General features: G+C 38.0%; 2 protein-coding genes, 1 long non-coding RNA gene and 3 other non-coding genes across 6 annotated transcripts; 1 reads left to right on the forward strand and 5 right to left on the reverse strand.

Annotated features, from left to right (window-relative positions):
• Window positions 1-9,960: 9,960 nt before the first annotated feature.
• Window positions 9,961-10,042, reverse strand: TRNAS-GCU (transfer RNA serine (anticodon GCU)). Its single transcript has one exon. It is a non-coding gene; the product is annotated as a tRNA-Ser (tRNA).
• Window positions 10,043-13,680: 3,638 nt separating this feature from the next.
• On the reverse strand, window positions 13,681-13,762 carry TRNAS-GCU (transfer RNA serine (anticodon GCU)). Its single transcript has one exon. It is a non-coding gene; the product is annotated as a tRNA-Ser (tRNA).
• A 3,128-nt stretch (window positions 13,763-16,890) lies between these two features.
• Window positions 16,891-19,207, reverse strand: LOC139189700 (uncharacterized). Its single transcript, XR_011573554.1, has 5 exons — window positions 19,004-19,207; window positions 18,761-18,920; window positions 18,587-18,655; window positions 17,830-17,888; window positions 16,891-16,956 (listed from the first exon to the last, which is right to left on the reverse strand). It is a non-coding gene; the product is annotated as an uncharacterized lncRNA (long non-coding RNA).
• Window positions 19,208-20,792: 1,585 nt separating this feature from the next.
• TRNAS-GCU (transfer RNA serine (anticodon GCU)) lies at window positions 20,793-20,874 on the reverse strand. Its single transcript has one exon. It is a non-coding gene; the product is annotated as a tRNA-Ser (tRNA).
• An 11,578-nt stretch (window positions 20,875-32,452) lies between these two features.
• LOC103413050 (tRNA ligase 1) lies at window positions 32,453-54,093 on the forward strand. The gene is made up of 27 exons (XM_029088496.2): window positions 32,453-32,939; window positions 33,619-34,089; window positions 34,380-34,430; window positions 34,654-34,736; window positions 35,383-35,482; window positions 38,688-38,766; window positions 39,097-39,220; window positions 39,471-39,577; window positions 45,606-45,734; window positions 46,178-46,242; window positions 46,350-46,514; window positions 46,746-46,906; window positions 47,054-47,085; window positions 47,521-47,690; window positions 48,571-48,650; window positions 48,937-49,002; window positions 49,097-49,386; window positions 49,771-49,878; window positions 50,503-50,600; window positions 51,027-51,087; window positions 51,234-51,310; window positions 51,401-51,472; window positions 51,561-51,637; window positions 52,401-52,481; window positions 52,721-52,823; window positions 52,979-53,137; window positions 53,247-54,093. The coding sequence occupies exons 1-27, from the start codon at window positions 32,745-32,747 to the stop codon at window positions 53,634-53,636; spliced, it is 3,594 nt and encodes a 1,197-aa protein (XP_028944329.2). The 5' UTR covers window positions 32,453-32,744; the 3' UTR covers window positions 53,637-54,093.
• Window positions 54,070-55,816, reverse strand: LOC103447854 (3-hydroxyacyl-[acyl-carrier-protein] dehydratase, mitochondrial). Its single transcript, XM_008387058.4, has 4 exons — window positions 55,686-55,816; window positions 54,863-55,290; window positions 54,532-54,647; window positions 54,070-54,437 (listed from the first exon to the last, which is right to left on the reverse strand). The coding sequence occupies exons 2-4, from the start codon at window positions 55,127-55,129 to the stop codon at window positions 54,329-54,331; spliced, it is 492 nt and encodes a 163-aa protein (XP_008385280.2). The 5' UTR covers window positions 55,130-55,290; window positions 55,686-55,816; the 3' UTR covers window positions 54,070-54,328.
• Between the last annotated feature and the right edge of the window lie 5,132 nt (window positions 55,817-60,948).

Consider the following 60,948-nt stretch of genomic DNA (forward strand, 5'->3'; position numbering starts at 1 on the left):
TTGTTGATATTTTATTTGTCATGTACATAATATTATTTTGCAACTAATTGTTTTTATGTATTTTTTTATTAGGGTGACAAAGCAATGAAAATTTACAAGACAAGAGTAACACTAAAAAAGCAACCTTTTAAGTTGCAGCATGCTTGGGACATCCTCAAGGATTGTCTGAGGTGAGCAACCAATACGGACCAACAATGGGGAAGATTATTTCAACGTGAAGTAGCATCGACAAATGATAGAGATGAAGGTGTCAAGGAAGGTGTCGATGAAATGACCCCAACTCCTTCTTTTGTAAGGCCCCCAAGAAGAGATAAGCAAAAGGAAGTAAAGAGAAAAGGGAAGTCTCATGATCCGATGAGTAGACACATTGCTACCGGATTTCTATGATTGAGGGAAACCCATAGCACTCACCCAGAAGAAACGGCCTGAATGTGTTTGTAAATGAAGGAAGAAGGGGATAGGGAGCAAGATAGGTTTGAAATTAATTTCATGATAGAGGACCTCAACAAATACACTTCAGAGAGGAAGAAGTTCTTACGTGGTAAGCAAAAGGAAATTTTGCGAAAGTATGCCACAAGGAGTATATTTCAAGATTATGAATCATCTCAACCCTATATCTCAAGTCCACCACCAAGTCAAGATGGTGGATATCATTATTAAGTTCATGTAGTTTATGAATTATCGATTGTATTAAGTTTATGTAGTTTATGAATTGTTGTTTGTATTAAGTTTATGTACTTTATTAATTGTCGTGTGTATTAAATTTATGGCTTATTAATTATTGTTTCTATTAATCTAGATGCCTTCAATAATTATTGTACTTATGCATACTTTGCACAAGAAGACACTTCAATTTATTACTAAAAAATACCAACATAGTACACTTACAATTATTACATAAACTAAAAACATAGCACACTTAAATTTAACACAAGAACACATTAATACACCAACATCATCAACGTTCACCTTTTCGGCGCCATACATGCTCAACCAAATCCTTACGGAGTGTGTCATGACCTAGAGGAGCTTGAATTCTATTTAAACGTCTCATATACTCAGACCATCTCCAATAGGGGGCTAAAAGCCAAATTACCCCCCAAATAACCCCCCAAACCATCTCCAACGCATGCTAAATTTTTGGGCTAAATGTCAAATGTTATTTTTGGGCCAAATACCCCCCAGTTTCCCCCCTCTCCCCCCTCCCCGCGAGACTGGACTCGCTGGCCTTTAGGCCAGTCTCGGCTCGTTCACGCACCAACGCGACCCACACGGAGCGCCTGCATTTCGTTCCTGACAAGGGTGGGCCTCACTGTCAGCGGGTTGTCGGCCACCCATCGATTTCCAACTGCTACATTTTGAATCGGATGGCTAGTTTTCAAGGACCATTGGTTGATCCAACAGTCCAAATTCAAATTTGATTTTTTTAAATATGTTATTTTAAAATACATTGAATCCAACGGCTAAGATCGAATATAATCAAATCTAACAGTAAAAAAAAAAGATCTAACGGCCAAAATTTAAATTCAACCGCTAAAATAATTTAAAAAAATATATACCCAAAAACTTTATAAATACCTATGTATTTGTTCAAACATCCACACAAAACTCAATTTTCTCTTACAATTCTTCCAATTTATCTTTCTACCATTTCTTTCCATTTCCAAATTGTTCAACATGGCAAGAGAGCATATTAGAGGTCGTAATTGGACCTGTGAGGAAGATGTTGCTCTATGCTTGGCATGGGTTTCTGTTAGCGAAGATGGTGCAGTTGGCACAAATCAAAATAAGAAGGTTTTGTGGGATAAAATCATTGCAAAGTTTCAAGAAAACTGCAATGGCGGCAGGGGGATGGTGGTGGTGTTTATGATCGGTGGAAGACTATCAACAAAGCATGCACTTTATGGAAGGGAAGCTTGAAGAGAGCCGTGGTTGGCATGGCTAGTGGAAGGAGCGCCACAGAAATTGTGAGTTTTGTTCTTGATATTTTATTTGTCATGTACATATTATTATGTTGCAACTAATTATTTTTATGTATTTTTTGCATAGGGTGACAAAGCAAGGAAAATTTAGCCCAGGGTTGAAAGATTGGTAAAAGTTGAAAGCTTGCTTTGTGGAAAATTTAGTGATTTTTCAATATTTATCGGAATTTAAATTTTTTTAGATTAAAATGTTCATAAAATTAATTTACAATAGTCTACATATTAATTTTTTTTTTAATTAATTTAAGAAAAAAAATAGCCTAAGTTCATTCTTTAATAATCCCGGGCTAAATTTTAGGCCAAAACGATTGGAGCAGAAAAGCTGTTTTTGGGCTAAAAGCTAAATTTTTCAGGCTAAAATATTTGGCTTTTAGCCCAACCATTGGAGATGGTCTCACTGACCCTATCCTGTCAAGTCTCATATGTGGTTGCAGCGAGATATTCAACATCTATTGCCATTGCTCTCGCATGTGTTGGTTGGTCATCATCCACATCTTCGTCTGAATCTTCTTCAATTTTGATGTACTCATATTTCACAATCATGTTATGCAAAATTATGCATGTTATCATGATTGAATAAAGGTCTTCGGTATGCCAAAGTCACGCAGGCCCTCTAACAATTGCACATCGAGCTTGTAAGATCCCAAACGCTCTCTTCACATCCTTCTTATAAGAATTTTGCCTCTGCAAAAATAATTTCTTCTTTGCACTATTGGGATGAGAAAAACTTTTGACAAAGATAGATCAACTAGGATAAATACCATCAGTTAGGTAGTAACCTAGCTCATACCTATTATCATTTACCTTGTACCGAAATTCTAGTGCCGATCCATTGACAACATCATCGAATATAGGAGAATACCAAAGAACGTTGATATCGCTGTTTGTTCCATGAGCGCCGAAGAATGCATGCCAAATTCATGTGGCGTAAGACGCCACAGCCTTGAGCACGATGGTTGGCTTGTTATGATGGCCCTTGAATTGGCTAGCACAAGCAGTAGGACAATTCTTCCACTCCCAATGCATACTGTTTATACCACCTGGTGTGCTACTTCTAGTTGAGCATCATTTTAGATTGAGCACCGCCTCATATCGAACATCAGTTCAAGACAACATCTAGTTACTTCGGCCCACACATGGACTAAATTTCAAGTCTCCAGCCAAAAGACTCTTTTGACTGAAGACTACTGGTGATGAAATGTATAACCCGTACTCTAATATCATTTGGCAACTAGCCATTCATGCCACCAACCAGGTGATGAAATGTACAACCCGTACTCTAATATCATTTGGCAACTAGCCATTCATGCCACCAACCAGGTGATGAAATGTACAACCCATACTCTCCTTCATGCCACCAACCAGGTGATCAAAAGTACGCCCAGTACTTCAAATTATACATGAGCATTACTGATGTCATTCATACATAAACATTCATGAGCATCACTCATGAAAATCATACATAAACATTCATGACAACATCCATAAGCATCACTCATGTCAATCAACATAAACATTCATGAGCATCACTCATGTCAATCAGCTTCAAAAGCTTCATTTATAGAGCTCTAGCTTCAAAAGCTTCATTTACAGAGCTCTAGCTTCAAAAGCTTCATTTACAAAAGCTCCAGCTTCGAAAGCTTCATTTACAGAGCTCTAGCTTCAAAGCTTCACTTGCAAAGCTTCACCTATAAAGATTCAGTGCAGGGTATACAAATACCACCTCCGAACAACCACCACTTTGGCCTATACATGGATTTAATTTGAAGTTTCCAGCCAACAGACTCTATTGACCGAAGACTTGGGGAATTACATTATGTACCATATATTGGGCCTCAACTGGGCCTTATGAAAAATACTTGGGGAACTTAGCCCATTATTTATGTATTAAGGAGCGAGCCCTTATTCTATAAAAGGGACTCCTTCACTTTCATTAGAGAGCGCCCATTATTCATGTACTGATGAGCGAGCCCTTATTTTATAAAGGGACTCCCTCACCTTCATTAGAGAGCATCGCTGCCTACTGAGCAACCACCTCACCGCAAGCATCAACTCTAACCCATCACTTATGTATTGAGGAGCGAGTTCTTATTTTATAAAAGGGACTTCCTCACCTTTATTAGAGAGCAACGCCGCCAGCTGAGCAACCGCCTCGCCGTGAGCATCACTCCTAACCCATCACTTATGTATTGAGGAGCGAGCCCTTATTCTATAAAAGGGATCCCCTCACGACCATTAGAGAGCATCACCGCCTACTGAGCAACCGTCTCGCCGCAAGTATCAACTCTAGCCCGTATTTATGTATTGATGAGCGAGCCCTTATTCTATAAAAGGGACTCCCTCACCTTCATTAGAGAGCATCGCCGCCAGCTGAGCAACCGCCTCACCACGAGCATCACTCCTAACCCATTATTCATGTACTGAGGAGCGAGCCCTTATTTTATAAAAGGGACCCATTCACCATCATTAAAGAGCATTAACTCTAGCCCATCATTCATGTATTGAGGAGCGAGCCCTTATTCTATAAAAGGGACTTCATCACCTTCAATGCCACAAGCCGAGTCAATCAAGGCAACATAAGCCACGAGCCTCGCAGCCTCGCAGCATGTGCTACTTCTAGTTAAGCATCATTTTAGATTAAGCACCACCTCATATCGAACATCAGTTCAAGACAACATCTAGTTACTTCGGCCTACACATGGACTGAATTTCAAGTCTCCAGCCAAAAGACTCTCTTAACTGAAGACTTGGGGGACTACTGTTTATACCATATGTAGGGCCTCGTATTTAGATCTCGTACAAATACTCGGGGGACTTAAATGTAATTATGTGATAAAGTAATAGGCAAATACGTAATAAGTAAGGAGTCTTTATTCTATAAAAGGACCCCATCACCCTCACAATTAAGGGAGGCCAATTCCTAGGCCCTCTCACCCCCTCTCAAAGCTCTCACTCTCAGAGCCCTCTCTCCCTTAGATAAATACATAATCAATGTGGACGTAGCCCAAACCTTGGGGTGAACCACGATACATCTTGTGTTATTTACATTTCTTGCAGATTCACATTTGGATTTACGTTGTTTTAAGACCTCCGGTTTTGTGCATCAACACATACAATCGAGACTTTCTATCATGTCAGGGAAGCCTCTTTTGTCTACCTTGTGTAAAAGCCTCTTCAAGTCTTTACAATTTGGCTTGTGGAGGTATATGGCTCTATATATGGCTTCAATTGCCTTACAGAAGCGCTTCATGTTCTCAATAGCAGTAGTCTCCGCAAGCCGGCAATACTCATCAGTTGAGTTTGCATAACACCCATTAGCTAGCATCCGAAATGCAAATGTGAGCTTCTGATGAGGTGATAGACTTTGGTGGCTTACGACATCTATCTTCCTTGCAAAGTAGTGGTCATGATTGATAATTGTGTTCAATATGCTTTCAAAAAGCTCTCTCCTCATCCGAAACCGCCTCTGAAAATCATGAGCAGGAAATCTCGGACGCTCGATGAAATAATATTTCATTATTCAGTCATGACATTCTTCTCTATCACGCTACACAAATGAACGCCCCGTGACAAAATCACAATAGCTAGATTCAGCATGGTGCTCATATTGCATAAGCGAGTTTGCAAATTTAGCTTCTGTGTTGATCATTTCTACATCCTCAATGTCAAGGCTTGCTTGGTATTGTGCCATCTGCATTGCCCTGCTACGCCTTCTTCTATCACCCATTTATGAGATATTGAGGATTTTTAGGAAATAAAAACACTTTGAAAGTTGAAAGATTAGTGAATATAGAGGATGATTGAAGGTTGAAAGATTGTATGAATATAGAGGATGATTGAAGGTTGAAAGATTATGTGATCAACTGATATTCAACCTGTGTTTATATAGAGGATGATTGAAGGTTTCAGTTTCATGTGTGTAAGTTTATGTTTCATGTGTTTCATGTGTTTTGTATGTATTTTGTATGTGTTTCGTGTGTGTCATGTGTTTCACATGTGTTTTGTGTGTGCTTCATCTCCATCATGTGTTTTTCGTGTGTGTCATGTGTTTCACATGTGTTCTGTGTGTGCTTCATCTCTATCATGTGTTTTGTATGTCCTTCACATGTGTTTTGTATGTGCTTTACATGTGTTATGTGTGTCTTGTGTGTTTTATGTATTTTGTGTTTATACATCTCTATCATGTGTTTTGTATGTGCTTTACATGTGTTCTGTGTGTTTTGTGTGTTTTATGAATTTTGTGTTTATACATCTCTATCATGATTTTCATATTCTTCCATAGTGTTTCATGTATCGATTTAGTGATTTTTAAATATTTATCGGAATTTAAATATTTTTAGATTAAAATGTTCATAAAATTAGTTTATGATAGTCTACATAATTTTTTTTAAAGTAAATTTAAGAGAAAAAAAATTAGTTTAAGTTCATTCTTTAATAATCTTGGGCTAAAATTTTAGGCCTTAAGGGTTGGAGCAAAAAAACTGTTTCTGGGCTAAAAGCTAAATTTTCCGGGCTTAAAAAAATTGGCTTTCAACCCAACGCTTGGAGATGGTCTTAAGTGACAAGTTTATTTGTTTTGGACTTAGTCATGCACCACGATTATAGGGTTGTAAAGTCGTGGGGGTTGTTATTTCCCTTCCTGTTCCGATGTAAGGCTATTTAATAGCCATATTTGTTCTTTAATTCAATAAGATTATTCTCCCAGCAATCAAACGTATTCTAATTTCTGCATAAACAAGTTCTTTATCGTTCTGTTGGTTCTAACAAAATCAACGAAAAAAATGATTCTTTTTTTTTTTTTTTTGGAAGAATATAAGCATGAAGAAGAACAAGCCTAACTCTCAAATAATTCAAATTACATTTAAACCTCTTTTAGACCATTTTCAACATTTGCGTTAAAACTTAAAATTTAGGTTTTAAACCCCCTCTTTTAGACCATCGACGATAAAAAAGGACATTATTAGGCTAAATAGCCAAAATGGTCCCTAAGATTTGTATAACTCATCACTTTGGTCCTTAAGATTCCAAATCAATAAAAGTGGTCCCTGAGATTGTCCACCATCCATCATTTTGGTCATTCCGTTAAAAACTCTGTTAAGTGTCCCGGAGCTCTTGGCCGGAAGTTTGGGCAATTTTCAAATCTTCGTAACTCAATCGTTTCTTAACCAAATTCGACCCATAATATATCAAAATGAATATAGGAAAGTATAGAATAAGATTATACCTATTTGGAAGCCCAATGGTTGCCTGAGATGGCCGGAAAATAGCCTCAAAGTTGACTGGTCTGAGGGAACTCGCCGAAAACTGGATAAACTTTAAACGTTCATAACTTCTTCAATACTCAATGAAATCGATTGATTCAAAAATGAAAATCATATTTCTCGATGAGACTAAGAGAATGGTACCTTTTTTTATGGCTAACTCACCTTGGCTTGACCGAAAAATGGCTCGAAAGTGGCTATCTAGGTCTCAAGTTAGTCATCAAAAAATGTACCATTCTATTTTTCTCATCAAGAAGTATGATTTTTATTTTTGAATCACTTAATTTCGTTGAATATTGAAGAAGTTATGAACGTTTAAAGTTTACCCAGTTTCCGACGAGTTTTCCAGTTTTTGCTCGGACCAGTCAACTTTGAGGCTATTTTCCGGCCATCTCGGACTACCATTGGGCTTCCAAATAGGTATAATATTATTCTAAACTTTCCTATCTTCATTTTGATATATTATGGATCGAATTTGGTTAAGAAACGATTGAGTTATAAAGCTTTGAAAATTGCCCAAACTTCCGGTCAAGAGCTCCGGAACATTTAACGAAGTTTTTAACGGAATGACCAAAATGATGGATGGTGGACAATCTCAGGGACCACTTTTATTGATTTAGAATCTCAGGAACCAAAGTGATAAGTTATGCAAATCTCAGGCACCATTTTGGCTATTTAGCCGACATTATTATGATATTAACAAATGAGCAGAGTGGGTGAAAGCATTATCATGATTTTAGGCTTGGACTTAATTAAATTTCTTTGAGTCTATATATAAAATGAGCCAAGTGAATAAGATATTTAAAAAAATAAATAAACGATTTGGTCTAGTTCTGAGGTTCTACCAAGATGAAAACCGAAATGGATATGGATGGTTTGGTCCAGTTCTTGAACGTAAGTTGATTATTTTTTGTCAACATGGTTTTTTCAGGTTTATTATGTCGTTGTTCGATTCGGTTCCATGATTTTTATGTCCAGCTCTACAATTATATATAGAAATAAGGGCCCGTATTTCATATGACACGTTTTGGATTCAATTCTTGGCGTTGGTGAATCACATGATGGTGGTCAGGAGAGGCTGAAATGCCTCTGTAAGTCTTTCCGGCCTCCAAAATGATAAGTGAAGATGAATATCACTAGGCCGTAAGATTAAGTAGCAATTGAAGACGTTATTAGATGCAAAAGTGAGAAGTACTGAGCATGAAAATTTTGCATGCTTAAAGCCGTAAAACAAGTCAGCAATGAAGAGCACCTGTATTCAACAATTGTCCATGTCTGAATTGTGTGAGTTACAAACTTCACATTCGTTCTTCACTTAAAATACATGTAGCACCAAGTCAGATGTCAAATTTACAAACTAATTAGGTAATTGCACCAAAAATCTGAAGGCAAACTGAAAATTACAACAAAACGATAATAAGGCATCAAGTTAAGCAAGATAGTACAAAACATGAACAATTAAGACTACCATTAAGAAAAACCGAACCTGCTAAGATAGTGGTTGACAAACTCAAATTGTTCCTTCAAACATGCATAGAAGCATCTTTAGCCTTTTAAAATACACCACAATAGCATATTATTGCTCAAATTTCTAACCCTAATGAAAAGTAAAATTAATAAACATAGGAAATTACAGCTTACGAGAATAAATTAAACACGAATGTACAACGGTTGAGGAAAGAAATGCAAAACCTGAACGGGCAAACGGAAACATTTGGTACTTCACACTCTCATTTTTTCTCCTTCTTCTTCCACTTCCAGCAAATTTTCTTATAATTGTATGTAAACATTTCTTATAGTCTTACAACTATAGAGCTTTGCACAAAAAGAAAGAGGAGATGCTGACGTTTGGTGGGTTGCTCTTATTATTATTTTTTAGGTAAATTACATTTTACCCCCCTCATGTTTGTGGTTAATTATAACCTCATACAATATTTTTAAAACATTTCAATCACATACATTTGCTTATTATTTCATTTCAATTTCATACTTCTGTTTGTCAATCTGCTAATTTGACCGTTAAATGATAATGTATCAACTGTGGATCCCACATTTTTCTAATCTATTTTTTTTTTAATTTATATGGGTACATTTTTTCGTTGGTTTGAAAATGTATCCATGCCAAGTTATTCGAAGAAATTTATTAATATTATTAGGCCTAATATCTTTTTTTTTTTTTTTAGTGGTTCTGAAGAATGTACCCATATTTTGGGTTTGAAGAATTTACCAAACGTTTTATGGTACAGTAATTTTTGGTTAATATTGATGAATGTACTATATATATGTACACAATATGTTCTATAATATGTGTGTGTACATACTTTTTATGGCAAAACATGATTTTCTACATTGGCAACATTGTCTCATCATCCTCTCATGAGCCGTTTGGTTCTTTTTACATTTAGTTTCCTAAGTTTTTGGACAATAATAAATAAAAGCTTTGTTTGGCCACGTTGCGAACGTAACATATGCTCCCTACAAATATTGGCCATTCCAATTTACATGATCCTGCAAATAAAGCACCACAAGCATGGTTGGTTCTTTTTACATTTAGCTTCCTAAGTTTTTGGACAATAATAAATAAAAGCTTTGTATGGCCACGTTGCGAACGTAACATATGCTCCCTACAAATATTGGTCATTCCAATTTACATGATCCTGCAAATAAAGCACCACAAGCATGGTTGAAAAAAAATTAAACAAAAATTAAAAATAAATCGTCGCCTGAGAGGTTCGAACTCTCGCGGGGGATCCCCATGCACTTAGCAAGCACACGCCTTAACCACTCGGCCAAAGCGACTGTTGATAACATAGGAGGCTACTCATCTTTTTTAATTAACTATGTAATTAAACAAAAATAAAAAATAAATCGCCACTTGAAATGTGAGGCTGACGTTTGATGGGTTTCTCTTATTCATTTTTTGAGCAAATTACACTTTATTCCCTCAGGTTCGTGGTCAATTGCAACCACATACAATATTTTTGAAACATTTTAATCACAAACCTTTACTTAATATTTCATTTCAACTTCATACATTCATTAGTTAATTCGTTAATTTAACCATTAAGTGATGATGTGTCACATCCTGGCCCGGGCCCCCATCACATTCCGGGCTTGACTCCGCCGTAGCACGATATTGTCTGCTTTAGGCCCCGACCACGCCCTCACGGTTTTGTTTCTAAGAACTCACATGAGATCTTCCCAGTGGGTCACCCATCATGGGATTGACCTTGCTCAAACTCGGTTAACTTCGAAGTTCCGATGGAATCCGAGGCCAGTGAGCTCCCAAAAGTAGGGGTGGGCACGGGCCGGGCCGGGCCCAAAATTGGAGGGACCAGACCGGACCCGCTTTAAATTGTAACGGGCCGGGGCGGGCCGAGTAATGAAAATTTTGAATCTGGAACCGGACCTAACCCGGCCCGTTTGAAACGGGCCGATTCGAGCCTGGTCCACGGTTCCACTTACCTTTTCTTTTTTTTTTATTGTTGGGTCCAATTGCATTTTATTTTTTTATTGGAACAGAGTACATAGTCTACTGCATCATCCAATTTTTTTTTTCATCTTTGAAATTCCTAAATCCAAAATTCCAAATAACATGAAAAATCCAAATTTCCAAGATCCAAAATTAGAACCGAGTACAGAGCCTACAGATACTACGATCCAAAATTTCAAATAACATAAAAAATCTAAATAACATCGAAAGTTCAAGGTCCGAACATCAAAATAACATATAAGCTCCGTAATAACATCCTAAACAACAAAATAGCATCCGAGACCAAAGTCCAAAGATCAAATTAACATCCAAAATAACATAAAATTTGTAATAACATCCAAATTAACATCCGAAATGACTTCCAATATTCTGATGATTTATGATAGAAGGACGACACCCTTCCTTTTGACCTCTCTCTAATTACAATTGAGGAAGAAACATATGAGATCATTAGATATGAGAGATTAGAAGCATATTACATAATCAGTAATTACATGAAATATATTCATTTTGTCTGTTGGCAAAACATTACATTGGAATGCAATGTTTACCTGAAGTGCAGGAAAACTTGTAAATAACACAAAAACCGGTGCAGCTAGTCGGTTACAGGGATTAAATAGCATTAACAATAAGGGATGTTAACTTGACAAAGAAGTTATATTCTCACATGCAAAGCATAGAAGATGGTTCATATATATAGTTATCCAAAACACAATCTGTAATTAGGTTTTTGCCATGTGAGATTGGCTGCATCCCTGTAAAAAGCTCCAAAAACACCACACTGAGGCCATAAACATCCCTCTTATCCGTTAGCTTATGAGGCTATAAACATTCAATGAAAAAACATGAAATATATTACATTTTGGCTTTCTTTATGTTTATGAAATATATTACAAATTTCATAAACATAAAGAAATTTCAAAAACATAAAGAAAGCCAACAAACTTTTCATTATTGGCTTTGCTCAATAATCTAGTTAGTTCCGATTCGGGGTTGAAAATCGAAACCAATAAACTATGGATATCAAATAATCTTAACTATTGGCTTTGACTTACAAGCATTAAGATTGCAGCTTCAACCTTCAATTACCAATTTTAGTTCAAAAATTGTAACAAATCGAAAAGTTTCTGCAAATTTAAATACCTAACAACTTAAAATCTACAATCTATAAGCAGATCCATAAAATTCAAAACCAATAGAAACGTTTCTGCAAGTAATCAAATCGCAGCAGTCCATATAATCAATCGAAAAGCTTATGCAATCATAGCCCCAAAAACCCTTAATTCCCAAATCAGAAACCCACATAATTCCTAAATCAATTGAAATGCTTAAGCAAAAATCCTAAATTCCTAAATCAGAAACCCACATAATTCCTAAATCAATTGAAAAGCTTATGCAAAAATCCTAAATTCCTAAATCAGAAACCCTAATTTATAAATTACCTAGGGATTTGCAGGATGATGGTGGTGTTCTTGACGGCGAGGATGGTGTGGTGGTGGTCGGAACTCGCGATTGGGAGGATTGAAGGAGAGTCAGGAGACGATGCCGCGATGGTGATGGTGGCTAGCTGATGTGATGTCGACACAGATGAGGTCGACTCAGTCACTATGAGTCTCAGAGAGTCGAGTCGAGTCGAGTAGGGGTGAGAGAAAGAACGAGAAAGTGGTGAGGTGAGCACTGTGATGATGGTGGTTATGACGGCGGTGATGGGGTGATGATGGTGGTTGCGACGGCGGAGGCGGTGATGGGGGGTGATGATGTTGGTCACGACTCGCGACAGCGCTGTGAGAGTGGTGAGGTGAGCACTGTGAGTCGAAGTCGAGGGAAGGGATAGGGAGAGGGATAGGGAGAGAGACTCAGGGAAAGAGAGTCGATGGAGAGTCTGAGAATCCGAGAGACTGAGGTCTGAGGCTGCTGAGGCTGAGGATGCTTCTGGAACTCGGGGACTCGGGGAAGGTTGGCTAGGGTTGAAAGTTGAAAACTTGAACTGACGGTTGAGATTGGATGGGGAGATGATATTAAATCTCGTTCGTCCAATCTAACACAAACAGGCCGGTCCGGGTACTCGCGGATCCTATAATTTTGGAACCGGCCCGCCCCTAAAACTTCAATTACCTGGCCCGCCCCGCCCCGATCTATTTTTACAAAACTAAGAACCGACCCGTACCCGCCCCGTACCGGTATTACCCGCCCCTACCCGCGGGTCCAGGACCCGTTTGCCCAACCATACCCAAAAGGCCTCGTGTTAGGTAGAGATGAGAATATACATATAAGGCTTTACAGGATCCACTCCCCTGGGCAATGTGGCAATCCACCCCCCTTAGGGGGCCCTACGTCCTCGTCGGCACACTTCCAACCAAGGATTGGCTCTGATACCAAATTGTCACATCCTGGCCCGGGCCCCACCGTAGCACGATATTGTCTGCTTTAGGCCCTGACCACGCCTTCATGGTTTTGTTTCTCGGAACTCACTTGAGAACTTCCCAGTGGATCACCCATCATGGAATTGTTCTCGCGCGAACTCGCTTAACTTCGGAGTTCCAATGGAATCCGAAGCCAGTGAGCTCCCAAAAGGCCTCGTGTTAGGTAGAGATGAGAATATATATATAAGGCTTACATGATCAACTCCCCTAGCCGATATGGGATATTACATGATGTGTTAACTATGGATCCCACCTTTTTGTTGATTTGACAATCACCTTTTTTATGTAAAATCCATTCACTTTTTTTTTTAATCTATTTTTTTAAACTTATATGACATTTTTCTCGTTGATTTGAAAATGTATTCATGTCAAGTTATTCGAAGAAATATTAATGTTGTTAAGCCTAGTATTCATTATTATTATTTTGGGTTTTTATCACAAAGTATCCAATTTACATGATCCTGCAAATAAAGCACCACAAGCATGGTTGAAAAAAAATTAAACAAAAATTAAAAATAAATCGTCGCCTGAGAGGTTCGAACTCTCGCGGGGAATCCCCATGCACTTAGCAAGCACACGCCTTAACCACTCGGCCAAAGCGACTATTGATGACATAGGAGGCTACTGATCTTTTTTAATTAACTATTTAATTAAACAAAAATTAAAATAAATAGCCACCTGAGATGTGAGGCTGACTTTTGCTGGGTTTCTCTTATTCATTTTTCGAGTAAATTACATTTTATTCTCTCAGATTTGTGGTCAATTGCAACGACATACAATATTTTTGAAACATTTTAATCACATACCTTTACTTACTATTTCATTTCAACTTCATACATTCATTAGTTAATTCGTTAATTTGACTGTTAAGTGAAGATGTGTCAACTATGGATCCCACCTTTTTGCTGATATGACAATCACCTTTTTTTATGTAAAATCCATTCACTTTTTTTTAATCTATTTTTTAAAACTTATATGCCATTTTTCTCATTGATTTGAAAATGTATTCATGTCAAGTTATTCGAAGAAATATTAATGTTGTTAAGCCTAGTATTCATTATTAGGTTTTTATCACAAATGATCCCTGAAATTGAACCACTCAATCAAGATAGTCTCTTAAATTAAAAATCAGTAAATGTAGTTCTTGAAAATAGGTGTCGCAAATCAATGTAGTCATTCCGTCACAACTCCGTTAAATATTCTATTATGTGATGATGTATCGCTTAGCTGGGTCCCACAAATATAATTGAATATTGTCAAATAAACTAAAAATATTTAAATAATGAAATAATAATTTTTATTTTGTATAATTAAAAACTTCCAAAAAAAAAAAAAAATCATCATCTTCCCATCGTGATACTCCAAACAATCCAGTCGGGCGTGCAACTCTTGAGGAGCTCAGCGCCGCCTAGCCAAACCCCGAAAATCCGATCAATTGCCTCCCTTTGCAGGTGGCTTTGCACTCTAGGAAATTTTTGGAAAAAGTTTTAGATGGGCAGTGCGAGGGAGCGGTATAGTAGCAGAGACTGGAGCTTTGCTGTATGTGTACCCAAAGTCGTGCTGGAGAACAAGCTGGGTGCAGGGCTTGGTTTTGGAGAGTTCTATGGGTTTGTGTTATTCAAAGAAGAGAGTTGGTGCGCGCGGCGTCGTTTTGAGGGGTGGGCTGGGAGAGGAGCTTCGATCTGGGTATTTTGCAGAAAAGGTAGTGACCCAAGTTTCATTAAGACTTGAATATGAATTTGCAAAACACTTGCACGGCCGACTGGGATTTTTTGGTGTGTGAAGACGGGAAGAAGATGACCATCATCTTTTTTATTCTTATCCTTTTTTTTTAATTCTTAATTATAAAAAATAAAATTTGTTATTTTATTATTTAAATATTTTTTTATTCATATAACAATAATTAATTATATTTATGGGACCCAGTTAAATGTCACATCATCATATAACAGAATATTTAACAAAGTTATCACAGAAGAACTACATTGATTTGTGACATCCATTTTTAGGAATTACATTGATTGATTTTCAATTTCAGAGAACATTTTGATGGGGTGGGTTAATTTCAGAAATCATTTATGATAAAAACCCTATTATTTTTTGTAGTTTTGGAGAATGTACACATGTTTCGGTTTGAAAATTTACCAAACGTTTTATGGTACAGTGACTTTTGGTTAATATTGATGAATGTACCCATGTTTCGGTTTGAAGAATTTACCAAACGTTTTATGGTACAGTGACTTTTGGTTATTCTTATCCTTTTTTTTTTAATTCTTAATTATAAAAAATTAAAATTGTTATTTTATTATTTAAATATTTTTTAATTCATATAACAATATTTAATTATATTTGTGGGACCCAGTTAAGTGTCACATCATCACATAACATAATAGTTAACAAAGTTATCACAGAATGACTACATTGATTTGTGACATCCATTTTCAATGATTATATTCATTGATTTTCAATTTCATGGACCATCTTGATGGGATAGGTTAATTTCAGGGATCATTTGTGATAAAAACCTTATTATTTTTTGTGGTTTTGAAGAATGTACCCATGTTTCAGTTTGAAGAATTTACCAAACATTTTATGGTATAGTAACTTTTGGTTAATATTGATGAATGCATTATATATATGTACACAATATGTTTTACAATATGTGTGTACATACTTTTTATGGTATAGTAACTTTTGGTTTTGAAGAATGTACCCATGTTTCAGTTTGAAGAATTTACCAAAGGTTTTATGGTACAACAACTTTTGGTTAATATTGATGAATGTACTATATATATGTACAATGTATTTTACAATATGTGTGTACGTACCTTTTATGGTAAAACATGATTTTCTACATCGCCAACATTGTCTCATCATCCTATCATGAGACGTTTGGTTCTTTTTACTTTTAGTTTCTTGTTAAGTTTTTGGACAATGATAAAAAAGCTTTGCATGGCCACGTTGTGAATTTACGTAATCCCTACAAATATTGACTATTCCAATTTACATGATCCTACAGATAGAGCACCACAAGCATGGCCAAAAAAAAATTAAACAAAAATTAAAAATAAATCGCCGCCTAAGAGGTTCAAACTCTTGCGGGGGATCCTCATGCACTTAGCAAGCACATGCCTTAATCACTCGGCCAAGGCAACTATTGATGACATAGGAGGCTACTCATTTTTTTAATTAACTATTATTATTATTATTCGTGGTTCTAAAGAATGTACCCATATTTTGGGTTTTAAGAATTTACCAAACGTTTTATGGTTAAGTGACTTTTGGTTAATATTGATGAATGTAATATATGTACACAATATGTTCTATAATATGTGTGTACATACTTTTATGGCAAAACATGATTTTCTACATTGGCAACATTGTCTCATCATCCTATCATGAGACGTTTGGTTCTTTTTACATTTAGTTTCTTAAGTTTTTTTACAACAATAAAAAAAAAAAACTTTGTATGGCCACGTTGCGAACATAACGTATACTCCCTACAAATATTGGCCGTTCCAAATTACATGATCCTGCAAATAGAGCACCACAAGCATGGCCAAAAAAAATTAAACAAAAATTAAAAATAACCATCGTCTGAGAGGTTCGTGACACACCCCGTCCCGAAGGAGGGCATGCTGGCCGTCACGTGAGAGTGACGTAACCATTTGCACAGTACGGAAGCTTTAAGATACAATTTATAAGTTGATACACCCGAAGGTGAGTCCTAATTTTGTCCAATCTGTCAGAACACCGTCGAATTCCTCGTAGTCACCACACCTTTGTGATTCCTGAACCTGGAGGGGCGCAAAACCAAAATTGAGTGGGTCAGTAAAACAATTCTTTTCCAAATCCAAACATTTCTCAAAACGTTGTAACCCCTCTCCGTAAAACCTGTATACTTTCCCAGAAATGTAAAATATAAATATACATATATATTCTCAATACTTCAATTCATTAACTCAACATTTTTTTCTTTATCAATCATGCCATGCCATGTCTAATTCAACAGTTAAGTATGGATGCATCAACAATAATCATATCAGGTGCAAGAAAGTAATCAACCGGAGGCCCTCTAATAGCCCTGTACGGTTGAACCTAGAGCTCAAATTCTATCACTCTCACTCTACCGGAGTCACCTCTGTGACCTGTCCGGCCTTCTGCACACAAGTTACGCTCTAGTGCTTTTCTCATCAATCATCTGTGCACATAATCTAAGGTCACCCACCAGTCGAAATCTCACTAACACTCTTCGACTGGCCCGTCGCACCCACTCCGCGTGGACTGTGCGACCAGCATCTACTTGGATCCAAGGCGAGCGTGCGATGCGGTGAATACTATAAGCACTAAACCATGGTGCAGGATTTGAGCTCAATATACATCAACATCATCATAACAATATTTAAATACTCACCTGTGCGTCCGCCGCACCATTCATTCATATGCATCATATCTCAATTTCATACTTTTCATATCATTTCATGCATGGCAATTCGATTCACATTTCTATATACTTTTCATATACTTTTATGCATGGCATCTCAATTCACATTTCAATATCCTTTTCATATAATTTTATACATTGCATTTAAAGCATACTTTTATTAAATTTCAATTTCTGGGAAAACGTCAAGTATATATATATACGGAAAACAAAACTGCCCACTCACCTGGAGTTCGTCCAACAACTCCCTAGCACCACACATCAAGGCGTCATGACGATCGCCACCTAGAATAGTAATCAAATCCAGGCTCAGAATTCATATCGATAAAATATATAACTTATATAAAATACGTCACTACGTTGATCGATCCGGAAGATCTGCCACTCAGATTTTAAATCCATAACTTCCAGAGGTCCACATTATACCTCTAGGACAACATCCTAAAATTTCATTACCATCCAACGGTCGGATCTCCGTCAATTTCCAAAACTAAGTGACGGTTAACATTTTATATTATGGACTTACAATTCCAATTCCGGAAGATCCGTAACTCGGATTCCCAATCCGTAAGTTCCAATAATCCTCAAATATTACGTATTACAACGTATCAAAGTTTGGTGACGATCCAACGGTCGGATCATCAATTCACATTTTCACCTAAATGTGAAAACTATAAAACGTTATTTGAACACCTAACCAACAATCCTTAATAACTTTCTCATACGGTGTTCAATTTAGGTATAAGAATATACCACAGTGATCTACTCGACGTCACGGACGTCGACGTATTTTTAAAATAATTTTATTTTTATTTTTTATTTTTACTGTAGCACCTTCTTCTTCCTTGGGTCGCCGGACTGGTTTTTCCGGCGGCCGTTTTCTGGGCAGTTTTTCAAATTGCCATAACTTTGTCATTTCTCAACGAAATCAAGTGATTCAAAAACGAAAGTTGTAGCCCTTGAAGAGAAAAAGAGAATGGTACCTTGAAAAACACCTATTTCCCCGTGGTTTGGCCGGAAACTGCCTCGAAAGCCTCGGAGGTCGCCGGAACCTGGGTATTTTTCAAATGAGTATAACTTCTTCAATACTCAACTAAATTGAGTGAAACAAAAAGGAAAGTTGTAGTACTTGACGAGACGAAGAGATTGATACCTACCTCGACTCCTAACTCTCCGGGGATTCGCCGGAAAACGCCTCGAAAGCTCCGGCCAAACTTTGAACTTGTCGATCTCCGTGTTCTTACGTCCAAAAACTTCCAACGAAGCACTCCGAGCTTCCTTGGGACCTCACTAAGCTTGCTATGATCTTAGTTTGGCCTAAAACACAACCACTTCAAAGATCATGAACAGTACACATTCACGGGGTCTTTAGAACTAGGGTTTTTCGAAATGAAACTTACCTGAAAATGGTACCTACGTGATCGTGAAGTCCTCAGGGTTGCAATGGTAGTCTTAACTTGGACGTTGGTATAGGTTTTAGGTGGTTTTGGTGGTTGCCCGTGCGTTCGAGAAGAAGAGAGAGAGTGAGAGTTTCTGAGGAAGAGCTGAGGAAGAGAGAGAGAGTGATTGAGGAGATGAGAGAGAGACAACAAACGGGAAATGGGGAGGGATTTAGGGTGTAGGACCCTACCTAAAGTCCAAACACAAAATTATTAGTCCAAGTTTAAGTTTAATTAACAATAGCTTAGGAATTTTAGGTAAAACCAATACCAAAATTACGCACCTTAATCCCGTTTAAGGGCATTTTCGTCTTTTCACGTCCTCGGAATTAAAATTCCAGGACGGGCTGTGACAGTTCGAACTCTCGAAAGGGATTTCCAAATTACATGATCTTGCAAATAGAGCACCACAAGCATGGCCGAAAAAAAAATTAAACAAAAATTAAAAATAAATCACGAAAGGGATTTCCAAATTACATGATCTTGCAAATAGAGCACCACAAGCATGGCCGAAAAAAAAATTAAACAAAAATTAAAAATAAATCATCGTTTGAGAGGTTCGAACTCTCGCAAGGGATCCCCATGCACTTAGCAAGCACACGTCTTAACCACTCGGCCAAATCAACTGTTGATGACATAGGAGGCTACTCATCTTTTTTTAATTAACTATTTAATTAAACAAAAATAAAAAACAAATTGCCGTCTGAGATATGAGGCTAGCGTTTGATGGGTTTCTCTTATTCATTTTCGAGTAAATTACATTTTATTCCCTCAGGTTTGTGGTCAATCGCAACCTCATACAATATTTTTGAAACATTGTAATCACATACCTTTACTTACTATTTCATTTCAACTTCATACATCCATTAGTTATTTTGTTAATTTGAGCATTAAGTGATGAAGTGTCAACTATGGATCCCACCTTTTTGCTGGTATGACAGTCAAATTTGTCTACATTGATTAAAAAATAAATTATAAATAAAAAATTGGGCCCCACCCCTTAAATCTTAGTTTGCAGCTATTCCAGAATCCAACTAATTCTTACCAAAAAACACTGATTGTGGCTGTTGCCATGACCATGACATCAATTCCAGTTGATTTTCAATTTTTTATTCTCTTAAACATACCCATTTGTATAATTTTTCAATTTTTTTTAAATATACCAATTGTGATATGTAAAATATACCAATTTCTTTTAATGTAAAACATACCCATTTTTTATGTAAAATCCATTCACTTTTTTTTTAATCTATTTTTTAAAACTTATATGGGTGCATTTTTTTCGTTGATTTGAAAATGTATTCATGTCAAGTTATTCAAAGAAATTTATTAATGTTATTAAGCTAGTATTCATTATTATTATTTTTCATAGTTTTGAAGAATGTACCCATGTTTTCAGTTTGAAGAATTTACCAAACGTTTTATGGTACAGTAACTTTTGGTTAATATTGATGAAAGTATTATATATATGTACACAATGTGTTTTACAATATGCGTGTACATACTTTTTATGGCAAAACATGATTTTCTACATCAGCAGCATTGTCTCATCATCCTATCATGAGACGTTTGGTTCTTTTTACTTTTAGTTTCTTGTTAAGTTTTTGGACAATGATAAAAAAGCTTTGCATGGCCACGTTGTGAATGTAACGTAATCCCTACAAATATTGACCATTCCAATTTACATGATCATGCAGATAGAGCACCACAAGCATGGCCAAAAACAATTAAACAAAAATTAAAAATAAATCGTCGCCTGAGAGGTTCGAACTCTCGCGGGGGATCCCCATGCACTTAGCAAGCACACGCCTTAACCACTCGGCCAAAGCGACTGTTGATGACATAGGAGGCTACTGATCTTTTTTAATTAATTATTTAATTAATCAAAGTCTTTGTTTCTAAATAAGGATCCTCTTCGGATCCTCAGGATCTCAAAGATCCCTCAATCACATATGTTCATTGTAAATCGTGCAGCTATTTTTCTTCAGGTACGGTTTATATTCAACTTTAAATAATATAAAAAATACAATGATTTATGATCGCACGATATACAATGAACGAACGTGATTGGAGGTTCTCGGAGATCCTCACAAAGAGGATTCATAGAGGATCCTCGTTCCCTAATTTCCTCTCATGAACTTACTCATGCAAGCTCATGAGTAGCACCAGTAGTAGCACTAGAAGCAAACAATATAAATTGGCAGCGGCGGCAAATAATGGAGGAGGAGCAGACAGCACAGATGCGCGAAATCTTCCGATCGTTTAACGGCAACAAAGACAGCAGCTTGACCAACCCGGAGTTGTAAAATAATTGACCAAGTGATCAATGAAGAGTGTAAAATAATTGCAATAAGGTGATTTAGCAAGTTAATGGAGTTTTCTCTCCCGATTGGGTGAGAGTTTCTCTTTGCACTACAAGAAAAATGCTCATCTACCACGATGAATGCATGTGATAGATTGCAATCCACCACAGACATTGTGCCTATTAGAAAACTGGATGTGATAAAAAGTCTCAGTTTCTACCACGAGTTATGCCCGTTGTCAAATGTAATGTAACCACAAACAGTGCCCTTTGTAGGTTGGAATGTACCACGGGTATTATTGCTATTGTGGATTACTTATTTACCACGAGTAATGCCCGTTATAAAAAAAATTTCCAAAAAAAAAAATATATATATATATATAAACCCACAAAATTGGAAATTTACTATAAATACAATTTTTTTTTAAATAATCACATATTAAAAAAGAATTACAAATTGTACAAAGCTAACAGCACCACCATCGATTTTCAATTTTTTTTAATCTCTTAAACATACCCATTTGTATAATTTTTCAATTTTTTAAATATACCAATTGTTATATGTAAAATATACCGATTTCTTTTAATGTAAAACATACCCATTTTTTTATGTAAAATCTATTCACTTTTTTTTAATCTATTTTTTTAAACATATATGGGTACATTTTTCTTGTTGATTTGAAAATGTATTCACATCAAGTTATTCAAAGAAATTTATTGATGTTATTAAGCATAGTAGTCATTATTATTATTTTTCATGGTTTTGAAGAATGTACCCATGTTTTCAGTTTGAAGAATTTACCAAACGTTTTATGGTACAACAACTTTTGGTTAATATTGATGAATGTACTATATATATGTACAATGTGTTTTACAATATGTGTGTACATACTTTTTATGGTAAAACATGATTTTGTACATCGCCAACATTGTCTCATCATCCTATCATGAGACGTTTGGTTCTTTTTACTTTTAGTTTCTTGTTAAGTTTTTGGACAATGATAAAAAAGCTTTGCATGGCCACGTTGTGAATGTAACGTAATCCCTACAAATATTGACCGTTCCAATTTACATGATCATGCAGATAGAGCACCACAAGCATGGCCGAAAAAAATTAAACAAAAATTTAAAATAAATTGTCGCCTAAGAGGTTTGAACTCTCACGAGGGATCCCCATGCACTTAGCGAGCACACACCTTAACCACTCGACCAAAGCAACTGTTGATGATGTAGGAGGCTACTAATCCTTTTTAATTAATTATTTAATTAAACAAAGTCCTTGTTTCTAAATGAGGACCCTTAAGATCTCAAAGATCCTCCAATCACATCTGTTCATCGTACATCGTGCAACTATTTTTCTTCAGGTACAGTTTATATTCAACTTTAAATAAAAAAATACAATGATTTATGATCATACGATGTACGATGAACAGACGTGATTGGAGAGTCCTGGAGATCCTCACAAAGAGAATTAGAAGAGGATCCTCGTCCCTAATTTTCTCTTGTGAACTTAGTCATGCAAGCTAAGCAAACAATATAAATCGATGGTGGCGGCGAATAATGGAGGAGGAGCAGAATGCGCAAGATCTTCCGATCGTTTGACGGCTACAAAGACGGCAGCAAAGACGGCAGCTTGACCGACCTAGAGTTGTAAAATAATTGACCAAGAGATCAATGAAGAGTGTAAAATAATTGCAATAGGGTGATTTAGCAAGTTAATGGAGTTTTCTCTCCTGTTAGGGTGAGAGTTTCTCTCCACACTAGAAGAAAAATGCTCATCTACCACGGTGAATGCTCGTGATAGATTGCAATCCACCATAAACATTGTACCCGTTAGTAATTTGGATGTGATAAAAAATCTCAATTTCTACCACGAGATATGCCCGTTGTCAAATGTAATGTAACCACAAACAGTGCCCGTTGTAGATTGGAATTTACCATGGGTACTATTGCCGTTGTGGATTACTTATTTACCACAAGTAATTCTGGTTATCAAAGACTCATTTATAAAGGAATATAAAAAAAATGATACAAATGAAAATCAAACTTACCCAACCAAAAGAAAAAGGAATATTCATCCAAATGTAAACTCTTCCTATTGGCTGGCAAAGCGATGAGATTCGACGGAGCAATGGACGAATTGATGGAGTGACAGCGGAGCAATGGATAGACGGATCAATGGAGTGAGCGGCGGAGGTGAGAAAGAGGGCGAAACCAAGGCCGAATTTATAAGGATTTCAACGAAATTAGGGAAAATTGCTTCAAAAACAAAGCTTTTGATGGCAATTTTGAAGATATTATGGTCAATAGAGTCTCATCTCCACTGAGTTGGCTCGGAGGAGGAAGAAGGGTTCTTCTTGCATCGGTAAAGGGACGAATTAGGAAACGTGAAGAAGGTTTGAGAGGAAGTATGAACATGGGTGCTTGTGGGGACATAGGATTGGAGTAGATATGGAAGCCACTATGAGAGAGAGAAAAAGAGAGAGGAATAGAAGATAAAGTGGAAGAGATGGGGGGCATGGGGAAGGTAGAGAGCACGCAAAGTGGATTTGTAGAATCTCCTACAGTTTTTTTTATATCTTTTAGATTAAATATTTATGTCTTTTTAAAATTTGATTAAAATGTTTTGACTAATAAACATCTTTCGCATTTTCAGTTAATTTAAATTACAACTCATTTGTATTTTTTTTAAATAAAATGTTAAGTATTAATTTCTGAATTTATCCTCTAAGTTGTTGGATGTGTTTTTTTTCTTATTTAGTGGGATATTGGTTATTAACTCTATTATCTCTTTTTTCAATTATATTCTTTCGATCAAAATAAATTGTCATGTCCTACAAACATTAAATATTCTATCTTTTTCCAAATGGGTTGTTTTTATGGATTTTTTTCCAAATCGTTGGTGATCCACATTAATTTTTGGAAGTTTTAACGAAAAGCCCACGGTACTGTTAATTTTAATGAAAAACCAAATTTTTACACTAAAAAGTCAAACCTGGTACTATTCATTTTACCTTTTATTTTGTCCTTATCGTTAAAACTCAAAGTTTTCAATCCCCTTTCATTAGTTTTCCTTTAATTTTTTCATATTTTTTATTAGTGACTATTTTCTTTGCATTTTTTTTTTACTTATAGTTGTTGACAAACTATTATCAGGTACAACATATTATGTGTATATTGTCGTTGGGTACGTTTGAATTTGTAAAAAACGTTGATTGGTACGTTTATTTGCGGTTTTGGTACGTTCGATTTAGTATATATTGTTGATATTGGTACATTATTTTCAGTTTTGGTACGTTCGATTTTGTACACATTATTTACTGGTACGTTTATATTGTTGTTAGTCCTATTTTTGGTACGTTTGATTTCGTTGGATTTAAAAATATTTTAAATCGTTTTAAAAAATTAAATATATATTAAATCGTAGATAATCATTGCTAACTTGTAGGAAGTATTGTGAAAATAAATTGTATTTAACTACTTATTTTTTTTTACAATTATCTCCAAAGAGGGAGAGGGTAATCAAAATGCTGATTATAAAGAATTTTGGCGTGAGGTTTTAAGAACTATGGGACAGTGGCAGGTTATGTACTTTTGGTACAAAAAAATATTAATTCTTATACATGTGGCACCAAAATTATGAGAAGAAGGGCTTAATTAAATCTTTAAAATGCATGGATGTTTTATTTAAAAAATTCAAAATTGAGGCATTTATTTCAAAATGTCCCATAATTATGAATGACTGTACCACATGTTAAGCATGTAGTAGATAATAAAAAAGGTGCTGTGGATATATATATTTTTTTTTTTTGAAGGAAAGACAATATTATTAACTTGGAAAAGTTACATTGTTTCTTGGATGAGAAGATCCAAAATAACACTCGAAGGCTCCTCAATCCAAACTAAACGTGTCCCACTTGACACTGCTACCTTTGTCAAACAATGGGCAATACCATTATTATTCCTAGAAATAGAAATAAACTTCGAAGCAGTAAACGAAGCTACACTATGTAAAATATCATCCACTAGCAAATCCATAACTGAAGCACGATCCACACAAGTATTGATAATGGAAATTGCTTGGGAGGAGTCATTTTTTACTTGAACCTTTTGATAGCCAAGTTGTTGAGCCAACTCCACTCCATGCTTAATGGCTAGCAACTCAGTGTGGATAGCCAAGGAAACAAAGGGAAGAAAGCATGTTGTTGCTGCCACAAAAGCTCCATGCGCGTCACGGATTACCGCACCAGCCTGACCCACCTGAACCTGCAATTTAGTAGCTCCGTCCACATTCAAACTCACCCAATCCTCCACTACCACCCCAGGCATCGAACCACTTTCTCCCCCATACCGAGTACAAGGCGTCTGTTACTGAGCAGTAAGTACAAGATCTGCTATAACCTGGAATTCATGTAGACATGCCACAGCGCATTGCGCCACAACCCCTAGAGCTTCTTACTTCCCACACCAAATTCGATCATTCCTCGCCTACCAAAGATGCCAGACCATCATACAAATGAAATCGAAAGCAAAATGATTAGTTTGTAACAATAACAAAAACCACTCCTTAACTGATCTGCAAAGGACGGAATCAACTAGTCAACCAGAAAGCTGCATGGGGTCGCAAACCATGTAGCTCTAGCAAAATGACAATTCTTGAGAGCATGCACCACCATCTTCGATGCTCCATTACAGAAAATGCACTTCAAATCTAATGGTACTTCTTTCTTAAACAAATTCTCTTTTGTCGGGAGAATATTCTGAGCCACACCATATTCTACACTTTTGGTAGGTTGGCCTTCCATATAGCTTTCCATAAAGGAGTAAATGGATTACCTCCAGAAGCTTAAAAAGACGCACTTAGTGACAGTGGTTTAATAGAATCCCATGCAACCCAATAAGCACTCTTGATTGTGAAAATACCCAGATCATTATAATGCCAAATTAGTTTATCAGATGAAAGCTGATAACTAATGGGCAAAGCACAAATATGCTCCTTGTCTTCTTCCTCAAAAAACTCAGTCAACTTGGCGTCACACCACGCTTTCCTTTCCACATCAATGAGCTCATGAACCCTCATATCCTGCCAACATAGAGGTAGCATCGTTATGGGATGAAAGGTCGAGGGTCGCGGCACCCACCTATCGCTCCATACCCGTATCGAAGCCCCATCCTCAATTAGCCATCTTAAGCCCTTTTCCAACACCATTCTAACTTTGAGTATGCTAGACCAACAATATGAAGAAGACGAGGGAACCAGGGCATCCCAAAATGGAGTATTGAGGAAATAAATAGCCTTAAACAGCCTTGTTGTTAAGGACTCTGGGTTTTGGACAATTCGCCAATCTTGTTTTTCCAATACCGCCAAGTTAAAAGCATAAAGATTCTAGAACCACCATCTTCCGATTTAGCAATGCACAACTTATCCCATGATTTCCAATGAATCATCCTCAAGTCCGGATCACTGCCCCACCAAAACCGAGCCATTAACTAATGTCACTCATCATAAAAAGTCTTCAGAAGCAGAAAACAATTCATAGCATATGTAGGCAGCGCCTGAGCCACCACTTTCACAAGCAATTCACGTCCTGCTCCACTTAAGCACTTCCCTTTCCACCCACTCAACCTCTTATGGACTCGTTTTTTGATATAAGCAACAGTTTGGCATTTATTCTTACCCCACAAACGTAGGCAGGCCCAAATAACGCTCATGCCGTTCCACCAATTGGACCCTAAAAAAATTGGCAAGCCCTTGCTGCTCTTGGCCATGCACGTTAACATTGAAAGCAATACTATTATTCCCCTAGTTTATTTCCTGCCATGACGCTTGGGAGAAAACATCCAAACTATGTTAAACCTCAGCGCATTCCAGATTGGCTTTACCAAACAAGAAACTGTCATCAGCAAACAATAAATGATGGAAACTAGGCGTAGCTCACAAATTTGAATTCGCTAAGAACTCCAATTTGCTCATTATGCGTAATAAGTGCCGACAAACCCTCAATGCAAAGGAGGAATAAATAGGGAGATAACGGATCACCTTGATGTAGACCACGACAAGGCTCCACATACCCACATGCTTCCTCATTGACCAAAAAAGAGTACGACACAAATTTCACACACATCATCACCACCGACACCCATTTACTATCAAACCCCAACTTCAACATCATAGCTTTGAAAAAGTCCCACTCCACCCTATCATAGGCCTTACTAAGATCCAGTTTGAGAGCAAAAGAACCTTCATGGCCCCACCGTTTGTTATGAAGATAATGACCTATTTCCGACGCCACCAAAGTATTATCAGAAATCAACTGCCTTAGGACAAAAGCACTATGATGCAGATAAATTATTATATTCAAAATTTCTTCAAACGATTCACAATCACCTTTGCCCCCGATCTTATATATGACATTACACAAACTAATCGCTCACAACTGTGACATCTTATGCGGTTGATTCACCTTGGGAATTAAGACTACATGAGTGAAACAAACCTCCTGTAGCAATCTTCCAGAGGTGAGAAAAGAATGAACAACATTCATCACATCATGCTTTACAACATGCCAGAACTTCTGAAAAAATAGAGGTGACATACCGTCCGATCCCGGAGCTTTAGACGGGTGCATTTGGAATAATGCAAATTGGATCTCCTCCTCCGAGTAAGGTCTTAACAGTTCCTCATTCATTTCAGTAGTAACACGTCGTGAACATACCCCCATAACCTTTTGCACCGCACGGTCCAAGACGCCCTGAGAACGAAAAATATTCTGAAAATACCCCACTACCGTGCCTTCAATGCCAACCCTCGAATCCTACCATACCCTATTCGCATCCCTCAACCCTTTTATATTATTTTTCCATTTACGGTTTGACGCCCGCAAATGAAAAAACTTCGTATTTATATCCCCTTCCTGTAACCACTGGACACGCGACCATTGTATCCAATACGTCTTCTCCCTTCCTAGAACTGAGTCAAGTCGACCTATCAATTCACCCATTGCTTCATAAACTTCGGCTGAATGTGGGTGTTCAAACAACACCCCTAACTTATCCTGAACCTTCGCAATCTCAACCTTCGTGGATCCAAAAACCTCATTCTGCCATGCGAGCAAAGCACAACGGTTAAACCGTATCTTTTCACACACTTGGAAGAGAGGAAGTCCCACCACCGGTTTACTCCATGTCGAGATAATAATCCCTTCACAACTATCATTTTGAAGCCACATCTCCTCAAATCGAACCTTTTACTCTTCCTCCTACTAGACGACTCAACCGAACTCTGAATCTCCACCATAATAGGGAGATGATCCGACTTGGAAGGGCTGAGGTGGAAAACCTTTGTCATAGGAAACAAGTTAAGCCACGGTTGAGAAATGAAAACCCTGTCAAGTCTACATCTAACCTTATCCTCCTTATTATCTGTCCATGTATACGATCTCTCCATAAACCCTAAGTCAATCAACTGACAAGCATGAACCGCCTCCCTGAACCCATCCATTTGACTTTCTCGATGTTGATTGCCACCCAATTGCTCCTCAGCACTAAGAATTTCATTGAAATCCCCTATACAAATCCACGACAAAGAACTTCGTTAACCCAAATTAGCAAGTAAGGACCATGATAAATGCCTATTCGTCGTGGCCGGATTTCCATAGAAACCTGTTAACCTCCACCTTTACTTCGACCCTTCTAACCTACATTCCATATCAATATGGTTCATCGAAGAAGATAAAATCCCAATCTCCACCTCATCCATCCATAACACCACTAACCCCGCTAACCTCTTATTACTCGATACTGCAAATGATTTGTCAAAACCTAAACTATGCTACTTCTGTATAATCACAATATCACTATATTTTGTCTTACATAAGAAGACAACCAGGGGACGATGATGTTGTATGAGCCCCAACAGGGCCTGAACTGCACGAGAATCCCTCAATCCTCAGCAGTTCCAACACAAAGCATTCATTGTGAACGGCGAGTGTGCTCGCTGTGGATATTAATCATATTGACCACGAGTATCACGCGTAATGGCTTAGTCTATTTACAACATGCAACTTTGCGCGTGGTTATTAATTACTATTTTACCACGGACTAAAATATGCTTGTGATAAAAAATTGTTATTCACCATGTGCTCACTATGCTAGGGGTAAATTTGTATTTTTCACAACGGATTCTTAATGCCCGTGATCAAATTGTCGTGGTAGATGATATGTTGTCTTGTAATGCCAGTGTGTGAGAGTTCAACCTTCTATTTTCAGTTCATTCAATCTAGTTTCTTCAACTTTTCCACACCCTAGCTGCAACCGATCCTAGTTGTGGCTACCATCTTCCACCGCAACAGCTTCGATGAGATTGGTTTCCTCGATATCTGAGTTTCGATCTAGAAGTTCCTCAGGTTAATCGATATAGTTTGTGAATTTATCGAGCTTAAGACGTCCATCTATAATTGACTTAACTCATTTGTGCTTATCAGTCTATTTTAATGTTGGATCAAATGGGACAATTTATAATAAAAAAATGCTAGAGAAATCAATGTATAAATTATTTTTGTAAACCACATACGGTTGATAATTATGCACTTTTTTTAATAGAAAAAATTTGTATTAATGGTCTTTCAATTTTAACTCAATTGGAATAATAGTTCATGGTTTATTCTATTAACACACCACATATTGTTGATTAAACCCCACATACTTAATACATCCCACATTTGCTTTTTCAATTAAAAATTATCTTAATACACCCCACATATTTTCTCATAATACCCTTACACCCCACATTCTTATACACCTAATATTTTCCACATACACCCCACATTTTCTATACACCCCCACATTCTTCATATCTTATAATACTCATTTTCAATTTTTATAATTAAATTGACTTAGGATTAAAACCCTAACATTCTCTAAAAAGATAAGTCTACAATCTGGTCTATTGAGCTTGAGTTTCATTGGATCATCACAATCAATCTCCTTTTCTCTGTCTCTTAAGCCTTTTGCTAACAAAAAAGGATTTTTGCTACAAAAATGGCAACTAGGAGGAACCTAACAGAGCAAAAGTAAACCCTAGAAGATGAATAAGAACGGAAAAGGCATTGCTAGGTTGGCCTCCTATGAAATTGGGTAGTATGGAAAGCAAAAGCAGGCTTAAATAATTATCAATGTTGTTGAATAATTAAAACAATGACAAATATTAAATTTTACCTCATGTGAAGCTTTTGAAATATTGATATCGTGTTCCATTCATTAAATTTTTTTCTCAATCAACATGTTTATAGTTTTAATAGTTAGAATTTTATTCAACAATGGAGTGATAGTTGAAGAAGATAAATAATACGTTAAAAGTAATTTGGATTGTATTTAGGAAGGGAAATTTTATTTGGACCCAATAAACCTATTTCTACACCTATTAAATTTTTGTTAAATTTTATATTCCAATTATGCCCTAAAGAAAATATGGGTGTAGAAAGATAGTATCAACTGGGGAATGGGTGGGTCAAAATGGCCCAGAGAGCCACAATTGGCGGCTGGGTGGGTTGCCGGAATTCAGAAAAGGGATTGCCGGAGGGTGGAGAACTGAAAAGGTGAAACTGAAGAGAAGGCATGACCAATCCACGACGCAGATTGCGACAACCCGACGACGCAGCCGCTCTTGAAGGTTTGGCAACTTGACCACGGTGCTCGTGATGACCCACCCCTACCCCCACCCCCACTACGTTGCTCGCGACGATTCAACGACCCTGCTCCCAATATCCGACGAGAGAGGTACTAGTAACCATGGCAACTGATGGGTTATGAATCTTGTGCTATTCTGGACTTGCATCCAAAATAGAAATCCTGTGCATGATAAGTTGTAGGGAATGGGTGGGTCGAAATGGCCCTAAGAGCCACAATTAGCTCTCTCTACTCTCTGAGCAATATTGTCTTCTCAAAACAAAATGATGCTCTTACTGAACACACGCTCTGCCTTTGAATTTTCCACAAAACAAAAGCTTTTTGCTTTTCTCCCCAAAACAAGAAAAGACATAATGATGTTGTCCCCTATTATTTGCTCTTTTTCTATTTGGCCGAAAGTAGCTTTGGCCTTTAGCCACTAGTTCAACATCATCGTCTTTCTTGTGGACAGGGGAGGAAATCACAGGGCCAACGAGCAGCCACGGCTAGAAAACAAGAATGGTGGAGGCAGTCCTAGGAGGAAGATGGGGATGTTCATGGAATTGGGCATGAAGAATTGAAAAACGACGAGATAAAGAGCATATCGGTGGTGACAGTTTCTGGAATGATGATCAGAATCAAGTCTGGTTGTTGTCAGGGTAGGTGGTTGGGTGGGTTGACGTGTTTGTGTAATTTTTTTTAAGTATGTAAATTTTGTATTTGAAGGTAAAATGGTAAGTTTGTGGGACAAAATTTTTAAGTTGGGTGTGGAAAGAGAATTAATGGGTTTAAATAAAATTTCCCATTTAGAAATTTCTTATTTTCTTTAAACCTCATAAGATGGAAATTGTCATTGCATAATAGGTTACATAAGACACTTAATATTAAATTTTAATGTGGGGTATTAATAAAAAAAACCTAGTTCATCAACTAAAAATTCATGACAATTGGTCCTTTAACTCATCAAAACATGCAACTATGGTCATTATCGACAACTTAGTCAGAATTCCATCAAAATGAGTTATGTTGGAAGGAACGATGTTACAATTGGGTTATGGTTGAAGGATCATTGCTTCAATTGGGTTAAAGTTGAAACATTATTTATCTAATTGGGTTAAAGTTGAAAGAGTATTGATCCAATTTTTCTCATTTTGTTTTCCATATTTGCCCCTCTATTCAGCCTCACGTGTGTGGCACGTGACTCATTTTGAATGAAGTTTTAACGGAATTGATGAAAATGATCATAATTGCACGTTTTGAAAAGTTAAGGGACCAATTATCATAGATTTTTAGTTGAAGAACTATTACTCTAATTAGGTTAAAATTGAGGGACGATCACTACAGTTCTTTTTTAAGAAAGTTTTAACGAAACACTCCTCCTAGTACTAGTAGTGTTCATTTTTAACAAAAATATCATTTTTATCTTTTCGATTGAAACTCAATAGTTGAAAAGTTTTCCTTTTGAATAACCGCCACTCACAATATTGTGTATCGCGGAACACCGAAACTCATTGCGCCTCTCCCCTGAACCCGGTCGCTGCTACCTAGTTCCAAGGATTTTACACCAAAACCTCAGAGCAGCCCAGGTACGGACACGCCGCAAACTCCAGAAGTTGTCTCTCTTCCACTTGGCGGCTCATCAGCCACATCCGCATTCGTTCTCTGGGAAACTCTCTCTCTCTCTCTCATATAAATATAGAAGCGTAGTGGTGGCACGTCCAGAGTAGCAATTATATGTGGGCGTCGCAGAGAATCATCTATGCTCTCGCTCTCGCTCATCCCCTCTCGTCTTCGTCAGCCTTCGTTTCCGGAATTTTCCTCTTCCTCCGGTCCTCCTCTCCTTCCTCCGCCCATCCTCGCTTTCTCCCTCCCTCGCTTTCTCTCTCCTCTTCCATCTCGCTCCCCCATTCCAGCATGCCTTACAACCAGGTACCAATTTTATCTTATTTTAATTTGACTTTTCATTTTTACGCTGTTTTTGTATGGTTCGGCGATCATTTTCTGTTTTTTTTTTTTTTTGGAGCTCGTTTACTTTGAATGTGATTATAAATTGATTGGTGGCGGTTTCGGTTTGTTGATCGTCGTCTGAGTAATTTTCTTGGCCGAAACGTTTTGTTGCGGATCGGTTAATTGCGATTTGTGAATTCAATTTTTATGTTAATTTTGAATTTCGAACCGTGTTGTTACGCACTACATTTGTAAACGTTTGGCGGAGATTGCTTATTATTGCTGTGGAAGTTGATCGTCTGCTAACTATGGTTGAATTGGATGAATTTAGCTTCATAATTCGGGGTGGTATTTCGGGACTGTATGGTTGTTTCTGTAATGTGATATTAATTTCAGCGAAAACTTGGTTCGGCCCATATAAATAATTGGTATTCTTCTGTAGTAGTAGGAAAATTATAGCAGTATTATACTTTGCGCGGGAGTGATTGTATATATCTTAATGCGGTTCTGGTCCCGGTTTAGGAGTTGTAATGACGTTGCCTCCTGATAAAGTAGAGCCTCACGGCCTATGTACATTGTGGTGAAGACTCTGGTTGTTTTTACTTTAGTTGAACATTGCCTTGCTTGAGTGTATGATTGAGATGTTTGGTTTACTTTGCAGCAAAGGGGTGGGCGTACAGAACAAAAGTGGACACAAAAGCAAAAGACTGACAGCCCGTCAATGTCCACTGGGGATTCTTCAGCAGCTGTCACTAACAGAGTTGGTGAGTTGAGTCTTACTGGAAGCAATGGGCAGGCCAATGCTTCAGTTGAACCCACACAGTTTGGGAAGGTCCAATTGGCAAATCAGGGTCCAGTTCAAGGGCAGAAAGGAATTTGGATGCCTAAATCATATGTGACAGTGAGCGGAGCTAAGGCGGTAGAAGTTGAAGCAAATGTTGATGAAAGTACAGTTGGAACCCAAGGAAATGGAGCTGGACAAGCAGCAGCTCAAAAAACCAGAGTTGGTTTAAGTAAGCTGTTCAATGGTAATCTGTTGGAAAATTTTACTGTGGACAACTCCACTTATGCTCAGGTGCAAATACGAGCTACTTTCTATCCCAAATTTGAAAATGAGAAGACAGATGGGGAGGTATATTTCTCTTCATGAGTTTCCAATTTCAAATATATTTATCCATTTGTGTCTCTTGTATGGGAATTACCAACATCAATAGCGTTATGCGGGTTTTTTCTCCAACAACTAGCATGTGCTTGCGTCACTGGATTATGTTATATAGCCAAGGAAAACAAATAGAAATGTGCTCATATTTTATAGAATAGTGATGTGATTAAATGGCTACTTGCCTTTAGATAATGATGAGATTGTTTATTTCTTCTTGGATCTTATCTGAATACTTGTCTGATGATTATTTCTTTATTCAGATTAGGACAAGGATGATAGAGATGGTATCTAACGGCTTGGCTACCTTGGAGGTAAGGGTGTTTTATGAGCTATTGAATTGCTTCCTTGCTGCATGGACATTTTATCTGTTGGCTTTCATGTTAGCAATCATTCTTACTCTCTCGTAAGTGTTGGGGAGCCTCCAGTTGCTTATGCTTGCTTAGATTTACAGTTTTCTGGTTGATTCAATTTTGTTGTTATTTTACTAAATTAATCTTCATATGAAGAATTTATTTACAATGAAACTTTTTGCAGGTTTCACTTAAACACTCAGGGTCTCTTTTTATGTACGCCGGTAATAAGGGTGGGGCATATGCCAAAAACAGCTTTGGGAATATGTATGCACAAGACGACCATTTCTTCCCATCCTTTTTATATGTTTTTTAATTGTTCAATTCACTCAATGAACGAAAAGATCAATGGAGTCAGTCGTGTTAAATATCTTGTAGTTTCTTTGTTAACCTCATGTCTTGAAGGGCATGATGTGTGCAGTGCACAAGCAAAATGGATATTGTATTCCTTAGAATACTGTTCGTAATTTGTACAATACACGAATTTCTTAACTGTCAACTTTTATTAAGTAAATTTGTTTTATTGCTTATGTCATCATTAATTGGAATACTTAAATGAATCTGATTATAGAGCAAGTTCTGGAACCATTTTGGGAGAACAAATCTGATCGAGGGAAAGATTTGATTGAAACTTTATGTGTTGCATGTTTCCACTATATCTGCATTTTTGGAACCAGTGCTTGACACTTAATGTGTTGGATGTTTCCACTATATCACTAATTGGAATACTCAAATGAATCTGACTACAGAGCAAGTTCTGGAACCATTTTGGAGAAAAAATCTGATCGAGGAAAACATTTGCTTGAAACTTAATGTGTTGAATGTTTCCACTATGTCTGCATTTCTTCCTTGTTTTGTACTTATTTATAGAGAGGTTAGTCGTGGTTTGCTGAATATTCTATTTCTACTACAGATATACGGCTGTAGGTGTATTTGTTCTTGGACGGATGTTTCGGGAGGCATGGGGACGTGAAGCACCAAAAATGCAAGAAGAGTTTAATGATTTCCTTGAGGTATGCTATTCACATGAGAAACCTGAACATAAAGAAAACTGATCTTCATTAATAGCTATAAATTTCTTCCCTTCTGTACTTGTTTAGTCAAATCTAAGGTTGACTGTGATAGTTCTTAAAAACAAAAAAATTTATTCTCGAGAGAGGCTAACTATTCTGATCAAAGTATTGGTTTTTGGCTGAATTTTTTTTTTTTGAGAAGAAACAAAACATTTTATAGAAGAAAAGAGAAATACACTGGAATGGATAAGAAATCCACCATTAACAAGAAACAAGAAAAAACTCTCACTAGGATTTGGCTACAGCAACATTAGCTAGACCTAACTCACTTTACTGCTGCTAACAAATCCCACAGTAATTGAGAAATAGAGTAGTTATTAAAAACATTTGAGACTGAAGCCCAAAGGGCTGCCCAATATTTTACTCTTCCCCAAAGTACTTCTACCCCCACACCTGTATAATCCTCAAAAATTCTTTTGTTACGCTCCAGCCAAATGTTCCAAAAAACTGCCGAGACCAGACAACCCCACAAAGCTTTAGCTTTCCTCCCACTTCCTAGGGCCTGAAACTTGGTGCTTAGAAGCTCGAAACAACCCTTTGGAATGACCCAACTAGCTCTAACCTCCTGAAACAGTTTCCACCACAGCTGAATCGTGTAAGAGCAATGGAGAAAAATGTGGTTTACACTCTCCTCCTTTGCTTTGCACAAACTGCACCATTGTGGGGATAAGCAAATAAAAGGGCTTCTCCTTTGAATTTGGTCACAAGTGTTGAGCTTCCCTTTGGCCGCCAGCCATACAAGAATCTTAACCTTCGGAGGAACTTTGGATTTCCAAATCTGTGAATGGGGTTGGAAGTATTGCATCATCCCATTGTTACTCAAGAAGGAACAATAGGATTTGCATGTGAACAATCCTGATGCTTCCATTTTCCACCTTCTGTTATCCATTCTTGATTGAGACAATCGGACCTCTTCCACTTTCTGTAATAATCTAGCCGCCTCTTCTATCTCCGCCTCATTCAAATTTCTCCTGAAATCAAAATTCCAACTTAAAGAATTGGTAGAAAGATCTACAAAGCTTGAAATGTTCTGATTGTGCTTCCTCGATAGCAAGAATAATCTAGGAAATTGCTCTTTCAATGGTCCTCCATCTAACCACCCATCCTCCCAAAACCTCACCCTCTCCCCGTTGCCCACCTCGAACTTACAGCAGTGAAGAAACAATTGGGAACCAATCGATATATCTTTCCATGGGCTACGGCTTGAACCCCTTATCGGAGGAAATGCGTTCCATCCGTTATCCTGTAGCCCATATTTGCTTCTTATCACTTTGTGCCAGAGAGAATGAGGTTCCTTTGGGAATCTCCACAACCACTTAGCAAGTAATGCTTCATTCCGATTCCTCAAATTCCCCACCCCTAAACCTCCTTCCTCTTTACTTTTAATAACTATCTCCCATTTTACCAGGTTGTTTTTCTTTCCTTCCTCCACACCTTCCCACAAAAATCCTTTCATTAGTTTTTCTAGGCGTCCAATCACCCCGCAAGGCATTTTGAACAGAGACATGTAGTAGGTCGGCAAGCTTCCCAAAACAGATTGAATCAGAGTTAATCTACCTCCTCTGGATAAGAAGGCCTTCTTCCAACTTTGAAGTCTTTTTTCCATCTTATCTACCACTGGATCCCAAAACTTGAGTGCTCTTGGCCTACCCCCAAGAGGGAGTCCCAAATACTTTATAGGCCAGCTACCTACCTCACAACCCCAAGAATCCGCCAACCTATTTAATTTCTCACAATCTGAATTTATTCCAGCCAAATAACACTTAGCTTTGTTGATTTTCAACCCTGAAACAGAACAGAATAATTTGAGCAGCTCTAATAGATTGTTCCAACCTCCCTCATCTTCCGCCAAGAAAAAAATGGTATCATCTGCAAATTGAAGATGAGAAATCTCCACCTTTTCTTGCCCAATACATAACCCTTTGATGAGATGATTTTCTTGAGCCTTCTCCATTAACCTACTCAAAACATCGACTACTAAGGTAAAAAGAAAAGGTGACAGTGGATCACCTTGTCTCAAACCTCTTGAAGCTTGAAATTTTCCCCTAGGCCTCCCGTTAATCAAAACAGAAAAATTTGCGGAACTTAAGCATCCCTGCATCCATTTCCTCCATCTGTTGCCAAAGCTTTTTCTTTGTAAGACTTCGTCCAAAAATCTCCACTCTACATGATCATACGCTTTTTCAAAATCTATTTTGAGCACCAATCCCTCCTCTTTCTTCTGCCTGACCTCTTCTACCACTTCATTTGCGATAAGGACAGCATCCAATATTTGTCGATCCTTAACAAACGCTCCTTGATTTTGAGAAATTGTGCTGCCCAAGACCTCCTTTAATCTTGAGGCCAAGGTTTTCGCCATAATTTTATATAACCCAGTCACAAGACTTATGGGCCTGAAATCCGTCACTTTCATAGAATCTGACTTCTTCGGAATTAGACAAATAAAAGTTTCATTTGTCACCGCATTTATTATCCCTGTCTCGTAGAACTCCTCCATAATCTTCATAATGTTCGCCTTCAAGATATCCCAACATTGTTGAATCATTTGCAAAGAATAGCCATCCGGTCCTGGCGATTTATCCTTTCCACAATCAAAAACTGCTCTTTGAACTTCGGCTTCCTCAAAAGGCCTCTCAATCCAATTCGCCTCAAGTTCGCTTATTGGAGCCCAATTGATACCTTCCAAGCCCCAACATGCCTCTTCGTTGCTACTAAACAAGGACTTGAAGAACTTGACTATATGATCTTCTATCTCGTTCGCATCCTCTATCACTCCCCCAACCTCCGATTCCAACCTTTCTATATAGTTTCTCTTCCTTCTCCCGCTTGCAACTCGATGGAAAAATTTAGTATTACCGTCCCCTTCCTTTTCCCATTCCACTTTACTTCTTTGCCTCCATTTCACTTCTTCCTTGTAAGCCAAATCTCCCATACGGAAGAGTAGTTCTTCCCTCTTTCTTCTAGCATCAACATCTAGCCCTTCCATCCCCTCTCTCCTATCTAACTCCTCTAAGCTAGTTTTTGGCTGAATTTAGATTTCAGCCTTTTCTAAATTTGTTTATTTAATAACTTAGTCACCAGTGGTTATGCTTGAATAAATCTTCTTACTCCCTTCCCCTAATATTTCTGTTGGTCACTATTTCAGAGGAATCGTATGTGCATATCAATGGAACTTGTAACTGCTGTTCTAGGAGACCATGGACAACGCCCGAAAGAAGATTTTGGTACTGAGTTATTATTTTATAATTCATTTTCCTGTGGATTGTGTTAAAGTACTCTGTAAAGTCAGATGCATAGTGTCTCTCCCCTGGCTTTTCCTGTGCGTCATATATTATTAATGCCCATTTTAATTATATTAAAATTTAACTCTAAACTTCTTTGTCTTTTAGGAGAATTTTGTTGTTTATAGTTTCTTGAATTTCCAGAATAAGGAACCATGATTGTAGTGATTGCACTTGTCATCGCTTGTATTTGATTCAAGTGATGGGTAAGCCTTTTCTCAATATTCCCAAAAAGATTTTCAAGCTCATGTGATTTTTTATTTTATTAAACAGCTGTAGTGACGGCAGTCACAGATTTGGGCAATGGAAAGCCAAAGTTCTACTCAACCCCTGAGATAATTGCTTTCTGTAGAAAATGGCGCCTACCAACAAATCATGTATGGCTGTTCTCAACAAGGTGACAACCAGTAATTTCCATGTCACATGAATGGTTATGGTCATGGCAGTTATGTTTTCTAGTCATACTAAGTTTGAAAGATAATAACTTCCTTGCTTTCAGTCTAGGCAGTTAACTTGATAATAAAGTTAGTACAATCTTCGGGTATTTCAAAGGAGCAGTTGTGTGAGGACAGTTGATTTGTTATAGTTATTGCAATATTTTCATTAATGAAGTCCTGATGAATCTTTTTCTTTATGTATTACTAAAGGAAATCAGTGACATCATTTTTTGCTGCCTTTGATGCACTCTGCGAAGAAGGAACTGCAACACCTGTATGCATGGCTCTTAATGAAGTTGCAGATATATCTATACCAGGTAAACTCTTCAGCGAATTTGCTTTAATTTTGATTCCCACTTCTAGTGATGCCTGTTAGCTTATCTCTTCATAAGTATTGCCTGTTAAACAACCTTTGTAGGATAAAGGGAAAAATGGAGACCAAAGTTATAGAAGCATTGTGTTTATAGTATATTGCAACACTAAAGCTATGTCAATCACTTGAAAAAGAGGCTTTTGAACAAAATTATTCGGAACATGGATACTGTTGATAAATTTGGAATAAAATGGGTATTGATGATTGTGTATCCGAAGGGAGAACATGTTAATGAGATTTTCCATTTTCCTTTGTTGCTTGTTTTTATTAGGGAGAATGATAAGTCATCCATTTCAGTTACTGGAAAATAGTTAGTTATATCTAAATGTGCTTGGCTGTGCTAATGATTGTAATTAGTTAGGGCTGTTATAAGGTTAGGCAGTTAAGGGGTATTGTTGTAAATAGCCAAAGGCTATATATATACATCACCACAGTGTACAATTGTTCAGTTAAGTCAATACAATAAGAAAACTTACAGGAAGTTTTCTGTTTCTATATGGTATCACGCCATTTTGCTTAACAGCATTGATTCCTTCTTCCACTCAAATCGATCAATCGATTCTTGCTCGATTCCTCCTTCTTCTCAAATTCTTCTTCTTCGATCTTTCTTTCTCTCGTGATTTCTGCAAGATATGGCGGCGCAATCCTCTTCGACACCGCCTAAATTGTCTTCTCCGTCGATCCAAAACCCTAATTTCTCTGGTAATCCAAGTCCTCTGAGTTCCTACACCTCTCTTACAATTCATAACATCGACAGCATGGTGCCGATTAAGCTGAAAAGATCAAACTACCTGCCATGGCGTGCATTGTTTGGCCCAATCCTCAGGCGATACTAGCTTCTTGGAATTATTGATGGAACTGAAGCATGTCCATTGCCATTCCTGCCTGATCGTAGCATCAACCCTGCATTTGAGGAATGGTATGAAAAAGATCAAAATCTTTTGATCTGGTTTAATTCCACACTTTCTGAGGAAATCATTCCTTTCACGATTGGGGTTTCCTCTTCTCGTGAACTCTGGGTCAAGCTTGAGTAGAGATTTGGTGGAATTTCAGAGGCTCACATTCATCAATTGCGGTCACGTCTTCAATTGGTTCAGAAAGGATCTCACTCTATCTCTGAATATCTTAAAGAAATTAAGGAGATCTCTGATTCCTTGCAAGCTACTGGTGCCTCTGTCTTTGATCAAGATCTCATTGCGGCCACTCTTCATGGCTTGCCTGATGAATTTGAGTCGTTCATAGACTCAATTATGCTTCGATTGTCCTTTACATCTCTTGATGAGCTCCATGGTCTTCTTCTCACTAAGGAATTCTCTATGGCTCGATGCAAAAATGTTAGTTCCTCTTCTGCAACTGAGCCTTTTCAAGCTTTCTCGATGCAATCTTAACCCCTTCTATTACCCACTCCGTCCGTGTTTGCTGCTCAGCACCAACTCCAATCATGGCACCAACCAAAACTCACAATCGTGGCAAAAATAATCGGGGCAATTCCTTCTCTCATAGAAGCAATCGTAATTTCCATAACAACCGTGGTCATTACTCCAACACTCGTGGCAATCGCAGTTATCAAAGCCCTCGTCCAGCTCAAGGTTCTTCTACTTTCAAAGTCCCTTGTCAAATCTATGGATCTACCAGTCATGAGGCTATTGACTGCTATGATCGCATGAATCCAGACATTTGTGGTCAGATTCCTCCAGCCAAACTTGCTGCTATATATGTCAATCACTCTGCCAAACCATCTCCATCTTGGTTGATTGACTCGGGTGCCACCTTTCACATTACCAATGATGTTGCCAATATTTCTTCTCCTACTCCCTATACCGGCGAGGACAAAGTGTATATTGGTGATGGTAAACTCCTCATAATTCTTTTCAGCTCCACAATGTTTTACATGTTCCACACATGAAACATAATCTCTTGTCTGCCTATCAGTTTCTTAAGGATAATAATTGTTCATTAACCCTTGACCCTTATGGATCTACTGTCAAGGATCGTATTTCGGGGAAGATGCTTTTGCGGGGACCGGTTAGAGATGGATTCTATCATCTTCAAGCCTCAAGTACTTCTTCAATTTCTTCACCTACAGCTTTGCTCAGTATTAAAGCTCCTGTTCAAGTTTGGCATCGGCGCTTGGGTCATCCTTCCTCCTCTATTCTTTGAAGGGTAATTTCTAATCATCCACTGGCATTACAAGGCAAGTCCATTGTTGATTTCTTCTACTCAGATTGTGCACTTGCAAAGAATCATAAGCTGCCCTTTGGAGTAACTTCTTCAAAAACAACTCAAAGTCTTCAACTTTTGTACTGTGATTTGTGGGGTCTGGCATCTGTTGTTTCAAATAGTGGTTTCAAGTACTATTTGCTTCTTGTTGATGACTTTAGCAAATATAGGTGGTTCTTTCCTTTGAAGTCCAAGTCCGATGTATTTTCTACATTTGTGGCATGTTTACGTAAGGGTAATCGGAATAAAGAAAGGGATTTGAATTTCGATTACGGAGTATTTCGGTGTTTACTAAATATTAAGGAATCAAAAAAGTGGTGGAGCCCACACGAAACAAGGAATCCAATTCCTGAAATTGGAGGAACCGGATTCCCTAGTTTTGTGAGGTATTTGAATTCCCTGAGGACAAGGGAATCGGGAATGCATCTTTTATTCCAATAATGCCCTCACTTGTTTCTTATTATTCCAACATTGCCCTTCATTTGACACTCATTATGTCATTTTTAATAAATAAATAAAACCTATTTATATATTTTTATATAGATAATTTTATTATATAAATTTAATTAAGAATTTAATTTAATTAATTAGTATGAAAATAATTTATTTATGTAAGGGCAATTTAGTCATCAATTTAGTTTTCATTCCGATTGAAGTGAATTAGTAAACAACTTATATGAACTCAACATCATTCTTGCCATCTTTTAATAAATAAATAAAACCTATTTATACATTCTTATGTAGATGAATTTTATTATATAAATTTAATTAAGAATTTAATTTAATTAATTAGTATGAAAATAATTTATTTATGTAAGGGCAATATAGTAATCAACCTAGTTTTCATTCCGATTGAAATGAATTAGTAAACAACTTGTATGGATTCAACATCATTCCTACTCCGATTCCTGACAGTTTTAGTAAACAACTTCAACAGGAATCAGATTCTGATTCCACCTCATTTCAATTCCTCCTCAATCCAATTCCCCCTCAATTCAATTTCTCTCAATTTGATTACGGATTAGTAAACGCGCCATTGTTGCCTTCAAATCTTATGTAGAAAATTTACTTGGCAATAAAATCAAAGTTCTCCGTTCAGATTCAGGGGGTGAGTTCATTAGCACATCGTTTGCATCCTTTTTCAGACAACATGGCATTTTTCATCAATTTAGTTGTCCCCATACTCCTGAACGCTGAGAGAAAGCACAGGCACCTTGTTGAGACAGCTCGTACTTTGCTAGTTGCTTCTCATGTTCCTCCTGCTTTCTGGGTTGAAGCTTTCTCCACTGCCATGTATCTCATTAATCGGCTTCCTATCTCTGGTGTTTCCAAGTCACCATGGGAACTTTTATTTCACCAACCTCCGGATTACTCCAAACTCAAGGTGTTTGGTTGCCAATGCTTCCCTTGGCTCAAACCCTATGTTCACAGCAAATTGGATGCCAAGAGTAAATGTTGCATATTTCTGGGATATAGCCTACAACATAAAGGCTATCGGTGTCTTGATCCCATTACAAATAGAATTTACACCTCCAGGCATGTTATCTTTGATGAAACTACCTATCCATTTCAGTCATTTCAACCTCCTGATTCTAATCAAGCTGCAGCATCTCCAGCAGGCTCTTCATCTCTGGATCTTCATTTTGATACCTATATTCCCAATAGTTCTGCACCTGTCTCCCATCCTCCAAGTTCAGCCTCTCCTGGTACCTCAGTACCTATCTCTTCTAGTTCTGTTTCTGTTTCAGAACCCTCACCTTTGCCACATAGTATGACAAGTCATCCTCCTATCACCATTAATTCTCATCCCATGATTACAAGATCCAAGGCTGGCATATGTAAATCTAAGTCTCAGGCTTATGCAGCAACCAAATATCCTCTTCCTGTTGATCTTGACTATGTTCCCAATACTTACTTACAAGCTTCTAAGCATGCTCACTGGTCAGCAGCCATGCAAGATGAATACAATGCCTTGATCTCTACTGGTACTTGGTCACTAGTCCCCTCTCATCCTTCTCAAAATTTAGTTGGCTGTAAGTGGGTGTTTCGAGTTAAGAAAAAGGCTGATGGTACTATTGATAGGTACAAAGCTCGCCTTGTAGCAAAGGGTTTTCATCAACAAGAGGGTATTGATTTTCAAGAGACCTTTAGTCCAGTTGCAAAGCCGGTTACAATTCGCATTCTCCTCACTCTTGCTGTCCGATATAATTGGTTTCTTAATCAGTTGGATATAAGCAATGCTTTACTTCATGGAGACTTAAAGGAGGATGTATACATGCAACAACCTCCCGGATTTGTTGATCCTACTTCTCCTAGTCATGTTTGCAAGTTGAGCAAATCACTATATGGACTAAAACAAGCCCCCCGAGCCTGGTTTGACAAACTCTATCAAGCCCTTCATTCTCTTGGATTCCATCAATCATCCTCTGATGCATCCTTGTTTGTTCTCAATGGTCCTCATTTGGTTATTGTCCTAGTATATGTTGATGACATTCTTGTGACTGGTCCAAACTCTCACATCTGACAACAGTTTATTAACCAACTCAGTTCTCAGTTTCCAGTAAAGGATCTTGGTCCTTTACACTACTTCTTGGGCTTAGAAGTGCACCGATCTTCACAGGGTATTTTTCTTCACCAAACCAAATACTTACTTGATCTTCTCAAGAAAACAAACATGGAGGGTGCAAAACCATGCTGCACACCTCTTAGTTCCATGAAACTTAATCACAGTGGGCCTCTCTTGTCCAATCCCACTGAATATCGTTCTATTGTAGGAGGTTTACAATATCTAACTTGGACTAGACTGGATCTTGCCTTTGCTGTGAACCAGATCTGCCAAGTCATGCATGCTCCTAGGGAACAACATCTTCAGGCTGCTAAAAGAGTTCTCAGGTTTCTTAAAGGCTCTATTTCCCATGGTCTATGGTTCACAAAGGGTCCTGTCCATCTTTCAGCCTACTCTGATGCTGATTGAGCCAGGTGTACGTTTGATAGACGTTCTACAAGTGGATACTGTGTGTTCTTAGGCTCCAATCTCATTAGTTGGAGTGCCAAGAAACAAAGTACAGTGGCATTCTCTACAGAAGCTGAATATCGCTTCTTAGCTCACACAGCTGCAGAAATCACTTGGGTTTGCAAAATTCTTAGAGATCTTCACTTCTCTCTACCTACACTACCTACTCTTTGGTGTGACATCATCTCCACAATCTCCCTGGCATCTAATCCTGTCTTTCATGCTCGCACTAAGCATGTTGAGATAGACTACCACTATATTCGAGAATTGGTTATGGCTAATCTTCTTAAAGTACAGTTTGTGTGCAGTGAAGATCAATTGGCTGATCTCCACACCAAGTCACTATCTAAAAGTCGATTCACCTATCTGTGCTCCAAGCTTCCAATTGGAATTTGTTCTGATTCCCCTTCTAGCTTGAGGGGGTGTATTAGGGAGAATGACAAGTCATCCATTTCAGTTACTGTAAAATAGTTAGTTATATCTAAATGTGCTTAGCTGTGCTAATGATTGTAATTAGTTAGGGCTGTTATAAGGTTAGGCCGTTAAGGGGTATTGTTGTAAATAGCCAAAGGCTATATATATACATCACCACAGTGTACAATTGTTCAGTTAAGTCAATACAATAAGAAAACTTACAGAGGAAGTTTTCTGTATCTATAGTTTTGTGTTATCCCCAGTTGGACACTGGTTTCAAGAGGTATTTGTGATGTTTGGAACTCGATTGTAAATCTTTTTGCAGGTTCAAAAGATCATGTAAAGGAGCAGGGTGAAATCTTAGAGGGCATTGTTGCTCGTATTGTAAGCCAGGAAAGCTCAGAACATGTGGAAAAAGTCTTGAAAGATTTCCCTCCTCCACCAATCGATGGAGGTATGATGTTACCTTCTTTGTCTATTTTTTGGGGGGGCATTATAGGTCACTTCAACCTGGAGTTTTTTGTGGGTGTGTTCTTCTTCCGATTCAGCCACAACATTCACTTGAAACTTATTAAACTCTTTTCTCTCTTTCCCTTTTTGGTACCTAAATGAATTTTTCTGTTAACAAAAAGTAAAACAATAGGTTGAAATTGTTGTTGCATGTTAATTTGTTTCCATTTATCTCCCAAATATATTCCGTTACATTTAATAATGCGAACAATTTTTTGCTTTGCGCTGATCCCATAAGTTCATACTTGATTGGTCTTAACAATCCATTCAAAAAGTTCTTCCTACTATCCTCTTGAAGATAAATTTGTTGACCCATGGGAATGCTAGTCAATTTTGAAGCTTTCTTTTCATTGTTTAGAACATCACTGGGTTTGCTCTATGTTTCAGCTGGTCTTGATTTGGGACCGAGCGCACGAGATATTTGTGCTGCAAATAGGTCGAGTGAAAAGCAGGTAATAGTTATTGTTTGGATATGAGATTTCTATTGCTTTGATGTTATCAACAATATTAGAATTTAGATATACTATTTTTAAATATTTTTTCTGAAATCCTCATGCAGCAAATAGAAGCGCTTCTTGAGGGTGTTGGCTCCTCTTTTTGCCCTGACCATTCGGACTGGTTTGGAGTTGGAGCTGGTGATGACCATTCCAGAAACGCAGATAAATCTGTGCTATCAAAACTTTTGCAATCTCATCCTGCAGATTTTTCTACCACCAAATTGCAGGTCATTCTAGTCTTCATTTCAATCTTCTTGAAATAATAGCATCACCGCAATTTTATAGATGAAATCCAGTCAATCTTCGACCATTAAAAAAATTATATATCCAGTCAATCTTAAATGCTTGCATCTCTGTCCACATATTCTTTTAATGGTTTACTCTTACAATCCACAGTGAACTGTTAGTTTTGATCTACAATTATCCCTTTGTAAATAATATTTTATTTATTGAATCAGGAAATGATTCGGTTAATGAAAGAAAAGCGTTTTCCTGCTGCCTTTAAATGTTACCATGACTACCACAAAATTGATTCCATATCAAATGACAACCTTTTCTATAAAATGGTCATCCATGTGCATAGTGACTCCGCATTTAGGCGTTACCAGAAAGAGATGAGGTATTTTTCAAATTCACTCTCTAATCTCTATTATGTTATTTTGAGTTTTCTTTTTGAATGCTAGACTTTTGTTTATATTTTTATTCTCCTTACTTTATTTTTTTACATGTCTTGGGTTCATTGAGGATACTTTTTGGTGCATTTCAGGTCTAAGCCAGGACTGTGGCCTTTATATCGAGGTAAAAAAAAACCCTTGCTGAGTGAAAAAATTCACGCTTATAACCAGTTAATATTTATTTCTGTACTGGACAATGGACATGTTTTATAGATTGTCTACTCAATAATCGTCGTTGAAAGTATGCACATTGGACATAGGGTTTTGGCTCTTATTTTGTTTAACCTTTCCATGATTTTATTTTATATTTTTGGTGTTATCTTGGTACAAGTGAAGTATAAGTCTGGTTAGACTGAAGGTCGAGAAACAATCTCTCACTGCTTTTTTCTTAACCATAAGCCCCCATAACATTCGGTGAACCTTTCTATAATGCATGTGTCTTTTAATGAATGATGCAAGCATATATCACACCTTGGAAGAATAGGTTTGCCTTATATTTTGTTTTGCTTACTTGAGTCGTTTATTCAGTACTGAATCTGATACACTTAATATTATGTAGGTTTTTTTGTTGACATTAATTTATTCAAGGCAAGCAAGGAGAGAGCTGCTGAGATAGCAAAAGGCAAAAGCAGCATTGTGGAAGATGGGAACAATGGTATGCCTGGAAAATATGGATTGGCTGATGAAGATGCAAACTTAATGATAAAACTGAAATTTCTTACATACAAGGTATGTAGTCCTGTCCTAGTAGAAAAGTATGTATTTATAAAATTCCCTCAAGGAAGCAAAAATAGTATGGTGATTGTTCTCTTTTCCCTGTCAAATTTTATTAGAAAAATACTTTTCACCATATAAGGCTGATAAATAGACCTTTCTTTTGTTTGAAAATGGCTATGAAGGTGGTACATTATTATAATAATAGTATTTAATCAAGATTATATCCTCTGGATTAGCAAGGTTAAATCAAATGGATAGCAGCTAAAATATTTTACTGATAATAATGAATTCTTATATAAATTCTGTATGGCGACTGAAGCAACACAGTGCAACTAGTGTGTTCTTTATGGAAGGGATTAAGGTGAATGAAAATACTAGTAGGCCAGCTATGTTTTAATATGGTATATGGTGGATGTAAAGTATTAAATAAGAAAATGGAAGTGGCACAAACGAACTGTTGAATCGAAGTACCAATTGTCTACTGGATCTTGTAACTCGCTGTTTTGTTTTCAAATTGTTTCTTCTTTTCCTTTGTTGGATATAGAAAAATTCTAAAAAACAAGTGCTGCACCATTCTTTCCAGACTGAAATAGATAGAAGGTTAGGTAGCTTGGGTAGAGTGTTTTGTAGTTTTTAATGGTCGAGAGAACTCATGCATGGTGGTGGTGTGTCAGAGTATGAATAATTTGTTCACTCATATCATATACTAACAACTTAAGCTTCCCAACAGTTATCATATTGGTACTACATCTCTTGATTTCTTCATTTTCTCTATGAACATATTACTTAATCATTCAATTTACTTTTGATGTAATGTGTACCAATCAATGTTCGAATCATCATACAAGGGTTCAAAGAATTAAATATTGATTCTGCTTATCTTTCACTGCAGCTGCGAACCTTTTTGATTCGCAATGGTTTGTCAATTCTGTTTAAAGAAGGTACAGCTGCTTACAAGACCTATTACGAGCGGTGAGGTTCTCAGGTTATCTTACGTTTTATGTCTTAAAATGAGTATATTTTAGTCACTAGTCACCGTTATTCATCACACGTATATTAAGATGTTACATAAGTTTTTTTTTTTGGTCGGAAAAGATGTTACTTAAGTGGAGACATGAGCAATATGGTGTTATAAACTAGTGTGGTTGTTATTTATTGCAGTGAAAGAGACTCCATAGTGCTTTTCTTATTCTTTAGCATGCTAGTACCACAAAATCTTGTTTTTTTAACCATTTATACTTTGCGTCTGTCATTACAGGCAAATGAAAATATGGAATACTTCAGAACCAAAGAAGAGGGAACTCAGAAAGATGCTTGATGAATGGTGATTTGTGTAACACTACTCTGTTATTTTCTTTGCTTATGACTTTTGTGATTATCTCTTCTTACCTGGTAGAATTTTGTTCCTTCATGTTCAGGGCTGTGTACATACGAAGGAAATGTGGAAACAAACCGCTTTCATCATCAGTTTACCTCAGTGAGGCTGAGCCTTTTCTTGAACAGTATGCAAAACGCAGTCCACAGAATCAGTCTCTCATTGGATCTGCTGGAAACTTTGTAAGGGCTGAAGATTTCCTGGCCATTGTTGAGGGAGGAAGAGATGAAGAGGGTGATCTTGAGAGGGAGCAGGAGGTTGCACCATCAAGCCCCAGTGCCTCAGGCAGGGACACTATCCCAAAGGCTGAGGGTCTGATTGTATTCTTTCCTGGTAAGAATTGTGTCAAATCAATGGAGTTTTGGAACGTTGGAAAGTTCTCATGAATGCAATAAACAACGTTTGAAAGATATCTCTTTGTATATACTTATACATCATGCAACTTTTTTGTTACTTGGGAAGCATCGCCTTTCATAGTTTTACATTTCGATATTTCTCTTTTTATACTTCTTTGGCAGTGTGCCCTTGTGCATCTGAATATCTCTTGATAGGTATTTGCTTTTATATTTACATATGGGTGTTTATAATTGCTTTGACAGTGAATATGATTGGGTTCTTATATTTTTATTTATCACCTCTTTTGATAATGGTTTATGGGATTCAAAGCATATGTTCTATGCATTTCCTGATGTTTCTTTCTTGGCTTGAAATTTTCAGGACTACCTGGTTCTGCTAAGTCAGCATTATGCAAGGAACTACTTCAAGACCCAGGAAGAATGGGAGATGATCGACCAATTCAAAGCCTGATGGGTGACCTTATCAAAGGTAATTTTGTTTTTGAAGCACCCAGAAAAACAACTCTTGTGAACACTTCAAATCACATTTTTTTGACATTGGAGGTTTCGAGCAGTTTCTTCATCATGCACTCATAATATAGTTATCCTTCATCATCCTTCAACTAGCAGTTTCTATGTAAGAATCTGATCAGGTCATCCCAGCATATCATAGGTATCCTTGACCATGGTGCTGAATTTATGCAAAGGATTTACCTATGCAATATGATTGAGCTTCTTGAGAAGTTCAAAATATCTAGAATTTGAGGACTTCTTCTCATTTATTGTTCATATCTTTATTACCTCCAATGAGAGTATTGTCCCACTTTGGGAAAGTGAAGCCTTGCACGGTCGTTCAAAAGATATTAGTACTCTCCACCCATCGCCAATTGGTTGAAGTTGGAATCAAACTCTATAAACATTGGAAGTTAAAAATACGTAGAATTTAACGGGCTTCTTCTCATTGTACTGTTCATACCTTCATATCAAAACTTCTGTATTCTTCAGAATAGATCCACTGGCATCCTATTGTCAAGATGCTTAATGAATTAGTACGTCAAAAGATTATTGGAGGACTTATTAACAGTAAGATTACTTGTTTATTGTATATAAACAGGAAAATATTGGCAGAAGGTTGCTGAAGAGCGCAAGAAAAAACCATATTCCATAATGCTTGCAGACAAGAATGCACCAAATGAAGAAGTATGGAGACAGGTAATTTTCTTTTGGGGTTCACTTCAAGGATTGTTCTACAATCTGTTCATGAGAATCCAGAAGTAGTGTTCCATGCAGACTGTGTGGAGGTTGATCCGTAGCCCAAGGTCCTAACCAAAACTTGTATTGCTTAGTGCTAGTCACTTTCTGTAGGACTAATAAGCAAAAGTGGATTGCTTTTAATCCCTAAATGGGGTGATGTTCCGGAAACAAACAATAAAACCCAAAAATGGTAACCCAAAGGAACTAAAAAGGACGTCTTGTCCAACAAGATTGATGGCTACTCGATTGAAAGGAATCATGAAAAAGATCTCCAGATATGAATGATTTTTTTTTTTTTGGATAAACTGTTTATTAATTATCAAACCGAAACTGATTTGTGCTTATCATAATTACACTACCATTTTTCTCGTCTCTCTTTTGCAGATTGAACACATGTGCAACAGCACTAGGGCCTCCGCGGTTCCAGTCGTGCCTGATTCTGAAGGTTCTGTTGCTCCTGAGGCTGTTATTTGTTGTGTTCCAGTTCACTTTGTACTGTAGTTAAAGATGAATGGAATGTACTTCAGTAGTTTAGGAAATGATTTTGAGGCCATTGGATATGCTTTTACATTGTGATCTTTTAATTTGCAGGAACCGATTCAAATCCATTTTCTCTTGATGCATTAGCAATTTTCATGTTTCGGGTGCTTCAACGTGCTAATCATCCAGTATGCATTTTATTCTCTCATGTTCTTTTTCTTCATAGATCTGAGACACTTATATTTATTTGCATACTTACATGCTCTCAATTTCTGAAGGGAAACCTTGACAAGGAATCTTTAAATGCTGGCTATGTGCTGCTAATGTTCTATCACCTTTACGAGGGCAAGGCATGAATTATGTACTCTGGTCCATGCTCTATAGATGCACCTAATTTCATTACATTTTTCTGAATTTGTTATTGTCTAAATTTTTCAGAGTCGCCGAGAGTTTGATGGGGAATTAGTTGAGCGTTTTGGCTCACTTGTAAAGATGCCGTTGCTGAAGTCTGATAGGTAGTTTCTGTTTTCCTTGTTTTTTCCGAAAGAAAAGGGCCTGAGACCTCTCGTATTGGTTGTTTTCTGTAATGCTCTCTATTATTTGATAATGATAAATATCAGGGGAAAACTGTTCATAGTAATTCAAATCATGCACCTGGCAAGGCAGGGGTTTTTGCTAGGAGCACTCTTTGCATGCCTTAATTTATGGGTGGGTGGATTGTATTTACTATATAGATTAAGGGGAATTCTCAGTTCATATGAGTAATCTCTAACGAAAAGTATTTAGTGACACACACGCACTCACGCGCACGCGCACGCACACACACACACACACACACACACACATACATACACACACATACATACATACATACATACATATATATACACATACATATATACATACATACATATATATATATACATATATACATACATACATATATACATACATACATATATATATATATATATATGTTTCCTTTTATTTTACTAATGAATTAAAAGATTGTGTTCACTGCCTTATAAGACTGTCTAAAAATTGTGTTATGGATAGAGGAAAAGATAATCCAATTGGTTTGTGTGGTTGATTCCATAACATATGAAAAGCATAGGATGAGGTATATTATTTCTTTGTATGAAGCTTATATCTTTCCTCTCTAGCCATGCAGTTACATTAACTTTATGGGGATTTGCTTGTGTAAAATGTGAAGTCTTTTATTTGTCCCCTCTTGCATTGCAATACACTAATGTCACCGGATTTATTTTGCATACCCAGGAATCCATTACCTGATCCCGTGAAGAATATTCTGGAGGAGGGAATAAATCTATACAAGCTTCACACCGCCAAACATGGAAGGTTAGCTGTTTGGACACTATAACATGAAATTAGATTTGACCACCACGGAGATACTTATTTCATTTTCATTTTCGTTTCCTACTTAATTGGAATTTCGATGAAGCTAAGCTTTTAGCTGTTTGCGTACAGCGTACCATAGTAGCAAGACAATTAGAATTTTCCTAGTCATTGTTTAACCTCTGTTGTGGTCGCTTTCATGTGGGAAAACCTTACCTCCTTGCATGTAAACCTGTACTCAGATTGGAGTCGACCAAGGGAACCTATGCAAAGGAGTGGGCTAAATGGGAGAAACAGTTGCGGGATATTTTATTTGGCAATGCTGAGTATCTGAATTCTGTTCAGGTCGGTATCATTTTTGCGTATTCTTTTTTACCTTCTGAGCCGTTGATTCCACATTTTCCAGTTCTATTATATTAAACGTCTCTGGAATTTACTTGATGAACCATTTACTTTTCAGATCACTAAATAAACTTTTTGTGCAATCTTAATGACCTCAGGTTCCTTTTGAGTCTGCTGTAAAGGAAGTGTCAGAACAGCTGAAAAAGGTCGCAAAAGGTGAGTACAAAACTCCAGATACTGGGAAGAGGAAGTTCGGCGCCATTGTCTTTGCTGCCGTTAGCCTGCCTGTTATGGAAGTCAGTGGTCTGCTTGATAGCGTAAGTTAATGTTCGCTTTCAATTATTTTTCCTAGTCTGATCACTTATTCAGTGAGATTATGATGACATATCTGTCTCGTGTTTCCTTTCTTTTTTTCTTTTCGTGCAGTTGGCTGTGAAACATAGTGAAGCCGAAGCTTTCCTCAAAGACAAGCATTTGGATAAACTTAACAAGGCTCATGTTACTCTTGCACACAAGAGAAGTCATGGTGTTACTGCCGTGGCTAGTTACGGAACCTTCCTTCACAAAACGGTCCCTGTGGATATAACTAAGCTTTTCTTCTCGGATAAAATGGCTGCATTTGGAGCCAGCCTTGGGTCTGTCGAAGGTGAAAGAGTAGTGTCTAAAAATGAGTGGCCGCATGTCACCTTATGGACTGCAGAAGGGGTTCCGGCCAAGGACGCCAACAACTTACCCCAATTGCATTCGGAGGGGAAAGCTACCTGCATTGCAATTGACCCACCTGCCACCATTGATGGCACGCTGGAATTTTTCTGAGGTTTGATCGGCCAGGCCAGATTGAGCTCGGCATACGATTGGAGTGAAATTTCATTTGACGATGCGGGTGTTCAATGAAGAGAGAACTTAACTGCTTAAGTGAAGGAGAAAATTTTGTAAGCCATGAGGAAAAGGAAATTTTGTTGAGTTGATTTCTTTTCAGAGGTTTTGTATACATAAGGCAATTAAAATTTTAAAGTCTCAGCGTTGCTTCATCAGCTTTTACCAATTGAGGGGTGTTTAGCCGCGGTCGCATCGCTCGTATCTGTTTACACGATTCGGTATGATTGCGCAGCTGCAACTCCCCCAAGTTTTATGACACTTGAAATGTTGACACTGCATTTTTTTACATTCTTCCCCTCAGTGGCGCTTCGGCTACTGTAGTAACTGTAATTATAATCAAACTCTTGGGAACTATCTAAGCAAAGTAAAATACAGGAAACAATTTCGATGTTTATTTACGCCCCTTGATTCTTCTTCGACTTATTCAAAAACCGAAGGGTGTGCGAAAACTGCTTTCGTAAAATTTGATTTTTACTCAAAGAAAAGCAACTGCGATGGCGCATTATCCTAAACCAAACAAACAAACAAATGGAAGGCTTCATCCTAATTCAATTGATTTACAGCATGCTGAGTGTCTAATTTCATAGCAAGTCTGTGTTGTAGACCTGAACCGACTTTCCGACTTTCCGTCATTCCAAAGTACTCGTTTGTTCTGCAACCAGTGTAGGCAAGATGGCCATAGCCTCACCATCGATGACGGTAGCACCATTCTTGAAGCATGCCGTCTTGAATTTCACTCTGAACCAAACATTCAAAAACCAGTCAAGTCGGTCTCTGTTTAAGTTATACGAACTGTAGAAGAAGTGCTTTGGCAAAGAATGAGGTGGCTTACAGATATCTGTTCTTCTGTTCTCTTATGTTAGTTGCTTGTACCTCACCAACTATCTCTTCTCCAATATAGACAGGCAACCTGAAATGCAAGCTTTGGGAAACATATATAGCGCCGGGCTGGAAACACCACAACAAAATCAAGGAATTAGAACTTCGGTTCTCAACAAATGCAGCCGAAAAAGAAAATTTTCAGCAATAAATGTAGGAAATGTTCCATGCCGAAGAGCCAACGACAGGAATTTTTAGGAACCATGTGATCACTGTATATTACAAATGAACCAAATCGACAAGTCATGAGAAGGGAGGATAAAATTATGGAGCATCATACTTACAAAATGAGAAGATATGATCTTGGGGAACAGGGCAGCAACAAGCATCCCGTGAACCAGTCGATCTTCAAATCCAGCATTTTGAGCAGCCTCGGAATCTAAATGCAGAGGGTTAGAGTCATGACTCACTTTTGAGTACTCCAAAACATCTTCATTGGTGAATACTCTATTTTGCTTCAATGTATCTCCACTTCTAAGAAAACCAGCTGCTGCTGATGAAAAACCTCTTAAAGAAAGTAGGTTGACTGAGAGTAAGTTCCGGCCAAGCATAACTGTAACCGTTTCTAAACGCTGTCCGACAGTGTATCAACCCGATGAAACTACGTTGATTTTACGCCTTACCAGAATAGCATTGTCCTCTCCATAGAAAATACAGGTTTGAATGTCTTCTAATCTACTTGCAGTGTATGCTCACCACCTGCACCATCAATCTGCAATTCACACAATGTTTCAGGATCATGGGCAATTTTTTTTTTGCATAAATTGCTAGGCTCTTGGGAGCAGTCTCCTCATAAATGGGGGTAAGGCTAGCCGACATTCACCTCTCCCAGACCATGCGTAAAGCGGGAGCCTTGTGCACTGAGTACGATAAATTGCTAGGCTGAAGTGAAAGCCTTCATTTTTTGCGCACATTATTCCCAAGTTGCTTGTACGAGGCATTGTAACAAACACTTGGTGGGCATAAATTTCAACAAAACAAAGGTACACACAGTGATCAAATTGTTCGTTAGGATCCACCCGCGAGATTCCAATTCGACACAGATATGATTTATGCTAGTCCAAAACTAAATTGTTGCAAAAATAAAATCTCCATGCAGAATATTACCTGATATTGGCTGCAATAATAATAATGCATCGCTGCGGTCTTTGTTTTGTTTTTTTGGAGTACAGAGAGGGAGAGAATTAAAGTAAACGTAACCAGCAAATGGGCTACTTGTATTTATTTTTTTATTTGTTTTTTATTTTTTATTTTTTTAGTTGTCATTACCAACAAAGCAAACGTATACAAAGAGAGGCCTAATTACAATTAAACATAGAACTGAAACATGGACCCCAAAACAAAAAGGCCCAACCCAAAGTTTCAGCGCGTAAAAACAGGAGGCCCAAAAACCCCTTGGAAATCGGTTGACACTGTGAGATTCATGTGTTGCATCTTAGAGTTGTTGATAGCCGTTATAACTGGCACGTAGGAAGGCGTCTACGGCTTTAGGATAGTGACAACATGCATCTATTAATATCACAGGCCAAATCATTTTTTATCTTTTCCTTTTACTGCTTTATTTATTGATATATGTGTTTAATGCATTTGGGTATTGTCCAATTGATTGAATTTACATGCGTATTATGATCATAATCATTTATATTTTCCAACAACTAAAACCGTAAATTGTATCTCTACTGTCGTGGAAAACCCTATGAATTTGTATGTGTTGTTATTTTGGTTGTGTGATCAATTATCGCAATTTATTAATTTCGTAATTTAACAAAAATGTGTTTGCATGTATATGCATCGATTATCTATAATATGTATCTCTATGGTGTTTCGTGATTGAGTTAGGCGGGTGATGATTAAAACATATTTTGCCTACATTGCTTGATTATCTCATATTATTGAGATGGTGATAAAACTCAAATGTATCTGAGTCTTATGAGGTCGTCCTTCCTCTTACTGGGAAAAACAAGCTTTATTTTTTATGTTTTCGTTACCTAGGATCTATCTTGCAAAAGAACGGAGAATTAGATGGAGATCTCAACCATAGAATACAAGCTGGATGGATGAAGTGGAAGAGTGCATCCGGCGTGTTGTGTGACCACCGTATGCCACTGAAGCTCAAGGGAAAATTTTATAGGACGGCAATAAGGCCGGCGATGCTGTATGGCACAGAATGTTGGGCGGTGAAACATCAACACGTACACAAAATGGGTGTAGCGGAGATGCGGATGCTTCGTTGGATGTGTGGGCACACGAGAAAGGATAAGATTAGGAATGAGGATATCCGGGGTAAAGTAGGAGTAGCCGAAATTGAAGGAAAGATGAGAGAAAATCGGTTACGGTGGTTTGGACATGTGCAAAGAAGGCCTACTGACGTTCCGATTAGAAGATGCGACTATGGGACAGAGGTTCAGGGCCGAAGGGGTAGAGGAAGACCTAGGAAAACTTTGGAAGAGACTCTAAGAAAAGACTTAGAGTACTTGGATCTAACGAAGGACATGACACAGGATCGAGCACAATGGCGTTCTAAGATTCATATAGCCGATCCCACTCAGTGACTTGGATTTTCCAAGTCTCCAACCGAGAAGTTTTCCTCACTCGGGAAATTAAGGGAACACTACCCCAACCTACATGCTCCAATCAGAAAGCTTCAACATACAAGCTTTAACAAAAGAAAATTCAAAGAACTTAGCGAAGAAGGCTTTGGTGTATTTAACACAATACGTTGAAATGAAGGAAAGCTTATTTATTGATATCCCCGATAAGCTACAAATATGTACATATACATGAGTCAAAATAAGCACACAAGAGGGAGCTTTCACAAAGGTTGCTTAGGAGAAGTCTCAGCAGTCGGTAGAGCCCCAGAAAGAGAAGGTACCGGAGGGGGATCATTTGGAGCCTCAGTACTGGACAGAACCCTAGAAGGAGGAGGCATCAGAGGTTGATCATTTGGAGCTTCATTACGCGGTACAGCCCCAGAAGACGAAGGCAATAAATGCCTTTGGAACAAACCCACAAATCTCTGATGATCAAGTAAAACCTGACCATCAGTTTCCTTCATCTGGTCAAGCTTCCTCTTCATGTTTGTAGCATAGTCATGTGCGAGCCGGTGCAACTGTTTATTCTCATGCTTGAGCCCTCTAATCTCCTGTTTGAGACTCATCACTTCAGCCGCCAATGATTCAACTTGGCAGGTTCGAGCAAATAGGCGTTGGGCCATATTAGACACAGAACCTGCACACTGAACACTGAGAGCCAGCGAATCCTTAACAGCTAACTCATCAGACCGTTTGGAAAGTAGTCTGTTATCTTTGGGAGTGAGAAGGTTCCTGGCCACCACCGCAGCGGTCATATCATTCTTCATCACGGAATCCCCAACGGTAAGAGGACCAGTAGGGGAGACGAAGGATGGGCGCCATATGTTGTCTGGAGAAGGCGGGGCTGCCTCTTCAACAAGGTTCAAGTCAAAACGACGGTCGGAGGGGCCAGACATTTTCAAAGGTGTTGAAGAGAGAAGAGGTCGGACAAATCAAGATCTTAGAAGTGCAAGAATGAAGCTTCTACTGGTGGAGATTCAAGTGTGCTTTGGAACTTAATGCCAACCCCTATAAAAATCTGCACTCGACGAAGCTTCAGAAATCGAAGAGGCGTCTGCTCAGAAATCGAAGAGGCGTTTGCTTTCTCAAAAGCTGGGCTGCTTAGAGATCACGAGGGTTGATCTCAGAAATCGAAGAGGCGTTTGCTTTCTCAAAAGTTGGGCTGCTCAAAGACCACGAAGGCCGATCTCAAAAATCGAAGAGGCGCTCGCTTTCTCAAAAGCTGGGCTCCCCAGAGACCACGAGGGCCGATCTCAGAAATCGAAGAGGCACCTACTTTTCCAGCCTTTTCCAGCCTTGTCAGCACCTGTCACACGCACACTCAGTTTTGCGGAAATTATGGGCATTCTGTCAAAGACTTCTGGGGAAGTAGAAAACACATGAATCTTACTGTTCAATCACCCACTTCCCACACGCAACAATAGCTCATGGGTACCACAGATAACTTTGCCAAAGTTCTCTGCCAAAGTTGAGCACGTGAAGCTTGCAGCTCCCACTACATCGCTCTGACCAAGAAGGGTAAAAGAATAGCAAAGAAACAGCACTAACAAAGTTTAAACCCATAAATTTTGAAGGTCTAGCTACCATATTATTACCCACAAGGGTAAAGGAACAGTACCACTGCTGGATAATTGGAAAGTCCCTGTGTGTCAACCTCTGTGCTTCGTGGCAAGGTAGACTAGCAAACATGCCCAACCTTTACTCACATTCGAGAAAACACTCCCAATAAGATTGCTTGCTCCAAAATCGAAGGGGCACCGTCCTCCGAATCTCGAGAGCCAGACTCCCAACATGACTACTTTCTTAAAAATCGAAGAGAGGGTAAAGGAACAGTACCATTGCTAGATAATTGGAAAGTCCCTGTGTGTCAACCTCTGTGCTTCGTGGCAAGGTAGACTAGCAAACATGCCCAACCTTTACTCACATTCGAGAAAACACTCCCAACAAGATTGCTTGCTCCAAAATCGAAGAGGCACCGCCCTCCGAATCTCGAGAGCCAGACTCCCAACATGATTACTTTCTCAAAAATCGAAGAGACACTGCTCCCCGAATCTCGAGAGCCAGACCCCCAGCATGATTGCTTTCTCAAAAATCGATGAGGCATCGTTCTCCGAATCAATCGAAGAGGCGCTCGCTTTCTCAAAAGCTGGGCTGCTCAGAGACCACGAGGGCCGATCTCAGAAATCGAAGAGGCACCTACTTTTCTAGCCTTGTCAGCACCTGTCACACGCACACTCAGCTTTGCAGAAATTATGGGCATTCTGTCGAAGACTTCTAGTGAAATAGAAAGCACATGAATCTTACTGTTCAATCACCCACTTCCCACACGCAACAATAGCTCATGGGTACCACAAATAACTTTGCCAAAGTTCTCTGCCAAACTTGAGCACGTGAAGCTTGCAGCTCCCACTACATCGCTCTGACCAAGAAAGGTAAAAGAATAGCAAAGAAACAGCACTAACAAAAGTTTAGACACATAAATTTTGAAGGTCTAGCTACCATATTATTACCCACAACTGTAAAGGAACAGTACCACTGCTGGATAATTGGAAAGTCCCTGTGTGTCAACCTCTGTGCTTCGTGGCAAGGTAGACTAGCAAACATGCCCAACCTTTACTCACATTCGAGAAAACACTCCCAATAAGATTGCTTGCTCCAAAATCGAAGAGGCACCGTCCTCCGAATCTCGAGAGCCAGACTCCCAACATGACTACTTTCTCAAAATCGAAGAGAGGGTAAAGGAACAGTACCATTGCTGGATAATTGGAAAGTCCCTGTGTGTCAACCTTTGTGCTTCGTGGCAAGGTAGACTAGCAAAAATGCCCAACCTTTACTCACATTCGAGAAAACACTCCCAACAAGATTGCTTGCTCCAAAATCGAAGAGGCACCGCCCTCCGAATCTCGAGAGCCAGACTCCCAACATGATTACTTCCTCAAAAATCGAAGAGACACTGCTCTCCGAATCTCGAGAGTCATACCCCCAGCATGATTGCTTTCTCAAAAATCGAAGAGGCATCGTTCTCCGAATCTCGAGAGCCAGATACCACAGACCACTTTTTCAAAGTGCTCTGACAGAGTTAAAACATGTGAAACTGGCAGCTCCCACTACCGTGCTATGACCAAGCAGGGTAAAGGAATAGCATTACTACTTGTTGTTAGGGAGACTCCTATATATGTCGACCTCCATCCCCAACGGACAGGCAGACCTGCAAAAATGCTCAACCCTTCATCATATCTGAGAGGGCACTCCCAACGAAGCCTTTCGAAATATTCAGCTTTCTTTCCCCCCGATAATACCTCTGCAAACAAGCTATACTAGAGCAAGAATATCTCATATCATCAGGGTTAAAAGCAAGAGTATCCCATATCATGCTTTTTCCCTGTCTTTTCTTTTGGCCTTGTTTTTACCTGCAAGACAAGGAGAAAGAGAGCAATCAGTCAGCACTTGGAATCAAGCTTCCAGCCAGGAACTGACTGCCTGGAACCCCTTACCTGATTACTTACCTGGCATTGCTCTCGAGTACTCATCTTCAACATCTTATGTTTCCAGGGAAGATTCCGCATCTGCTTGAGGAACAGATAGGGCAAGTGCGAAGGATACAAGGAAGCATGTGGAGACAAGCGTAACAGCACACATGCCGATACATTCATTACTCTGTCAAAAGCAAAAGTATCCCATATCAGCAGGGTGGAACGTACTCTAGATTTGATGGACTTGTTTTGACCCTCAAATTCTTTAGTCGGCCTTATACTCTGGAGGAAACCAGAAAACCCTCC

Source organism: Malus domestica, chromosome 11 (assembly GCF_042453785.1).
Source record: "Malus domestica chromosome 11, GDT2T_hap1".
Classification (NCBI taxonomy): Eukaryota; Viridiplantae; Streptophyta; class Magnoliopsida; order Rosales; family Rosaceae; genus Malus; species Malus domestica.

What these genes read in the sequence shown, in the direction of transcription:
- LOC103413050 (XM_029088496.2), top strand. Translation starts at nt 32,745, where the DNA reads ATGTGGGCGTCGCAGAGAATCATCTATGCTCTCGCTCTCGCTCATCCC. An exon ending in ACGGCTTGGCTACCTTGGAG is followed by an intron (nt 34,431 to 34,653) that starts GTAAGGGTGTTT and finishes AACTTTTTGCAG; the next exon opens with GTTTCACTTAAACACTCAGG. An exon ending in ACTGTGGCCTTTATATCGAG is followed by an intron (nt 47,086 to 47,520) that starts GTAAAAAAAAAC and finishes AATATTATGTAG; the next exon opens with GTTTTTTTGTTGACATTAAT.
- LOC103447854 (XM_008387058.4), bottom strand. Translation starts at nt 55,129, where the DNA reads ATGCTTGGCCGGAACTTACTCTCAGTCAACCTACTTTCTTTAAGAGGT. An exon ending in AGATCATATCTTCTCATTTT is followed by an intron (nt 54,648 to 54,862) that starts GTAAGTATGATG and finishes TGGTGTTTCCAG; the next exon opens with CCCGGCGCTATATATGTTTC. An exon ending in GAACAGAAGAACAGATATCT is followed by an intron (nt 54,438 to 54,531) that starts GTAAGCCACCTC and finishes TGTTTGGTTCAG; the next exon opens with AGTGAAATTCAAGACGGCAT.